Here is a 72,089-nt window from a genome sequence, read left to right as displayed (position 1 = left end):
AGTTTCTGCTGAGAAATCTGCTCATAGCCTAATAGGGTTGCTTTGTAGGTTACTGTATAATTTACCCTGGTTGTATTTAAAAATCTTTCTTTGTCATTGGCTTTTGACAGTTTGAATATAATTCGTCTTGGAAAAGGCCTTTTTATGTTGAGATAATTAGCTGTTCTATTAGCTTCACATACTTGTATATCCAGTTTTTTTCCCAGATTTGTGAAGTTCTCAGCTGTTATTTCTTCAAGTAAGCCCTCTACTCCTTTCTCCTTCTCTTCTCCTTCTGGGATACCCAGTATCTTTATGTTGCTTTTCCTAATTGAGTAGGACATTTCTCATAGAATTTCTCCATTTAAAAAAAACTTGGTTCTCTCTCCTCTTCCTCCTGATTCATTTCTAGATTTCTGTCTTCAAGATCACAATTTCTCTCTTCCTTATGGTCTGCTCTATTTTCAGTGCTTTATATTATAATCTTCATCTCATTTATTGAGTTCTTCAGCTCTGTGTTTTCTGTTAGGTTCTTTTTTACCATTTCAATCTCCTTGGTGAAATTCTTCTTCTGTTCATTAATTTTAATCCTGAACTCTTTGAACTGTCTTTCTGAGGTTTCTTGTAGCTCATTGAATTTCCTCATGACAGCTATTTAAATTCTCTATCAGATTGTAATATTCCACGACTTCAATTTTGGTTTCTGGAGAATTGTCATTTTCTTCTTGTGATATGGTGTTCCATAATTTTTCATGGTGCTTCCTGAGTTGTTTCTCTGCTGGCACATTTGTAGTAGTGAACACCTTTCTTATTTAAGTAAAGCTTTCTTTAATTTGATTCTGAGCTGCTTCTGGTTGTATTTTAGAGCCAGCACTTTCCACCCTACACCGCCTCTGCCAAAGATGTCATCAGTGCCCTTGTCGTTCTCCTTGTGTCTCTGAGGTTGCTGGTGCCTTGCTGCTGTCAATGTCAGTGTGGTGGCAGGTATCACCACCAGGGTCACTGAGCTGGCAAGTGTCTCTACTGCTTTCAGGGCCCCCTGGATCATAGGTTCCCCCACTACAGCAGGGGAAGGGGGACTGACAGGAGCTGGGATCACAGGCACCTCCACTGTGTCCGGGGTTTTTGGATCTGCAGGCACCACTGCTGTGAGGGAGGGGGCAGGCATTATGGGCACCAGTGAAGCTGGAGGGGGATCAGGGTTACAGGCTCTGCTGCTCCAGCTACCCAGCTCTCCATGGCCTTGGACACCACTGTGGTCAGGTGGCCAGAGTCACAGACTCCACCTCTGCTGCTGCTCCAGAGTTTTCTAGGGTATCTGGCACTGCCACTGCCAGGGACACTAGGTTTATGGGCATCACCACCACTGCCAGGCAGACCAGAAGTCACAGACTCTGCTTCCACAACCACAGGAAGGGGGGTTTCTGGGTCATGGCTGCCACAGTGGTTCCTGAAACCTCTGGTCTTGGGTGCTGCTGTGTGTCCTGGAGTCTCAGGTTGCTGGTGCCACCACTGCTGTTGGAGGAGGGGCTGGGTCACAAACGCCACCACAGTTCCTGGAGGCTCCAGCCTTGGATGTCACTGAAGTTCCTGAAGCCTCTCATTTTGGGCACTGCCACAGTTCCTGGAATTTCAGGTCATGGGCACTGCTGCTGCTGCCAGGGCCTCCAGGGTTTTGGATGCAGCTCCCTCTGCGGGGAGGGCTGGAGTCACAGGTGCCACTGCTGCTACCAAGAGAAGGGGCTGGGTCATGTGCACTGCTACTGTCCTTGGAGCCTCCAGTTACAGGTGCTGCCTCAATTCCTCGGGCCTCCATTCGTGGGCATCGCTGTGGTTCCTCAAGCTTCCAGTCACATATCCTGTCTCTAGTCGTGGATGTTGCTGCAGTTCCCAGAGCCTCTGGTCTTGGGAGCCATCACTGCTGTTCCACTGGTTCTGCCACCTCCATGAGGTCCAGCTCATCCACCTCCAGATGCATAGATGTATGGATATATGGATCTCTCAGGCATTTTGGTGTGCTGTGCAGAGGATTCTCTCTTGATCTATGGATGTCTTACTGGTTATAACTTAGAGGGGAGAGACAAAAGGAGCAACTCACTCCTCCATGATGCTGACATCACTCCTCAGGTGGTATTTTAAGTAAAGTGGTTTGGGAAGTTTTTAGAACATTTGAGCAGAGACATGATGTGGTCATATTTATCTTTTAAAAGGTAAATATATAGTAAGGAGAATAGAATTAGGTGGTAATCATAAAAGCAATTTTCTGGCAAGAGATTATGCTGACTTGGAACTAGAAATGATGCTGACTTGGACTAGGTGGGTAGCAGTCGGTGCTCTAAGAAATGGTTATATTCTGGATATATTTTGAAAATAGAGGGAATAGAACTTGCTGATGGATTAGAAATGAGACATTAGAAAAAGAGAGGACTTCAGGATGATTCCAAATTTGTTGGTCAGAGCAACTGAAAAAATGAAGTTGCTATTTACTAAAATAAAGAATATAAAGAGAAGCCTGTTTGTCATTGAGGGAATTGGGGCACATTGGGAATCAAGGGTTCAGTTTTGGACATAAGTTTAAGATGTCTATTGGTCCTTCAAGTAGAAATGAAGATTAGAAAATAGTAAACATGATTCTGGAGTTTAGGGAAAATATTATTGAGAATTAAGTCATTCAACTAATAATTATTAATCACCTCTACTCTGCTAGGTTCTGCAGATGCAAGACAAAGATCAAGTCCTTGCCCTCATAGAGCTTACATTTTGATAAAGGAAAGCAGACCATATGCAAATATATTGTATGACATAAGGATAATGATAAGTGTTATGAATTAAAACAAACAAACAAACCTGTGCTTGACACTACACTGAGTACCTTGCATTCATTACCTCATTTAAATCCACATAACAATCCTATGAAGGCCATATTGGTATTATTCCCAATTTAAAATTGGTAAAAGCAAACCTCCCACAGGCTAAGTAGTAAATCGAAGTTTAATGAATAAATTAATGAATACTTATTTTGCTCTGTCTTACTATATAGGAAAACCAAGGTTTAACTGGGTACTAGCATGGATCATTTTATTTTGCTCTCAAGCCACGATACCTACCTATCTGTCTTGATCCTGAAAAGTAGCCACATCACGGCAAATGGGCACCAAACTATCATGAATACCTGAGGTCCTAAAAGCATATTAGGTTAGAATTGTAACAAATAAAACTATAAAAAGGAAAAAAAATTAATAACCCTTCAAATATGAATAGATTTACCGTTTACAAAGCTTTTGTACCCAGCTACAAATTTCCCTGATTTACATAGCCCAGGTTTAAAATGAGTGCATTCATTACTTCCTTGGTCCTTGTATTACCAGCCTCTGAAAATTGCCAACTAAGCATGGCCTCTTCTCCTGATCCAGAAGCTCTACACTGAGTACTGCTTTATCCACTAAGAATGTCCATCTTTGGCGGGACCCACCGCTATTTCCATGGGGGCTACCGTCTCACCCAAAAACAACTGATGAGATCAATCCACCGGAGCCCTCAAGATGCCAAAGCTTCAGAGTTCTGTGACAAGATGGAGAAGATCACCTCTCTACCTTTTTGTACCATAATTAGTTAGAGAAGTCCCAGAGCAACACTGCTTGGGTCCCAATAGATTACAGACTCTTTAACAAAATACCCATGTCAGGGTTTGCTCCCAGTTCTCCATTTCCTTTGGACCCAGACATAAATCTATTGGCAAGAGTGGAGGTAGAGTGATGTCCTTTCCCACGGCATCATGTTCCTAAATGGAGGGACCTACATGGAGTAACACCCTGGGCTTTCTCCACAGAAGGAGGAAAGTCTTCACTCAGCTCAACACTTCTTGCTTCTCCCCTTGGGACAAGCCTGCTGTCAGGAAGCAAATAGTCTTAGTTCTGCACACCGTAAGTTTTACAGATGCAGGTCTCCATTAGAGGCGGTGTGCTGCATTTGTTTGGTGCTACCCATGACTAGGTAAGTCTGGCTAATTCTAGGATGATTAGGAAGTTAATTTTTGCTGCACACCTAAACCATGTTCTCCAGACCCAGCTGTTTTTAGGAATAAAGAAGATATTGTTGATCTCCCTCTCTCTGACTCTTTTGGTTCCAAACTCAAATTCCACTTATTGGGCTCACCAAACCGCACAATGTCTATACGGACTAAGCTGAAGAGAGTTTTCAGTGATAGACTTTCCTTAAAACCACTGCTCCTCTTGTCACTGTAGTCTTCTTATGGGGCTGATTGGCTGCCTATAATTTCTTAGAAGAATTAAAGTATAATGATATTTGCTATGTTGCACTGATCCTTTCATTTCTTCCTTCCTCCTTTCTCTTAAAACTATTTTATTAAATGCATGCTCTGTTCTAGGTGCTGTCCTTAGCTCCGGCACTGCACCAGTGAATAAGAGAGACACAGCACCTCCCCTCATGAAGTTAACAGTCTAGTAGTCCGACAGACAGTAATGAAATGATTGCCCAAGTCTTATAATGTATAACATCAACAAAATAAGTATTGTGAATGCTATGAACTCTGATATAGTCTGAGGGATCAAGAAAGGCTTCCCTGTGGAAATAGTGCTTTAGCTGAGAATTGAAGGATGAGTTGGCATTAATAAGACAGAGAGGTGGGGCTAGCAAAAGAGTGTATCTTAGGTAAGGGTAAAGGAACAAGCAAAGACCTTATGGTGGTAGGGAGGTAGTGTGTTACTACGTGCCAAGGTTTGTACACACCTGTTCTTTTAATCCTCTCAACAATCCATTCTGTAAAGTAGATAATACCCCCATTTTACAGATGAGAAAACTGAAGCACAGAGAAGCAGTTACTAGCTTCATGATCTTGGGTAAATGTTAAGCTAAAATTTTAAGCCAAGACTAGGTGACTCTAAGGCAATTGTCCTCAATGGGATCCCTCCCTCCAGGGTACATTTGGCAATATCTGGAAGCAATTTTAGCTGTCAAAAATCGGGGGAAGTGCACTATTGGGTTGAGGCCAGGGATGCTGCTAAACATCCTACAATGCACAGGACAGCCATCACAATAAACAATTATCTGGCCCAAAGTTGCAATAATGCAAAAGTTGAGAAACCCTAGTACTATTGAAATTTGGGTTAAGCCCAAACTCTTAACCCATCCACAGATCTGCCTCCCTCATTGGACATTTCTCAGTCCTTTGTGCAGATAGACTTCTGATCAGTCGGCTCCAATTAGCCATATATGCCCAGTAGTCGACACAGATTAGACTTAAGCAGGGACCTCTGCTATTTGGCAATTCTCTCACTGATGCACACCAGCTTTGTATTATCAGTCCCATCTCACAGATGAAGAAACAGAGGTTAAATAACATGCCTTGACTCTCAGAAAGCACAGTAACAGGGCAATTGAGTCCAGCTCTTTTAAAATTGAACCTGATGTTGTTTCCCTTCATAAGGCAGTCCTTCAAAGGACGAATGCTTTCTCTCAACTGGCAAATGCTGGAGATGCAGGTCTGAACCTGGACTGTGGGAGCGCTATTAAGAGTTCGTCAAGTTTAGTGCCCCCCTTATTTTTTCAGGAGCTTGAAAATCAGCCCAGTGTTATTCAGCTTGAATTCTTCTCTTGCTAGGCTCAAAGCACACCAGACATACAATCTGCTATTTGTGTAGAGAATGTGTCAGGAGAGAAAAGAATAGTACCCACACGCGAGCATCTGCTCGAAAAATCCATTTCACCATTAACCATACAACTGAATGAGAAAAACATCTGTGCCTGCTATTGCAGATGTAATCATAAAACCCAAATGTAGCAATGGAACAAACTGGAAGAGGGGCAGAGGACAAGAAACAGGAGAAACACACAGCTTTACTGTCAGAAAGGGAGGGGCCTGTGGCTGGGCTCCTACACTGAATGCTCGCCTTCACCTTTCAAACATGACACCATCTGTAGGAAACAGCAAGATCATAAGCAGGCAAATTATGCAAGGCAGCTCCAAGAAAGCAATAAACAAGACAGAGGAATCCCAGAGACTGCAAGTCGACAGCAAAAATACATCTAAATGTGTGTTGTTAGAATTTCAATGTTAAAGTGGATGACTTAGAATCGTAGGAATAGAGAATGTAGAAAATGTCAAAGCTGAAAGGCCTGCAGAGATCAACCAGCTCAATTCCCAATCTTACTCATGAGGAAACTGAGGCCCAGAGAGGGATGTGACTGCCCAACTTCCCAGAGCTAGTTAGTGGCAGATGATTCTGGGAAGTTCTGTGGAAACACTTTTTTTCAGACTGGCAAGGGGAGGATCATTTCACAAAACTTTACAAATAGCTGAGAACATCACCTTGAAATCATAACTGTGTTACAGCAATATAAATTTATACCTTGACTCTGGGAGCCAAAAACCAATGCTGATAACCCATCTTTGCTCAAAATGATGAGGTGTAATTCTGCCACTCAGGGTAGAATAGAAAAACCTACCAGATCTCAGCAAGTGACACTGCATATCTGATTTGAAAACATATCTCAAATGTGAACATAGCTCTGCTTCTGCTGCGCTGCCAGTGTTAAAGTACCACACAACTCAAATCTGAAGGTGAGGAGAAAGGGAAACCAGCCAAGCCCACGGCACCCCAGGCTTCACTCCCTTCATTGGCCCACGAAGAAGTCTGCATCCAGGGAGTCAGGAAGCCTGACTTTGGCTTCTGGATCCACCTAGAACTAGCTGTATAACATTGGGACAAATATAGACCACCGGACTTAAGCCATCCTAAGCCTTTTCCCCTCAGGAGAAGGGGATAAGAAGATGCTAAAGGAAAGGAAAAAATGGAGAAATGTATAGGAAGAGGTGGTGAGAAGAAGTAAGGCTGCCCTCTCTCCCTACCCCATGCCCTCAATTATCAGCATAACTAGTAGTGTGTTATGGAGCCCGGACAATGCCCCTCTTAAATTCAGCCTTGGTTACATCATTCATTTGTGGCCATTCATTTGATGGCCATTCATGGGCATCTTCTTTCGTGAAATATCTGTACAAATCTTTTGCCCATTTTTATTGGTTGGTTGTTTTCTTATTAATGAATTGCAAGAGGGATTTATATATTCTGGATACAAGAGCTTTGTCTGATGTAAGTGCTGTGACTCTTTTCTCTTATTATAAGGCTTGCCGTTTCATTTTCTCAACAATGTCTTTCAAACAGCAAAAGTTTTTAATTTTGATAACATCAAATTTATTATTTTTTATGCTTTTGTGCCTTTTGTGTTCTATGACTGTTAGCGCCACCTAAATAGCTGAGATAAATACAGCCAGTGGTTAACATAGGTTAGCATAATGGAAGCCATCTTATAGAGGGGAACTATGTTGGGACTGTATCAAGACTCCCCCTTTTCCTTGTTAGCAATGCTCTAGTTTGCACGTAGTTTAGAGAAGTACACATCTGCTTGCTCTGCTATTTTTGTAGTCTTGGCTTATACATAGACCTCCCTATTCTGATAAGGCAATATCTTTGTTCTTTCAGCTTTTCCAGGGATATAGCGACCTTTGGGAAAAAACCTCTGCTGACATCTGTCACCGGTGAAGAGAGAAAGGGATGCTCTGTAGTCGCAAGGACTACCCCTCCAGATGTCAACATCCTGAGACTCCCCCCCCCGCTTCAGCCCATTTGCCCTATATAACTGCTTCAAAATTTTGTAGTTTTAAGATAGTTCTTTAGGACACAAGTCAACCATCTTCCCCCTTGCTGGCAAGCTGTAATAAAAAGACCCTTCCTCTATTACCACCTTGCCTCCTGACTGTTGGCTTGTCTTGCGGCGAATAGAAGACTCCCTTTGGCGGTTACATGACATTTTGCCAACTCCAAAGTTAAAAAAGTTCTCTCCTATGTCTTCTTCTAGACATTTTAGGGTTTAGTGTTTTACATTTAGGTCCATTTAGAATCCATTTGCATTCATTATCCATATCTAGTTGATTTTTATGTACGGCGTAAGGTAAAAGTTGATGTTCACTTTTTCTCTGTATTGATATCCAGTTGATCCAGTACTATTTGTTGAAAAGACTCTTTTTCCCTCCACTAAATTGCTTTGGCACCTTTGATTGATTGACCATATATGTATGACATCTTTCCTTTGTTAGCAGACCTATCCTTCAAGGACAGTACAAAGGAGAATACTAATCTACACGTACTTCGGCACTAATTCCAACTCAGTTGGGCTCAACTCATGAGGTATGACTGTCGAGGAATTCACAGTTCTGCCCAGGGGTGAAGAAGGTAGAAGGACAGAAGGTCACTTAGGATAGTAATTATAACAGAAACATGATTGGGACAATCCTTTTCAGCATTTCATAAGAATCACATCATGGATCCTTGAAAACAACCCTGTGAAAAAGCCATTAATGTGATCCCTATGATTCAAGGTGAAGCTCGGAGAGGTAACTGTCTAAGTTCACACAAAGCTCAAGAAGCTGGGATCTGAACCTAGATGCTATGATGCCAGAGCTATGCTTTGAATCACTGTTTCTCTTTTTCCTTGTACCTCCGTTACTCTTATCTCCATAACGCTCTGTGATGGTTCGCACCTGAAACAACCTCCTAATGTTCCTTTCCATCCCAGCTGTTGAGGGCTGACTAATAAAAATAGTTAATATTTGTTGAATACCAAAGGGTTCAGTCTCTTTACATACATTAACTCATTCAGTCCTTCCAACAGTCCTAAATGAGTTATGTACTAGTGTCATCTCCATTTTAATGATGTGGAAACTCAGGCTCAGTGAGTTCATGTAACTTGCTCTAGATCACACAGCTATTAAATAGCAGAACCAGGATCTAAAGCCAGGTTTACCTGTCCCCAAATCTCTTGTTCTTAACCATTACAATATGCCACCTTCTAGACTTCAGGTAGATTGTCTCTCTGTGGTTGCAAAGGGTGAGTTAAGGACACAAGCCAGTCACTAATATGCTATCACAGCCCACAGCACACTGAAAACAAGGTAGTCACCCTTGTTCTATCAGCACATAATGGCTAGTGTGTTCTCCTAATTCTGCCCTGTATCCCCTTCTACGTTTTATTGCCCAAAGCCATGAGTGGAAATAAACATTCCAGAAGCTCCCACTGCCGACTTAGAATTTCCATGGAACTACCTACCTTTAGAAAATCAAAATATTATAAACTGACACCATTTACTCTATTCTGCTTTGAACTTCAATAAGAACAGTATATGAAAAACAATTCATTTTGATAGCCTGGTATGATATAACCTAACAACAAAGAAATTATTCAGAATTTTCCTAATAATCCTTTTATGTTTAATCTTTATGGTCTTTAAAAGCTTTCACCAGTGCTCTCTTATTTGTTTTTTTCTCAACCTTACAAGATAAGCAGAGAAGATACTATTACCCCCATTTTACTAATAAAGAAACTGAGAATCAGGTGCAGATAAGTGACTTGTCCAAGTTCACACAGCTAGTACACAGTGGAGCTAGGATTGAACCCTAGATGCCCTGATAGCCTGCCACTAATTTTCAAATTAAAAGTCACTAATATTACAATCATTGTTTCTTGATATTATGTCTCAGGATGTTCAGACAGAGTGTATAGTATCACAAAGGTCTCTAAATATTTTAAAAATTCTTTCCACAAATTATCAACATCCCACTATCACTCTCTGGACCACTAGGATAGAGACAGCTGCTTCCATGACCTTTCAAGTGATGTCACTCTAGCAGGCTTGTAAAACAGACCATGCCAGAAAAAAGATTCCTGAGAGAAAGAACATGTTACCTTGAAGAGTAATCAATTATGCGAATGGTTTCACTGCCTGTTATACCATGGATTATGCTTTCATTTTTCATATTAATGTTCTTTATGTTTTTCAATTAGTCATGGCAAATTACCTGTCCTTCGCCTTGGCAAGGGCAGCTCATCCGGCCTCGGGGGAGTATTTTCCAAGTTCTGTCTGGTGAATTCTTGCTCAAAGTCTTCTCAAGGCATTAACATGTAATTTTTTGAATGAATGAATGTGTTCCATTTGACACCATCTCATTCATGTAGGAAATTACCTATTGAATAAGAAATTTGAAAAATATGCCTTTCTTTGGTGCATTGCAAAAAAATAATTTTAACTTAAATATAAAAAAAGAATTGGAACATTGAGAAAAATTAAAATTCATTCAATACTTCTTAGTCATTCTAACAGAGAGGCTTGTGGCATGGAGCATACATAATAGCAGATACTCTAGAATCCATGTCCACCTTCATTTCCCCTGCCCAGTCCTGGCAAAGTGCCTGCCTCTCCTCTTCACTCCATCCCACAGCCCCCCATATTTCCCATATCACAATGCCTAACTAGCTGCATTTTAATAGCCCGTTTACTAGTCAGGCCCCAACCCCCTTCCCTAAGTGTGAGTGACCTTCTAGGACAGGAATAATGTCTTAATCAGGACTAAATCCCTAGCTCTTAGCACAGTGCACAGCACAGAAGTCCTTAGTAAGCAAGGGGTGAATGAAGCCATTTGCCTTTGGAAAACACAAGTACATCCTTTTTAACTAGAACCTTATCTCACAAATTAGGCTTTGCTCAGTCTATAATTTAACCATTATGTTGCATTCTCATAATCTTCTCTGGGTAGGGAGACCAAATAACTTCTCTGCCCTTGAGGATCTCACAGTCTAACCAAGCTCTACCAAATGTTACCTTTCTAAAGGCCACATGGTAGCCTCCCTTCAGACTGCTTTGTTAGCAGCTGTCATTTTCGTTTCCCTTCGATGTGTGGCATGGGCCTTAAAATTAACAAGCTCCTTCATATGCTGCTAGGATGGTGTCTCAGAGGTCAAATACTTTGTTCCCACAGGCTGGTCAAGTCTTTTGAAAGACATCTGAATATGGCGGGGCTGGGGGGAGGCCTCTTGTTCCTCAAACAAACTGGTTTTATTATACTTTGTAATTTTTTTGATCAGGGGCGGGGCATTGTACAAACTCCAACCCAAGGCCTACCCACAATTATATCTCTGCTTTTCACCAGAGGATAATTTAAATTTCTTTACACTCCAATTCCTTTCCTAGCATCATTTTTATGATTTTGGGGAGAGGAGGAGAGAGCCTCTGTGGACTCTCTGAGTCTCCCTAAAGATCTCTGAGTTATTGTTAAACCAGTATCTTCATTATTGAAGTCCCTCATTGCTATTAATAATTATTGCAGTCACCAGGGTGGAGAGCTTTGAAAGAAAATGCTAGTATTTGTTCAAACCTTCAGTTAATTAAGCCCAACAAATGATACAAAAGTGGATCGGAAAATATCTATAATTTTTATGCATTGTACAAATAAATGAATACAAATAATATCCATTGAGTGAATGTTTATTTGACTTGAGATACAACTAAACTACAAAAGACCTGGAAAAGAGCCTACAAGGTCTCTGTGTCCAAAGAAGTCTTTAGGTGATCCATGCTGCTAGTGGAGCAGCATTTGGAGACCATCAGAGGAATAGTAAAGTTGAAGAGTTGTAAAAAGCTTGAGAGAATACCTGTTTTCTTTGGCTTTGGTACAATGTAGGATCAGTACAATTTATTACAATGTCACATTATTTGCCCCTCTCTAGAGTTCTCCAGGAAGCAGAAATGCCACATAACCCTCAGTTACCCATTCTTGCAACTTAACACACCAATAAGCAAAAAGTTCCTTCTTATAACTAAGGAACACTTTTCTTGCTTTGACGAAAGTTCAGTTCCTTGTATCGTGATGTTTTGCTGGAAAGAGAGCAACTCATTCCTATTGCTTTCAAAGAAATTTTTCATGCCCTTCAAAACCATAAATAAAATGACTCTGATCTTCATAATCTCCGGACTAGACAAAATTTAGTTCATTCCATTCTCAGTTTTTAAAATTTTTTTTCCTTTAATCATGTTTAGGAAGCAAAATAGGAATAGCTCCAGAATCTCTGCTTTCTCTGTTCCTGGTTCTCAGAACCAATAGAGGCTGATACAAACTGGATCCTCCACCCACAAAGTTGTTATATCATGTCCACAATTAACCATAGGTAATTGCCTCTTTAAAAAAAACCCAGATATACAGAGAATCCTGAAGCGAGGCAGGCTGTATGTGTGTGTGTTTCCATTAAGGGTTGGAACTGAGTAAACATGCAAAATTTTGTGGCACTAATTTGAAAGTAGACAAGTTCAAAAATGAAAGACGAGAAATTAAGGGCAGCTAATTTAGAGATATACACTTGATGGTTAAAAATAGAGTTTTCAAATTCCTAGAGAAAGACAAATCGCTATTAGTTAAAATTCCTACCAGACAGAAGGTTCAACGGTATGTCAGAGTGGAAAAGAGGGAACTAAGGTTCATATTTTGTTTGATGTTTGATAAGTCTCCTAACCTCTATAACCTATAGTAAACACCTCTTGGAGTGGCGCCCCAACTTACAATTCTCCTTCTTCTGAGAATGGTCCCAAAATGCAGGGGTGATAGACCACCAGTAGTCATGTTAATACTATGGGATCCTGATCCCTTGGCCATGTTGATGATCCAGGAGTGAGCACAGGATCCAAACCAAGTAAGGATTTTAAAATCTTGAACAGAAAGGCACAGTGCACTGTACACAGTTCAATGTCTAATTCTTATTTCAGTCTGCCAAGCCCATCTAAAGTGAGTTGTTGTTGTTGTTGTTTTGCTGAGGAAGATTCACCCTGAGCTAATATCCACTCCCAATCTTCCTTCCTCTTTTTGTATGTGAGCCGCCATCACAGCATGGCTACTGACAGATGGGTGGTGTAGATCCACACCTGGGAACCAGACTTGGGCTGCCAAAGTGGTGTGTGCTGAACTTAACCAGTAGGCCACTGGGGCTGACCCTAAAGTGAGTTCTTTACATGTCTTTCACTTGACATTAATTTTCTTCAGGGCAGGATCTTTGTCATATATCCCTCTACAGTATAACAGAGAAAACCTTTTATGTTGATGTAAATATTCATTATCTTGATTATAATATGATTTTATGAGTGTGAACAAGTCAAAAATCATCATCTTTTGCACTTTAAACATGTATGGAATATAGTACGTCCATTAAACCTCAATAAACTTGTAAAAAATGTTACAGAAGCCCATAGGAAAGGGCAATTAATCTTTACTGGTGTGACTATGGGAGAGATTTGTTTCTAATAGGAAAGTTTTCTGGTTTTTCACTTAGGTCTGAGTACTTTGTACCAATACAAACTCTTTGCAGCCAGAAATTGATTGGATAATAAGATAATTTTCTTGTTGGTTGCAGAGGAAAATATTTCAAATTGAAGAGGAAGAAGTCAAGATGCCATGAGAGAGAGAGCCCTGCAGGAACACTGACACCTTGGTGGCCCAGAGCAACAGAGCACCAGAGCACAGTTGCTATGGTAACTTACAATAACCCCATGGTTTAGGGTAACCTGGATGGGACTGTAACTTTCTAATTAAAAGACCTGAATTATCCCAACTTGGCATTACATTGTCAAGATGCCCACCTGAGTCAGAAGCAGCCCCGGATCTGATTAAACTTCTCTCTCATACCATTTTCACTTCTTGCCAAATAAGAACATCTCTCTTTTTTTTTTATGAGGAAGATTGGCCCTGAGCTAACATCTGTTGCCAATCTCCCTCTTTTTGCTTGAGGAAGGTTGCCACTGAGCTAACATCTGTGCCAATACTCTTCTATTTTATGTGGGATGCCACCATAGCATGGCTTGAAGAGCAGTGCTAGGTCTGTGCCCAGGATGCCAACCTGTGAACCCCAGGCCACCGAAGTGGAGTGTGCAAACTTAACCACTACACCACCAGGCCAGCCTCAAGAACATTTCTTTAGCAGCAGCAAACTTACTGGTGGCTTGTAGCATTAAAGGAATCTGCCCCAAGTGATGCTGTACATCATTAGTTTCAAGCAAGCTTTTTAGATCACATTCTGAGTAGATATTCCAAACTTACCTGTTTGGATATGAAATAGTTTTCTTCCTTTTTTGGGTGGAAGGAGAGTGGACCGAGACAGATATTCTCTATTTGCCCATCAGGATCAATTTTCTGCCTTTCTCTGTGCTTCTTTAAGCCCTAGCAGACTGACATCATTGGGTGACTCATCTAGGCTGACTTATTCTCTGGCTTCCATTTGGGTTCAGTCCCTGGGAAGCTCTAGCAGAATACTGGAGAAAGGTAGGAGGGAGAGTTGGCAGGGGGTACTGTTGGGCAGTGGCTGTATTCCACTACCTAAGGCTAGAGCTGCTGTATGATGGCCCCTCTTCTATAGTTCTCACTCTGTTCCAACGATGGTTGCCTTCCATTGTCCCTTTAGAGCTAGGGGTGATAATGGCCTCCAAGGCATCCACCATTACTAAAGTCTATGACACTTCACTCTTCCTTATTGGTTGCCTTGCCTTTAGTTCTTTCATTAATTTCTCTTCAAATATTCTTTTCTAATGTGTCATCTCTTTCTAGTGGGATCCTGACAGATGGGACTGATCAATTTTAACTTTACTGTGTCAGTTTTTGACACCTGTTAAGTTTCCCTTTTCCTTAAAACCTGTAAGTGACAGTAAGGGCCAACATGTGCCTCCTATTCTAGACACAAGATTTCTATTTTTCTTTGTATCTTTTACCCTTAACATAGCACCTGGCACAGAGCAAATACTCATCAAAAGTGCGCTAAAATAATTTGTTAATGAATAAATTAATTTGAATTTGATTGGATAAAGGTTTTCTGATATTTTATATGAACCATTCTAATTTGTGACAGAAAACCAGCAGTGAACAACTTTGGTAGTAATTTAAAGAATGAAAATTAAACAGCCATGCTGTAACATTCTACAACTATTAAATTAATACATTTAAACCATAACACCAAATGCCAATACTGTAGCAAAGCTATATATTCAAATACCGCTGGTAGCTGTATAAATTGACATAACCCATTTGAAAAGCAATATGACAATACATAGCAAAAGCCATAAAAATGACCCAGTAATGCCACTCTTGGGGATTCATACTAAGGATATAACTGAGGAGAAGCAAAAAAGCCATATGCACAAAGATGCTTAATGAAGCAATATCTATAACATCAGCAAAACTGGAAACAACCTAAAATGTCTAACATTGAAGAACTGGTTAAGAACATTCCAGCGTATCAACCTAATGGAACCCTCTGCTCCCCAATCCAAACATGCATCCTACAGAGGTGGCAACAAAAGAGAAAAGGGTTTCACATATTAAAAGAAAACAGCCAGAAAAAAAAGACTGGGAAAAAAAGAATCTGTTATGGGCTGAATTGTGTCCTCCCATCCCCAAATTTGTATGTTGATGTCCTAAACCCTAGTACCTCAGAATGTAACCGTATTTGGAGATAGGGTCTTTAAGGAGGTAATTAAGGTAAAATGATGTCTTTAGGTTGGGCCCTAATTCAATATCACTGGTGTCCTTATAAGACAATGTAATTTGGACACAGACATGTACAGAGAAAAGACGATGTGAAGACACAGGGAGAAGGTGGCCTTCTGTGAGCTGTGGAGAGAGGCCTGGACTAGATCATTCCCTCATGGATCTCAGAAGGAACCAACCCTGCCTGTACCTTGGTCTTGCACTTCTAGCCTCTAGAACTGTTAGAAGATAAATCTGTTGTTTAAACCACCTAGTTTGTGGTATTTTGTCATGACAGCTCTAGGAAAGCAATACAGAAGCAAAATTCAAAACGGTGAGTGCACCATAACTACTAAAATACAGATATTTGTCAGCAGACAAAGACGGAAAGTGAACATGCAAAAACAAAACACACTAATTAGTTATGGTAGTGGGGTACTGGTGATTATTTTATCTTGTCAAATGCAGTGATAGCTACATTTATCCAATTAAAAAATTTGCCACAGTAATGGCAAATTTTCTTGAAACACTAGTTCTAATAGACTATGAATAGTACTAGAATATTTCTCCAAATCAGAGGGAAAAAATGTGTTAAAGGCTTTACTGCTGCAGCATCTATGAAAAACCGACTTGGTGACAGTAGACTATGAACCTATGATTAAATGTGTTCTAATTTTCTCTCTTCCCTCTTTCACACAAATTCAGTAGCTTTGTGCGCCATACCTGGCACCTTTGTTGTTGTTATGACTGTAGTCAATTGTGAGTGGTGATTTATTGAATGACTAAAACATGGTAAGTTAACTTGGTGTGTTGTGCTTAGTAGCTTTGTTTTTCCTGAAGAATGAATCTTTCATGGCTGGAAATAGTTGAAAAATTCATGCTGTTGAACCACAGCTCCCCAACTGAGCCTGTATTCCTGCTTGGCAACACTTTCATTTATCCCTAGAGAACTCTGACTGGCTCCCGGCTTCTTCAGGTCTCTTCTCCCAACAACTTGGGTCACCAGCTTCTGTACCTACAGACTCAGCCATTGCAAATGAAGTCTGACCTCAAGCAGGGGAATGTAAACAAGACTGGGACATCTCAGCAAGGTACCTTATTGTGAGTGCACCCTTAACCTTGTGCCACAGCCATCGCTCATAATTGAATCTTGTCTTATTTGTGATAGAAGCTATATATTAATAATGTATCAAGTACTTTGGCCCTCTCTGAGGCCCCTATATTGTTCTATTCAATATTCAGAAAGAGAGTTAAATCTCTGAACCTCAATATAGAGGTGGTGATCCTACTACCTTGAATGATACCATCCTACCTGGTCTCCCTGACTCTGAAATTGCCCCCAACTCCCATAACCACCACCAAATCCATATGAGGACCACTTTTATCTGAAAAATGTTCTGAGAGTTCTTAAAATGCACATGCGTGAGCTTCATACTCCCTTCTCTGGGGGTAGAGTCCAAGAATCTGCATTTCACAATGTTCCCAGGTTATTCTGAAAAAACACTCAAGAACCATTGTTCTACAGAGCAGCTGGAAAGATCTTCGTAAAGTTCAAGTCTGAAATCCACTTCTCTGCTTTAAAAGCTTCAATTTCTCATTACTCTTGGTTTTCACTCCAAAATGCTCAAGACAGCTTACAATTGTTCCGAACCTAACTTCTACCTGCTTGTCCACTCTCATCTCTTACTTCTCCCTGTTGTTCCAGTAATACTCAATTGATGATAGTTTTTTGTACCTCTCATGCTGTTGCAAGCCTCCCTGCCTTTACTCAGAACGTGTCTGCCTGGTGAACGCCCATTTTTCAAAACCCCACCCCAGTGCCCTGCACCAACACTATACAGGTATACTTGGTTTTATTGTGCTTCACTTTAATGCACTTCACAGATATGGCATTTTTTACAAATGGAAGGTTTGTGGCAAACCTGTGTCAAGCAGGTCTATTAGCGCCATTTTTCCAACAGCATTTGCTCAGTTCATGTCTGGGTCACATTTTGGTAATTCTTACAATATTTCAAACTTTTTCATTTATTATTATATTTGTTATGGTGATCTGTGATCAGTGACTTTTCTTATTGAGTTCATAATAGTTTACATCAATGTGAGATGTCAGTTGTACATTATTTCTTGACTGTCACCACATAAGTGCTCCCCTTCACCCTGTATGACCTAGCAATCCTACTACTGGGTATATACAAAAACAATCCAAAGTAGCATATGCACCCCTATGTTCGTTATGATTAGTGATTTTGATGTTACTGTTGTAATTGCTTTGGAGTGCCACAAACTGTGCCCATATAAGGTGGTGAATTTAATTGGTAAATCTTGCGTGTGATCTAACTGCTCCACCGACCGGCCATTCCCTCATCTCTCGCCCTCTCCTTGAGCTTCCCTATTCCATGAGACACAACAATATTGAAATTAGGCCAGTTAGCAGCCCTGCAATGGCCTCTAAGTGTTCAGGTGAAAGGAAGAGTCACACATCCCTCACTTTAAATCAAACCTAGAAATGATGAAGTTTACTGAGGAAGGCATGTCGAAAGCTGAGACAGGCCAAAAGCTAGGCCTCTTGTACCAAACAGTTAGCCAAGTTGTGAATTCAAAGGAAAGGTTGTTGAAGGAAATTAAAAGTGCTACTCCAGTGAACACACAAATGATAAGACAGAGAAAAAGCCTTATTGTGGATATGGAGAAAGTTTTAGTGGTCTGGGTAGAAAATCAAACCAGCCTCAACATTACCTCAAGCCAAAGCCTAATCCAGAGCAAGGCCCTAACTCTCTTTGATTTTGTGAAAGCTGAGAGAGGTGAGGAAGCTGCAGAGGAAAAATTTGAAGCTAGTAGAGGGTGGTTCATGAGGTTTAAGGAGAGAAATTGTCTCCATAACATAAAAGTGAAAGGTGAAGCAGCAAGTGCTGATGTAGAAGCTGCAACAAGTTATCCAGAAGATCTGGCTAAGATCATTAATGATGGTGATTACACTAAAAAAGAGATTTTCAATATAGATGAAATTGGCTTCTATTGGAAGAAGATGCCATCTAGGACCTTCATAGCTAGAAAGGAGAAGTCAATGCCTGGCTTCAAAGTTTCAAAGGACATGCTGACTCTCTTGTTAGGGGCTTTTGCAGCTGCTGACTTTAAGTGGAAGCCAATATTCATTTACCATTCTGAAAATCCTAGAGCCCTTAAAGATTGTGCTAAATCTACTCTGCCTTTGCTCTATAAACGGGACAGCAAAGCCTGGATGACAGCACATCTGTTTACAACATAGTTTACTGAATATTTTAAGACAACTGTTGAGACCTACTGCTCAGAAAAAAATATTTCTTTCAAAATATGACTGTTCATTGACAATGCACTTGGTCAGCCAAGAGCTCTGATGGAGATGTACAACGAGATTAATGGTGTTTTCGTTCCTGCTAACACAACATCCGTTCTGCAGCTCATGGCTCAAGAAGTAATTTCAACTTTGAAGTCTTATTATTTAAGAAATACATTTTGTGGGGCTGGCCCCGTGGCCGAGTGGTTGAGTTTGCGCGCTCTGCTGCAGGCGGCCCAGTGTTTCGTTGGTTCGAATCCTGGGCGCGGACATGGCACTGCTCATCAAGCCACGCTGAGGCGTCGTCCCACATGCCACAACTAGAAGGACCCACAACGAAGAATCTACAACTATGTACTGGGGGGCTTTGGGGAGAAAAAGGAAAAAAATAAAATCTTTAAAAAAAAAAAAGAAATACATTTTGTAAGGCTATAGCTGCCATAGATAGTGATTCCTCTAATGATTCTGGGCAAAGTCAGTTGAAAATCTTCTGGAAAAGATTCAACATTCTAGATGCCATTAAGAACATTTGCAATTCATGAGAAGAGGTCAAAGTATCAACATTAGCAAGAGTTTGGAAGACGTTGATTCCAGCCCTCATGGGTGACTTTGAGGGGTTCAAAACTTCAGTGGAGGAAGTAAATCTATATGTGTTGGAAATAGCAAGAGAACTTGAATTAGAAGTGGAGCCTGAAAGATGTGACTGAATTGCTGCCATCTCATGATCAAACTTTAACGATGAGGAGTTGCTTCTTACGGATGAACAAAGAAAGTAGTTTCTTGAGATCGAGTCTACTCCTGGTGAAGATGCTCTGAAGGTTGTTGAAATGACAACAAAAGACTTAGAATATTACTTAAACTTCATTGATAAAGTAGCAGCAGATTTTGAGAGAATTGACTCCAATTTTGAAAGAAGTCCTTCTGTGGGTAAAATGCTATCAAACAGCATCGCATGCTACAGGGAAATTGTTTATGAAAACAAGAGTCAATCAGTGTGGCAAACTTCATTGTTGTCTTGCTTTAAGAGATTGCCACAGCCACCCCAACCTTCAGCAACCACCACCCTGACCAGTCAGCAGCCAACAACATCAAGGCAAGAGCCTCCACCAGCAAAAAGATTACAATTCGCTGAAGGCTCAGATGCCGGTCAACATTTTTTAGCAATAAAGTATTTTTAATTAAGGTATATACATTGTGTTTTCAGACATAATGCTATTGCACCCTTAATAGACTACAGTATAGTATAAACATAAGTTTTATATGCACTGGGAAACCAAAGAATTCATGTGATTCCTTTTATTGTGATATTTGCTTTATTGCAGTGGTCTGGAACCAAACCCAGAATATCTCCGAGGTATGCTTGTAAAGCCTTTACACATACAACACACACACACAGTCCCCAGACAGAGTTAATTGCTCTTTCTTCATCATTATTCTGTACGTAATTCTGTCATCACATTCAACTCAAAGAAACTGCGTTTCTCTTATTTGTTTTTACATCTCCTCTATCCATCTCCTATCGCTACTCCACCCTCCACTAGTCTGTGAGTTCTTGGAAGGTAAGCTCACTGACTTAATAATCTCCATACTCGCCATAATAGATGCCCTATAAATGTTGACCAGAACTCAGTTGCACTATTTAAAGCACCCACATTCCAGCCAAACTCTTCCAGTGTGATAGTTAATCTTATGTGTCAGCTTCACTGGCCGCAGTGTGCCCAAATTAAACATTATTTCTGGGTATGTCTGTGAGGGTGTTTCTGGATGACATTAGAATTTGAATCAGTGGACTCGGTAAAGTAGATTGCCTTCCTCAGTATGGTTGGGCATCATCCAATCTATTGAGGACCTGAAGAGAACAAAAGATGGAGGAAAGAGGAATTCACCTGTTTTTCTTCCTGCCTGATTACTTGAGCTGGGCTATCAATCTTCTCCTACCCTCAGTACTCCTGGTTCTCAGGCCTTCAGACTCAGTATGGAATCTACACTATTGTCTTTCCTTGTTTTCAGGCCTTTGGACTTGAACTGAATTACACCACTGTCTTTTCTGGGTCTTCAGCTTGCAGATGGTAGATCAGGAGACTTCTCAGTCTCCATAATTGCATGAGCCAATCCCTTATAATAATTCTCTTCCTATATGTGTCTCCCATTGGTTCCATTTCTCTGGAGAACCCTGACTAATATATCCATACACCGATTCAGGAAAAATTCTTCACTATCTTACCTCCTGGCTTCCATGCAGGCTACTTCATCTCCATAAAGTTTACTTACTCCACATGGCAAAATTAGATCCATTTTTCCAGTCCCTCTTCCAGTACACAACTTGTCTCTTTGCACCTCTATTGTTTTGATCATCATGCTCTATTTAGCATCATAGCTAATTGAGGACCTATAGTTTTATACAACATTGCATGCACAATGACTGCCACATAGTAGGTGCTAAATAATTATTGAATTAGTAACTGGCCATAGACACGATATTCTTTTGCAAAGGTCATAAAATCTCATTTGACCAGAAACCTAAAAATGGTTTCCTTTATTCAGTCAAGGCTATAAATAGTTTATGACATTGATTTCAAAATATTTTGCTTCCCCTTGTCAGCTCTTGATGAGATGGTTCAGTGTAATCCATCATTTTAATATTTGATAACTCTCAAAAGAAATTAGTTAGTTAGCTCCAAGTCTTCCTGTTAAACAGGCCACCATTCAGGAAATACAAATACTCTTTCTGATTTGTAAAGTGATGCCTTTAGATGTTTTTTGTGCTTTTTAAAAGCCCAAGATAAAATATTAAATGTCATTTAACTTGTCTCACACCAAAAGTGCTTTGGGACGAAAGGGAGAGTGTGGGAAGGAAGTCAACTAGCATTCTCTCAGATCCTACTATGCTCTCGTTGTAACACAACAATATAGGCATTAATGTCCCCATGGATGTAAGGACAATGCAACTAAAAGACTTATTTCCATTTTGGAAATGCAACAAAAGTAAGTAAAAGGATATGAAGTATATGTCTTACGCTCTCTTAATTTGAGCAGAAGAGACAAGACTCACATCAAAGTCTGACAACAGCCAAGACTACACTTTCCAGTAAACCAACTGCTTCACCTGCCTTAGAGCTCTTAATCCTTTCCCGGTATTGAGAAAAACAATGAAAATAAATTGTGAGATAAGACTTTTGCAACAAAGAGATTGATATCTATGCTTCTGTATATATGTTTTTTCAACTTTCAATCTGTGCTATGCATTCAACAAATAGGTATTGAGGGGTTTCCATGTGTAAGCCACTGTGCTGTGAGTGGGGGTAGAGCAAGATCAGAGACTAGCACAGTCCCTGCTTTCAAGGAGTTTACGTCTGAGGGGAGAGACTTTAAAAGATAATAAAAAAATAAATTATTCATTACCATTTTCAGTCAATACTATGAAGGAGAACACCAGGGTGCTCTGGATAATAGAAAGTGGGCCCGATCGCCTCTGGATGTCAGAGAAGATTTCCACAAAGATGTGACTTATATAGGTAAGATCTGGAGGGTGACAAAGAGCTGACCAGGAAAAGGATGGAGAGAGAGTAGTGTGTGATCCTTTGAGGCAGGAAAGAACTTAGAGTTTGAGAAGAACTGAAAGGAGACAAAAAGGCAGGCAAAGTTAGGCATAGAATGAAGATTTGCATCCTGATCCTCTGCCTTTTCCGAGTCAGCACTAGGTATAGCCACCTAACGTGAAGAACCACACTCAGTTGTAAAGAAAACAGGAACAGCTAGTGAGATGAACAATGTAATGGGTACATGCCACAGGTCATTTACCTTGGAAAATAGCCCAACATGCAAAGAAATCTAGGCCCTTCATCCCTGAGTCTTCAAAACCATTCTGTGTTTCCAGTGAACATCAAGGCTCTGTCCTAATATTTGAAATGAGAACTGCCCAGCTTCCTTCTCGTCATGTCTATTTTAAACCTATGCTGAGTATCTATCACCTGACCTAAACCTAGTAGGGTCACCTTGCCTAGCTCTGAGGTGAATAAACTACTCTCTAGAAGTTTCCTATACAGTCATGAATGGTGGATGGAGTCTCTTAGGGCCACATTTAGTGTAAAAAAGACATAAATCACTGAAGAGCTATGTTATTTTCTAAGCCGTGGTGCCCTGAACAATAGGAAAGTCAACACGGTGCTTGCTTATGAGGATTACAGTACAAGCTGAAGTTGATCGAATCCTCAGGAAAGTCATCAAGAAAGAAGGCATCTAGATAAATGAAAGTTGTAATTCAAGGCCCAGGAGCAGAACAAGCTGTGAAGCCTTTCAGGCCAACCAATTCCCAATTTTCATTCTTGAAAAATAGTGTAAAATGATAATTATAAATGAAAAACATGACATGAGTAATCATTTTTCTTAAAATTCAAGAGGAAAATTATTTCAAATATTGCTCTACTTGAAGCGCACAATTAGTAAAGTTTTGGAATGGCCCCAAGTGACAGTTTCAATCTTAGCTCTTCAAATAAAAGCCAACATAATTTTAGACAGTAGAACTGACTAAGATGCAAGTGGCTCGGAGCTAAAGTAATTGCATATCTGGTGGTGGTAAGTGAATTACAGAGGCGACAAATGCTGTACGTAAATAATTTGAGGCAACAACATCTCCACTCTGCATGGAGGAGATTCAAAAGAGCATAAGTCCGTAAAACATCTGCCTCATTTATTCTGTTTTTGCCTACGTGGCTGAGGCCCAGTTCTCAGTTTGATCTGGAGTTATCCAAGCACACAATATGGGCAGCAATGCCCTCCAACTACCATCTTAAAAACAGTGGATATGTCAAAACTCTAATTTCTACCAGCAGTCAGCTGACTTTTCTTAAAAGTGAAAAAATGAAGGTATCTCTAAATGAACAGCATTTAACCTTGACAAAGCTTTCTTCTGGTTTCAGCGGGAAAGGACTGTACTGTTCAAGAAACGTGAAGAATACCACTCTGCCTGGAATGCTTGTCATTGTCAACGCTCCATGTCAGCATCCTTTCTATCCTTCAAGGCCCACTCCAATTCTACCTTTTCCTTCAAACTCTGTCACGGTGAATTTCCCCTTCCTTTGCTTTCTATAACCCTGGGTTATTTTCTAGTGCCTATCATTCTTCATTTTATTTGGTATGTAAGGATCCATTTGTTTTCCTAAAAAATTCTTAAATTATAAGGTCCTTGAAGATAGGTACCAAGATCCCAACCCAACCTCCAATATCTAAAATAATCTTCAGTACATAGTACTATTTAATAGAGGCTTGTTGAATTAGATTCCAGGATTTAAAGCCCTCTTTAAGCCAATCATCCTGAGAGTTTTGAGGTAATACTTTGAAAACTGGTTGCATCAACATGTGTGGTGAAGAAACTATTTCTGAACCATACAACTGACCCTCTCATTTGGAAATCAATCAGCCACGGTCCAAGTATGCAGCAGTGCAAACCAAGGAGTCTACATCCCTGAGTCTCTGTCAATCATGTTCTTCTAGAAGGTCCCTAGATGCTATGCTTGACAAATTCATGGTTGGATTGGTTTCGGGATTGTTCTGCTGCCCATCTGGTAACCAGAGCTTCTGTGTTAAAAGAAGACAACTCTTAATTTCTGAAGACTTTTTTTGGGGGGGAAGGAGGAGCAAACAACAAAAATTGCATAAGAAAAATGCTGGCATTTCTCTCTTTTTACATTCACAAATATCTATTTCCTTTGAAAATACCAGCCTAAATAGCGCTAACTCACTCCTTAGAATAAAATAAGAATAGAAATTTGTTTGATATGTATTTTTTGATTATCACAATCATTGCACTGGTTCCATTAAAATATGCAAACTTATTATTGATTAAATGCTTGTTTATGCATTCAGCTAAGCTAATAAGTTATGTAGCTCCATCATCAACTGTGCAGCTGGATTTCTGAAATATGAAATTGGATCAGCATGGTGTAACTGTTTGTTAACAAAGGATGCAGAAAAGGTAGCAAAGTGTACACCCTGAGTATTAAACATAGAGACTCAATCAGCATAAAAGTGTGATTATGTAAGTACAGGGCAGAATCAATGAAGTGTGCCATACAAATCACGTGTTGGGCAACATTATTCTCAAATTATACCCCCTTGTCACTGAGTTTATCTGGCACACTGCAAAACTGAATCAACAAAACACGAACAGATACCTGTCCCCATAAATGGAAGACATTTATGGGTCTTCCAGAAGACGAAGTTCTTTCAGTCTTGTTTCTTTCCTCCTGAGATCTTACTTGGCAAAATACTGACAGTGAAATTGGCAAAGTTGTATCTAAATATATGCATAATTTAGCTAGAATTAAGCATCACTCAAAAAAAATTAATTTCCTAACATCAACTTTAAACTTTCTTTTAGGTCAAAGGAGGTAGGAGCTTTTCACCTCTCCACGTACATAAATAATTTTTTCAAGATTACTCAGTCGACCAGGAGGATGTAGTCTAACAAACTAAGTATGTAATAGATTGTTTTGTTTTCCTTGAGGTGAAGTGATGCAGTGGGGCTATAGTACCTTAACACAGGTATTGGTTTTATTTATTCATAGAATAAACTTGAGGACAAAGGAAGCAGACTTCTTTCCCTTTTCCATTAAAGACATTACCTTCCCATCCCCACTCTCTTTTTTACTTCTGCCTTGTACATCACTAAGATATATGTACAGTTGGATAGTAAGCTAAATGCTACCCGAATCTGGGGGAATTTAGGAGTACAAATAAAATCCAGATACCTAGCACTTCCTGCAGCCAAGACCATCATATTACAACATTCAAACCCTAAGAGTTGCATATTTCTTTTATTTATTTACGTATTTTACAGCTTCATTAAGATTAAATAGACAGCACTTTGTGTAAGTTTAAGTTACATGGGTTGACTTCACACAGTTAAAATTTAGCAAAATGATTATCACCATAGTTTAGCCAACACCTCATCAAATCACATAATTACCATTTCTTTTTTTATGGTGAGAACATTTAAGATCTACTGTTTAGCAATTTTCAAGTATATAATACAGCATTACTGGCAATAATCACCATACAGTACATTAGATCCCCAGAACTGGGGGTTTGTACCCATTAAACAATATCTCCCCATTTCCCACACTCCCAGGCGCTGGTAACCACCACTTTACTCTCTTTTCTCTGAGTTTGGCTTTTTTAGATTCCACATGTGAGTGATATTATACAGTATTTCTTTCCCCTTTCTGACATTTCATTTACCGTGATGCTCTCAAGTTTCCTCCAAGTTATCACAAATGGCAATATCTCCTTTTTTACGGCTGAATAAAATCCCATTGCATCTTCTTTATCCGTTCACCCGTTGGGACACTTAGGTCATTTCCATATCTTGGCTATTGTGAATAATGCTGCAATAATCATGGGGGAACACAGCCATCTTTTCTAAATTCTATTTTCATTTCCTTTGGATATGTACCCAGAAGTGAGATTGCTGGATCATATGGTAGTTCTATCTTTAATTTTTTGAGGAACCTACATACTGCTTTCCATAGCGATTATATCAATTAACATTCCCACCAGCGGTGCACAAGGGTTCCCTTTACTCCATGTCTTTGGCAATAATTGCTCTCTTGTCTTTTTGATGATGGCCATTCTAACAGATGTGAGGTGATATCTCATTGTGGTTTTGATTTGCATTTCCCTGATGATTAATGATGTAAAGAGCCTTTTCCTGTTCCTGTTGGCCATTCATATATGCTCTTTGGAAAAATGTCTATTCAGTTCCTCTGCCATTTTTTAATCAGTTTGTTTGTGTTTTTTGTTATTGAGTTGTAAGAATTCTTCACATATTTTTGGAAATTAACACTTTATCAGATATATGATTTGCAAATATTTTCTCCCATTCTGTAGGTTGTCTTTTCATTTTGTTGATTGTTTCTTTTGCTGCGCAGAAGCTTTTAAGCTTTGATACAGTCCCACTTGTTTATTTCTGCTTTTGTCACTTGTGCTTTTGGTGTCATATCCAGAAACTTGTTGCCAAGACCAAAGTCAAGGAAATTTTTCTCTATGATTTCTTTTAGAAGTTTATTTTTAAGTCTTTAATTCACTTCAAGTTCATTTTTGTGAGTGGTGTAAGATAGGAGTCCAATTTCATTCTTCTGCATGTGGCTATCCAGTCTTCCCAGCACCATTTATTGAAGAGACTGTCCTTTCTCCATTGAATATCTTGAGCTCCCTTGTCAAATTTTAGTTGAATGTATATGCAAGGGTTTATTTCTGGGCTCTCAATTCTGTTCCATTGGTCTATGTGTCTATTTTTATACCAGTACTGTACTGTTTTGATTACTATAGCTTTGTAGTATAGTTTGAAATCAGGAAGTATGATGTCTCCAGCTTTGTTCTTCTTTCTCAGGATTGCTTTTGCTATTCAGGATCTTTTGTGGCTCCATACAAATTGTAGAATTGTTTTTTCTATTTCTGTGAAAAATGCTCTTGGAATTTTGATAGAAATTTCATTGAATATATAGATGGCTTTGGGTAGTATGGACATTTAAACAATATTATCCTTCTGATCAATGAACACGGAATGTCTTTCCATTTGTTTGTGTCTTTTTCAATTTCTTTCATCAAATTCTTGTAGCTTTTAGTGTACAGATCTTTCACCTCCTTGGTTAAAAATATTCCTAAGTATTATATTGTTTTTGATGCTATTATGAGTGGAATTATTTTATTTTTTTCCTTTTCAGAGGTTTTGTTGTTAGTGTATAAAAACAATTAATTTTGTGTTTGTTGATTTTATATCCTGCAACTACACGGAATTTGTTCATTAGTTCTAACAGATTTTGGTGTAGTCTTTAGGATTTTCTATATGTAAAATGGTATCATCTACAAACAAGGACAATTTTACTTCTTCCTTTCTTATTTGAATGCCTTTTATTTCTTTGTCTCGTCTAATTCCTCTGGCTAGGACTTCCAGTACTATGGTGAATAGGAATGGTGAGAATGGACACCCTTGTTTTTTTCCTGATCTTAGAGGAAAAGCTTGCAACATTTCACTGCTGAGTATGGTGTTGTGATGTTGGCTGTGGGTTTATCATATGGTTTTTGTTATGTTGAGGTATGTTCCTTCTACATTCAATTTGTTGAGCATTTTCATCATGAAAGGATGCTATATTTTTAATGCTTTTTATGCATCGATTGAGATGATTGTATGATTTTTATCATTCATTCTATTAATGTGGTGTATCACATTTATTAATTTTTGTATGTTGAACCATCCTTGCATCCCATGGAGAAATCCCATTTGATCATGGTGTATAATTCTTTTAATGTGCTATTGGACTCAGTTTGCTAGTATTTTACTGAGGATTTTTACATCTATATTCATCAGGGATATTGGTCTGTAGTTTTCTTTGATTGTAGTATCCACATCTGGCTTTAGTATCGGGGTAATGCTGGCCTCTTAAAATAAGTTTGAGAGTTGTCCCTTCTCTTCAGTTTGTTTTTTGGAAGACTGTGAGAAGGATTGGCATTAATTCTTCTATAATGTTTGGTAGAATTCACCAGTGAAACCATCTGGTTCTGGGCTTTTCTGTGTTGGGAGGTTTTTGATTACCAATTCAATTACTTTACTCATTATTGGTCTGTTCATATTTTTAATTTCTTCATGATTCAGTCTTTTTGAGTTGTATGATTCTAGAAATTTATCCATTTCTTCTAGGTTATCCAGGTTGTTGGCTTATAATTGTTCATAGTCATCTCTTATGATCCTTTGTATTTCTGTGGTGTCCGTTGCAATGTCTCCTCTTTCATTTCTGATTTTATTTATTTGTCTTCTCTCTTTTTTTCTGAATTAGCCTGGCTAAAGGTTTGTCAATTTTGTTTATCTTTTCAAAAAACCAGCTCTTATTTTCATTAATCTTTCCTATTGTTTTCATGGTCTCTCATTTATTTCCACTCTGATCTTTGTTATTTCCTTCCTTATGTTAACTCTGGACTTCGTATTTTCTTTTTTCTTGTTCTTTGAGGTGTAGAGTTAGGTTGTTTATTTAAGATCTTTCTTAATGTATGTGTTTATCACTATAAATTCCCCTCTTAGAACTGCTTATCCAGCACCTCTTAGATTCTGATATGTTGTACTTCCATTTTCATTTGGTTTCAAGGTATCTTTCTGGCTTTCCTTTTTATTTCTTCTTTGGCCCTTTGGTCATTCTGTAGTGTGTTAATTTCCACATATTTGTGAATTTTCCAGCTTTCCTCCTGTTATTGATTTCTAGTTTTAAACCATTGTGATCAGAAAAAACACTTGGTATGATTTCAGTCTTATTAAATTTGCTAAGACTTGTTTTGTGAATTTTCATATGATTTATTCTGGAGAATGTTCCACAAGCATTAAGAAGAATATATATTCTGCTGCTGTTGGAAGAAATATTATGTAGATATCTGTCAGTTCAATCTGTTCTAAAGTGTGGTTCACATCCAATCTTTCCTTGCTGATTTTCTGTCTGGATGACATATCCATTGTTGAAAGTGGGGTATTGTAGTCCCCCAGTATTACTGTATTGCTATCTATTTCTTCCTTCAGATCTGTTAATATTTTCTTTATTTATTTAAGTGTTGCAACATTGGGTACATATATATTCACAATTATTATTTACTCTTGATGGATTAAACTAGGTTCTCTCCTCCAAACTGATAATGATTATTGTGTATACATATGATATTTTTCCCTAGGTAAAATGAAGGCTGAGCAAAGAGGAAAAACTCTACTATTCATTTGTTGCCATGTGATATAGTTTGTAAAGAATAGATATATAATCTTTGGTTATTGCTACATATAGGAATATGTACCTATAATGGCAATGTTACTGTAATGTCTTGGGGTAGAAGCACATTGAATTTTGTTTTGGATTCTTATATATTAGCACTTTATTTATGCTGTGCTAGCCTTCAATTTTTTTTTATTTTTTTTCTTTTTCTCTCCATTGGATTGCATACATGTATTTCTCCTGGTAGCTGAATAGCACCAGCCTTCTGTAACAGTCTTGTATAAAGACTAATTGAAAGGTAAGAGTATAGATTTGCTGTTCTACTCCCTACTCCCCTGCCTGGATGGCCTGTCAAAGGGTAATGATAGGCATGGAGAACAATCCAAAGAACAAGCTGTCTCAACTGTTGTAAACCTTGTGCAATGTATAAGGAGAGTGAGCATCTCTTTTACCAGTCCAAGTTCCCTAATTTATTGAGTTTCTTCCCAAGTAGTGATGCCAGAGTAGACCAGTGACACAATGTGGATATATAACTGTATAACTTTTGCCTAACACCAATTCCACCAAAATCAGAGAGAGAGGCAACAGTGCAGTAAGTATGTGGAAGTCCTCTCAGAAGTATAGGCCCAAGTTAACTCTTTTATACATAAGTCCCTCTAATGACGTCACTTTTTTTGCATCATGTACCTCTCCAAAACTCCTTTCCTGAACTTTCCCTCAAGGAGTAGCTAGTTAGGACATGTCCCACCAGCCCCAAATATTGTTTACTTTATTTATTTGTAGTTTTCTTATTTTAATGCTGTCAACATAAAGCAGAAGACTTAGTGCTAGAGTAACTGAAAATGGACTATAGACAGTGCAGCTTTGACCAAGTCCTTGAACTTCATCTGTTCAGATTCTTATTCTGCTGTTGCGCATCAGCATTCTTGTCATTAAAAGAATTGAAGCCATTCCTCATCTCTGTCTTTTACTCTGTGTGCTTGTCTCTCTCCCCTGAAAGGTCTCTCTCCTGCCTCAAGGTCTGCTTGACCTTAATAATTTGTCTTCAATTTACTAGTTCAAATCCTTCTATTTCTATTAGCTAACCCAAATGCTTTCTCCATCCTGCTAGTCAATACTTTTCTTCTCTGATCTATACTTTCCACTTAATATTAAGTCCATGTACTTAATGAAGAGAGCTCTGAATTACTAAACTCTGTACATTTAATTTTAGTTTTTAATAAATGCAATTGCAAAATAACAAGACCAAACAAAATCAAAGGCAAAAGGAAGGATTCAAGAATGATAAATACATAGAGTAGTAAATTGGATAATAGAAAAAGACAGTAGTAACTAATAAATGCAAGAAATGAAATAAATGAAATAAAATTCCAATAAAATAGACAAATTCTGGTAAGTTTAATCCACTCAGCATTAGCAACAAGATGGGTGGGGGGCAGGCTATAACTTCTATAGCGCATTTCTAAAAATACTACTCATATATAATGTGAAAAGGTATAAAGTTCTCAAAGAAATAGATAATTATTTTTTAAAACAGAAACTATAAACATTGGCTGAGGAAGTAGAAAATCTGAAATAGACATGGAAAAAAGGGAAAAGTTGTCAAAGAACGATCTCAATAGAAGCACCAGACCCCGATAGTTTACAAACAATGTGTTTGAAATCTTCAATAAACATGTAATTTTTAAGTTATTGCATTGTTTCAGAGCATATGAATACACATACATTTTCTTTTCAAATTTGAATAGTTTCTATAGCATAATGATTGAAAAGTTCCGGCTTTGGAGTCAGGCATACCTGGATTCAATTCTTAGTTCTGCCTGAACTAGCTACTGAAATTGTGTGAATTTGAACAAGTCAATCAACTGTTCTGAGCCTTATTTTCCTTATCCTTAAATAGGGATTACAACTCTCTCTCTCTCTTTCCCCCTCTCACTCTCTCTCTCTTACACACAGACACACACTCTCTCTCTCACCCCCCAAGGTTATTGTACAGATTAATTATGTAAAACATTTTACACTTTGCCTAGGTATGGCAACAATATGAAATGAGAGCAATTATTATTAACAATTCCATTTGTGAAGCTAATAAAACCTGATACTGTAACCTGACAATGATAGAAAAAGTAAACTACCTACAGATCACACTTGTGTATTCACATGCAGAATCTATGATTATAGTAGCAAGTTATATCCAGCAGAATATTAAAAGAATAACATAAAACTTCCGAGTAGATTTCATTCCAAGAGTGGCTCAATATTAAAAAATATCTTAGTACATTTCATACCATTACTAGGTCAAAGGATAAAGCCATATTATCATCTCAATAGATACCAATATGATAAAAACCCAAATACCATTTGACAAAAATCTAACATCCCTTCCTGATAAGAAGTTTTCTCATAAGCAGTAAAGATACTTTTTACCATGTTTTTCTTAAAAATACCTATATCAAACAACATCTAACTTCATACTGAATGATCAAGCAATTGAGAGATTACTATTAAAGTTATGGTGAGAAAAGTCCATATAATCTCCATTGTTGTTTAATACTGGCCTGGAAGTTGGAGGAAAAAGCTAACGAACACCATGGTATTGGTTCCTTGATTCCAGTAACCTTCACCTTTACTTCACCCTCTAGACCTTGTCATCATCTGAAATTGGTCCACTGCTGACATCTTAAATTCAAATACGTGATTCTCTAACCATTACTTTCTACCTGTCATTCCTACTTTCTTATTCCTCTGCTCTCATTCTACTTGTTCTCTAACTTCATTTCAGTCTCCCATACCTTACCCTCTTCCACTTCCTCCAAACTCTTTTATCTCTTCCCTGGTCACTCTTCTTTCAGTAACTAACTTAGCCAGACTCCATTGTGTATCCCTTAAACCGCTATTTTGCTAGCATCCTCCAATCCTTCATTTCTTTGTCCTGCTGCCGTGCCTATCCAGCAAACCTCCAACCTAAACCAATTCAACCTCTTGTCCTCTTTGCCCCCTGCACACACTTTACAGTTAGGTACCACAAATCCATGGGCTTCAGCCTTAGCTGGACCACCCACACTACTTAGAAGCATGTCCACATGTTCCTGATCAGATCTCACAGTCTCATTGCCTACCTTTCATTCTCAGCACATGACCTTATTTCCTCCTTAACTGATTACTTAGAAGTAATTAGTAACCAAACATGAAAAGCCCTAAACTTACAACTTCTTCCTGTCCAAGATAAATTCCTACATCTCAGATCTTCTGCCTCTTAAGTGTATCGTTGATAATAACTAACATTATTAAGTGCTTATTGTGTGCCAGGTGCTGTGCTAAGTGCTTAAATATATTAATTTGCTTAATCCTTATAACAACCTTATGGGTTAAGAACTATTATCATCTCCAAATCACGGGTAAGGAAAATGAATCCCAGAATGTTCAAGTAAGTTGCCCAATGCCACACAGTTAAGAAGTAGTGGAGCCAGGAATTAAACCTAAATATAATGTACTCCCATGCCTATGCTTTTCAATAACTATTCTATCATTTAACAATTATGAGCTTTCTTCTTTATCTTTAACATTTTCCCCATGGTGGCACTTTACCTTTAATATATAAATATACAATTCTTTTCCTCCTAAAAATGCTTTACTACATCAATCCTACATTTCACCCAACTTGCTGTATCTACATCCTTGTTTCTTTTCACTCCCAGCCCAATTTTTATCTGCCTAGATTAGTCCAATAGAATTATAATGTGAGCCATATGTGAGCTACACAAGTACTTTTAAAATTTCTAGTAGCCACATTTAAAATGTAAGAAGAATCAGGTAAAATTATGGCTAATAAAATGTTTTAATCTAGTATATCCAAAATATTATCATTTTAACATATAATCAATATAAAAATTACTAGGGAGATGTTTCATATTCTTTTCTTATACTAAGTTTTCAAAATCCAATGTGTGTTTACACTTGCAAATGACTCATTTCACACTTGCCACATTTTGAGTGCTCAGTAGCTACACATGGCTAGTTGCTATCATACTGGACAGCACAGGCCAAGAGTACTCCACAGTAATTGTGCTTGAGGTGGTCAACACTGATTATTTACATGCTAAATCCAATGAGTATTTTTAATCTCTTCACTTGACTGAATGTTACAGAACAATTAAAACACTTAACTAATTCCTTCTCACAACTCTCTGCCTTTAGCTTCTGAAACACCATTCTTTTTTGGTTTTCCTCCTACCTGTCTACTGCATCTTACTGTCTTTTCCCTCCTCTCCAACCTTATATTTTAGTCTTCTCTGGGGCTCTGTCCTTATGCAGAAGTCTACCACTGGTGGGCCTTAGGCTGAAACTTGCTGAGGACTTCTCAAGTCTACCTCTGTGCTTTAGTGCTTTGCTAGTCCAGGTGGGTTCCCAAGACAGCATCAACATCCAGCATCACCTGGAAACCTCTTAGAACTCTACAATCCCAGGCCCCACACAAGACCCACTAACCCCGAATTAGCTGTTTGATAAGCTTCACAGGTGGTTCATATGCACATTAAAATGTAAGAAGCACAGATCACTAGGGCTGTTCCATTTATGATTCCTTTCCCTATCATGATTTCCTGACAATTATCTTGTTATTCTCTAAAATTTAGCTAGGGTTTCATTTCTTCTGTGAAGTCTTTTCTTAAGAGCCCTCTACTTTCCCCTAAATGCAGAGCTGGGTACCCCCACTTCTCTTTTCTCCCTGTATATTATATCTCTATTGTAGCATCTATTGTATTGAAATTCATTTTTCTATTGTGTCTTTCTCGGTAGAAGACAATATCCTTGAGGACAAGAATTTTAAGAATTTTGTCCAATCATTTTGGGATCATTCATCTTCATGTCTTTATATCACAATTTCTTGTATGCATCAGGGGCTCAAAGATTAAAGTTGAATAAAATAACTGTGGGACTTGAGCAAATAACTCACCCTCTCTAAGCTTCTGTTTTCTCAACTGTAAAATGTGTGTCTTAATAATAGTTCCCTTAATCACCAACAGGTTGTTGTGAATATTGAATTAGAACAAATATTAGCTTCCTGTTTCCAAGGTAAGAAGAACTACCTCAAAAGTCAGTAAATAGACGAGTCAAGTTAATCTAAATAAAGATCTCAAAATACTTGTTTATTAGTTGGATTTTATAGATATGTTCACATTCCAAACCCCTTCTATGACACCTGGTTATTAGGCCAAAATGCAATTCTGTTGAAATTCTGGAATTCTTTACTTCCAACCCCTTCCCAAATAGCCTGCATTTCTTGACTGGAAATAAATCTATTTTGACATATTAAATTCATTCATCACAAAAGTATCTGGTGATGAAGAACATAATCATGACTAGTAATCTTGTATTGAGTTCTTTTCCCTAGCTGCTGTGATAAACCCTTCTCCTGTTTAAAAGAAGTCATTTTCAGCCCCAATACTTTCAGGAACTTCAGAAAGAACTATGTCATAATTTTATCATCAGCTCCCTCTGGAACCTTCAGAAAATGAGTAGTGAAGATTTTCCTGTGATTTTCTAGCACCTCTGTACTGTGGAGTGCTCAACTATCTCTTAGAAGTCTGTTTTGCACATTAATGGCTTGCCTTGTTTTTCCTCCTGAATTTAGAGGTTGACATCATTTCCCAGAAGTTGTAAATTTATTCCATCCATATTTTGCGGTGGAGTAGTTTCCATCTCATTGGTCCCTTCATTTTTCCTTGATGAATTGGTATGATATGTCTTCCTGGCTTTGTCTGCTGTGAAAGCAGAGAAGAGCCAATGATCAGAGCGGACAAACCCGTGATCTCCAAAGGGGTCATGCATGCTGGACATGAGCCTTTCAAAGCCAACCTGACTCTTTCTTTGTTCAATGGCAATCATGATTCCCAGTGTTTTTCTTTTCGAGGGGAGACTGTGAAGTTCATTGAAAAAGTTTCTTTTCCTAAAATTTTTACTTGTTTTCATTTGATAGCATCAGCAGCAAACATGCTTCTCCAATACTGCAAACAGGCTGGCTGGCAATCTGGAAGAAGGATGAGCAGATGAAAAAACACAAAAGACAATTAGAAAACAAGTCATGTGATATGACGGGACCTCTTCTTTGGATCTTACAGTCTAGATTTCAATTATCTACACAGACGGAAAGAGGTAAATGCTTATTTTAATTCTTCATTAAAAATAATCTGAGAATTTATTTTTAAAAAGTGTACAGCACACTCATGTCAGTGAAAGGTAAAGAAACAAAACATAGAAGTCAGATCTTTATCCCCAAGTTCTGAGTAGTTCTTGGGAATATTGACTCTATATGTCTTTTATTCTTCTTCTTTTTTATTTATTTGTTTTCCTTTTTTGCTGAGAAAGATTGTCCCTGAGCTAACATCTGTGCCAATCTTCCTCTGTTTTGTATGCGTCACCACCACAGCATGGTCGCCAATGAGTGATGTAGGTCTGCACCCGGAACCGAACACGGGCCACCAAAGTGGAGCATACCAAACTTAACCACTAGGCCATGGGGCTGGCCCCTTCTTCTTCTTTCTTAATTAGACAAATTAACAATCAGTTTTAAGCTCTGCAGTTTACTAGCTATATGAGAGTGGCTAGTAACTTCACTCCTTGAACCTGAGTTTCCTCCTAAGTGAAATAGAGAAAGCAAGGCTACCTTAGGGTTTTTGTGAGGATAAAATCAATGTTACAATACTTTCTAACCTGGGGAGCTATACAGGTTTCATTAGCAATAACAGGCCGTCATGGAGGAGGTGGCAGTTGAATTAGAAACTGATGGGGCGGCTGGCCTGGTAGTGTAATGGTTAAACTTGTGCACTCGCTTCGCAGCCTGGGGTTCACAGATTCAGATCCTGGGCATGGACATAGCACTACTCCTCACACCACACTGTGGCAGCATCCCACATAAAATAGAGGAAGATAGGCACAGATGTTAGCCCAGTGACAATCTTACTCCCTCCCCCCAAAAAAAGAAACTTATGGATGGGTTAGATGGGCAGGATGAGGGAAGAATGTTCAGTTACATTCGTGTAATGCCTACTATGTGCCAGGTACTGTGCCAGGCATCTTCCTACATTACATTTTCAAAAGTTATGGGTGAAAGTATGGAGGTAGAATTTTACAAAGTGTCACTGAGTGAAGGAGATTAAGGGAACAGAGCTAGAAATGTAGGTTGGAACCAACTAGTTGTGGTCACAAACAAAAGTCTCAGGACTTCCATTTTTCACCTGATGAGCAACAAGAGCCATATGAATGCCATTTGGCTCAGTGGTGGCCGACTTCCCACTACTGGTAGTGGTGTTGATGAAGGGGAATTTACTTGCCAGGGCATGGGGAGAGTCAGGGGAAACAGTGGTACATCTGGGAGGCTCTTCCATTAGCCCAGGAGTGAAGTAGCTTGGCAATCCTTTAAAACAAAAAAACAAAAAAACAAAAAACGGAACTCTCAATGTAAGATGGAAATACTTTAGCTTTAATTAGAAATAAAACTTTGCATTTTTTTTTACACAGACTGCTTCTTAAAAACCATGTGGATGTGGAAATGTCATCATATGAAGTTTACTTAGACTAGCAAATAGTTGAACCTGGTTACAGACTTGGCATTTATGCCGAGAGGATTTGGGATGCACTCCCTAACCTGGTATTTCTGTGTTGCTCCTCATCTCTCATTGTCTGATCTCTGGCTTTGTCACATAAGTAACAAGAAAATGGCAGTTGCTAAGAGGAATAACCTTTGAACAGCATTTAGGGAAGGTAGTGAAGACTCTAATTCTGTATGGACAAATTTTATCCATCTTTCAATCTCCCACCTAAAGCTATGTTTACGGGTTGAAAGTTGTCACTTTTGCAAATAGGCCACATTTGAAAAGCTCATCTGGAAATCTGCAGTCTTTTCACAGTCCTCAAATGAACATCTTGACAGACCATGAGGAAGCAACAGGACAGGGAGTCACACTTCAGCAGCAAACTTGGTCCAGCGTGACCGAAAGTCCCTCAGACACAGTCAAATACTGGAAGCACAGCACTCCAATTAGCAAGATGATCAGCCATCATGTAGCTGCCTCCTCACACCACATCCAAAAATATACCTAGCAGATGGCTAGTTACCATATAAGAACTGGCACACCTGCCTCCCTGAGCTACACATAGGAACATGTGCTACTGAATATGCAGCATTTCAGAGCCAGCCAGCTCCAGGAACCAGCAGTTGCTTGCTTTGTGCTAACCTGAAAGGGAGATTCCAAGAAAGAAATCCTGCATTTCATTAGTGCAGACAAAGATTCTCCTTGATGCTTCTCTTTATCAGTTTTGCCTCCCATACCCTCACTCAGATGTGGAGACGTTGGCACCCCTAGTGGAGAAATGTCCACTACAAAGCAAAGTGCTATTTGCAGCCCAAATGCCTCCCTGGGAGCTACTTTGCCTTGACCCTGGGAAAGTGGAATGGACCATTTGCTTTTTACTTTATGAAGGTTTTATACACTTTTGCTAAGGTCCTTCAGGAGTAGCAGTTGGGCTTTGCTTTAATGGAAGATCAGTGGAAAGTCTTTGTGTGGTGAATGTCAGCATTTGTATTTTGGTAACTTGAGACTGGGAAATTGTTTTACCAAACTTCTCTGCCCTGCCACTGAAGGCAGTAGGAAGAGTAGGCAGCAGGAGTGGGGAGGGTGGCAAATTGGGCAAACTACCCCCGTTGTCTCCAGTCATAGCCAATGCAGGTCTTCACTTTGAAGGTCTAAGGTCAGTAGTTTAAATCCCAGCCCCAAAGAGGTAAAGATTCATTTTGATTTTTCAGATCATAAAACCACCCATAAAACCAGATTTGACAAAACAGGCAGCATTTTCCACATAAGAGCACAAACAAATGTAGCATTGTGTTTCTTCTATTAAAGGCAAAGAGAAGAGCTTTGAGATGCTGAAAAGAATTGATAGAATGGATGAGCAAGGAAAAACAAAGAACACATTCTAAGCATTAACAGTTTGCTGAAATCCAGCATAAGGTAACCAAGTATAGCCCTTTTCTTCTCTGCATCACCCCCAATGGTAACACATTCAAACCAGGCCTCTCACAGTTATATGCCCAGACACGACCCTCAATTAAACATGGAGTCACTTCCTAGAATGTTACATTATCTTGAAGGTTTGGAGTCGAAAAGCATTTTTATATTTAAAAAAATAGATACTTTATGAGATAGAATTTTTAAATCGTAATTTTTTTTAAATAATGAAAAGTCTTCAAAAAGCTTGGGACCTACAGCTGCTGCATCAGGCCATGTATCAGGCCAATAGGGGCACACAGTCTCATACCTCCAACATAAGAATTCTCAGATCACTGCAATGAATATACCTCCCCAATCCCTGGGAATTCTCTTGGGTCTTTAAGCCATACAACTTTTCTTCCGATCCAACATTTATCAGACTACCTTTGTAAAAAAGCCTTCTCTAAAGACAAATACCATACGATTTCACTCGTATGTGGAAGATAAACAAACAAACAAATACATAGATAAGGAGAACAAATTACTGGATACCAGAGGTGGAGGGGATGGGAAGACGATGAAAGGGGTAAAGGGGCACATATGTGTGGTGATGGATAAAAACTAGACTATTGGCAGTGAACACGATGCACACTATACAGAAACTGAAATATAATAACATACACTTGAAATTTACACAGTGTTATAAACCAGTGTGACCACATAAAATAATTTTTTTAAAAAGCCTTCTTTAAAATGGAATTCAAACTGGAGAATTTGGAGGCTAAAAGCAAAATCCTCTGTAAGCAAGTAAGGCAGTTATTTACTCATTATTCTAATTTTACAGATGAGAAAACAGAGGCTTTGAGATATAAAACATCTTGCCCAACAGCATACAGCTAGTAAGAAAAAGAACTGTGACTCAAACCTAGGTTGTTTCAGGAAAAATTCTGTCCCACAGCATGCTACTCCACAAGGAATGGCACACACCGACTGTACTGGCTCATGTCAAGGCCACAGCTAGTTAGGAACCCTTTCAAAGACCCCATTTTAATCCTCAAATAATACTTCATGATGCTACTTCTGACAACAGACCAACCTGAAGGTCACAGACTGTCTGAAAGAAAAATCTCAGTTTCACCTTGTTCTTGGAGGGTCAGTAGAAAGATAAGATAGCAAAGAAAATCCTTTAGCCCAGTAGTTAAAGTTTGAACTTTGATTCACTCAAAGCTTTACTTCTAGCTGCTCATTAAAAAGTAATAAATCTCCAAAATGACCACAACTGATAAGATAACTGGATAAAGAATAATAATAATAATGCTTGCCTTTACATTCTTTGTATATAACAGATTTTGTGCTAAGTGCTCACTAAGCTTGGAAAATTAAGAAAAGGCTTCCTGGAAGAGGTGATATTAGATTCATGTCGTAAAGCAAATAAGAAGAATTTGACACAGAAAAAGGTAAAGAACATCCTAGACCAATGAAATAGCATATGCAAAGGCATGGTGTACTGGGCGAAGTCCAGTGTTGGAAAGGTAGGCTGGAGTCAGTTTCTGAAAGGTCCTGCTCACTGGGTAAGGATTTTGGACTTCATTCTGAAGAAAACAGAGAATGTAGGGTGGTGCCGTGTTCAATTTTGCTAGTTCAGAACAGCATTCCATGGGTGAGATGGAAAGTGAAATGGAAGCGTATGGGGAAAGGCGAGCAACTGGAGGCAGGGAACCAGGTTGAAGGCTACTACAAGTAAAATACTCATAGTATGAGTAATGATTATACCAATTCTTAACCATTTATTGAACTCTAGCTGTATGCCACGTGCTGTGCTAGGGAAATGGTAGTGAACAAAGCAGACCTATCAAATCAAACTTCCAGGACTGGATTCCTGATAACTGAGATTTGTGAAAGCTTCCTGGGTCGTTTCTGATCCACCCAGTTGTGTTTGAGAAGCACTGGACTAGAGTACAGCCTACTAAATCTCACCTGTGAGTAGCAGATATTAATTCATATAACAAATATTTATTGAGCAACTATTATGTACCATTTAGTAGAAAGTAGGAATAAAAAAAGTGAAAAAACAGACAAAGTTCCTACTTTCTTGGAAATTGCTTTCTGGAAAGAAGAGGACGGGTTAGGGCATGGGGCAGGATGTGAGAAGTACTCTAGAGTTGGTGACTGGTGATGACTTCTGAAAGGAGGTAACATTTCATCTAAGCAGGGAACTGAAGGGCAGGAAGGCATGATCAGAAGGTGGTCACATATATCAGTTGTTTGTAAGCATGTCTTCATAAGTTGGTAATATGTTATGTTTTATATGCACGCTTGTTTATTCGCAAACGGATGCTTCTCCCAAACTCAAACTTAATGTGTGACTATACGTTCAGGCATATGGGAGGAGCACATACACCGATATACACATACACACATGTATGCATGCACTTGCGCACACATGTGTGCACACACACACACACAAACGCACACACATAATCATCTCATACTCATATATTTAAGGTGGCCAAAACCGGTTTCTTATGGAAGTTATGGAAGTGCCACTTTGGCAAACTTTTAAGAATTAAAGCTAAATCTTCCAAAAAAGATTTTTTATACAAATAGTCTGGAGAACTAATGCCATTTTTAGTATAAACTTTGCAGAACAAAGTGCTACTCATAAACTTCAGGAGAAATACAGCCATGTTTTAAAGTTTTAAGGTATTATAGAAGAGTCAGATAATCATAATTGTTACTAGTCGTGAAAAACTTAAAAGTATTTGTCACGCTAAAAGTTGTAATAATTTTTCCGTTTAAGTCATAGCTGAAGTATGTCAGAAGAGAAACTTAAGAGAAGGTCTGTGATTAATATGGAAACTTCAAAATTAAGGCACAAGGGCTACGTTCTTAACAAGCTTTTATGAAATGTCCAGTAGACCCTTTAAAATACTTATATTCCATAGTAAAAGGAGTTTCCACTTTTAAATCAATATTTTATTAATTTCTATAGAGAATAGCCTTTAAGGATGCTGTATAATGCAATGAATTTTATATTTATTTTCAAAGGATATTGAATACAAGTAACCTGATGCTTGAATGCAATTAATTAGATTGGACATCTCAATTTCATAGTGCACTTTCTTTTTTGCTTTGTTCCATTTGGCAGTGATCAATAAGAAACACCTGGATAGTGCCTAGGTGGTAAAGCTTTTTTTCAAATATGATAATTAATTAGACAAACATTCAAATAAATGATTGAACTTAATTTAATATTTGAATAAGCGAAACTGATACCTTGTAAAACTTTGTGTTATTACAATAAATTTAATAACTGAGTCCCTAACAATAGTACTAGTAATGGTGATTACGATAATGCAAGATAAAATTTGTGAAGTGCCTATTATAGTACAAGACACCAGGCCAAACTTTTCGTATGTATGATCATATATATTCTTCATTATAACCCCACGATGCAGTTAGATCAAAAAATGAAAGAGAGCAGGGGGATGATATGCATATGTTTATAATAAAGCCAAGTAGGCAGTATTTTTCGTTTCTCTTGAAAGAACTTTTTGTTAAATAACCACTTCTGAAGAATTCAAGTGTGGAGGAAGCCTGTTTCGTTGTTATTGTTCTCTAATTCGTGTGTATGAGGGTGCATTAAGTGTAGATGGCAGTCCCCTTGTTATAAGAAGTAGGAAGGAGCTAACCTTCATTGAGTACATACTATGGGAAAGGTGCCTAAGTTTATAAAACCCCTGAACAAACCACCAAGGTCGATTTTGTGCATTTTATATATGGAAACTGAAGCTCAGAGAGGTTTAAATAAATTGCTGAAGTTCACGCAGCAAGTAAGTTGCCTATCTGCAATCACATCCAGATCCATCTGATTCCAAAGACTCTTTCTGATGCTTCCATACTACCTTCACTTTTTCTTTTTAAAAATATATGCCTAAAACAGGAATTTGGAGCTCCCCTAGAAAGCTAGCATGTGCTATAAAATTGTACTTTCTCATACATGATCAGCTTTAGAATATAAGATTTTGCTCCTGGTGCCTGGAAATTTCCATACTGGTCTGAGGTCATCTTCATCCAGAACTCTTCAGGTATGTGGCGTTGTCTCCTCTGAGACTATGCTTCTCAAGCATGCAGACTGGTATAACAAAAAGAACCTGGACTTGGAGTCAGACAGTCCTGAGTTCCAATATTTGTTTCACAATTTGATTGTAACATTGGGCAAGTTTCTTAGGTTCTCTGAGCCTCAATGCCCTCCTTTAAATCTCTTTTCTATCTCCCTTCTTCCTAATCTCATTTGGGATACATAGGAGGCATTTCTCTTCTTATCTTTGGTCAATCCCTTGTGTGTGTTGAATATTGCCACCATAATTATGTGTAACAATCCTCGTCCAACTCTGTGGCTTAAAGTTATAGTTTATCTCACAAACCTGTGGGTTGGCTGGGTGTCTCTGCTTCAATGGTATAGCATCTGGAAAAGCTTTGCTCCATCTGTTTCCTTCTGGGAACCAGGTTGAAGGATGAACAGCTATCCCAGGGCATCCTTCTCATGGTCATTGGCCAAGGCACAGGAGGGCAAGCAGAAGCATGTGAGTCCTCTTAAGTAATAGGATCAGAACAGGCATACCGTTACTTCTGCCCCATCCTATTGGCTAAAGTAAGTCACAAGCCCAAGCCCAAAATCAATGGGTGGCAATGTTCCTTCTGTGCTCGTCAATGGCATAATAAAAGTGTGGATGCAGAGGAAGGTGAAGAATTGGAGTTGACGGGTCAATCTATCACCCTCTTTGAAACTATTTGAAACTTTCTTCATCCTTCTCAGGCTTACTATTCTACTTCATTAAGGATAAAATCTCAATTTCTTGGCTTCCTACCCAGAAGCTATCTGTGTCCATATTTACCAATGATTTTCTCTTTTCTTCCAGTCTCCATTTAAGATATGTAATTCAACCTGTGCTTTGAATCCCGTTCCCTTCTCACTCCTCTGGAAATCACCAATTATCTCCTCTCTTTTCCGTATACGTAACTTATCCTTTTCTCTTTTCTCTATTTTTTAAAATGCCAGTTTTTCCACTCTTAGACAAAAAACTAAAAACGAATTAAAAAGTTCATTTGCCCCAACATCTTCCCTCTAGCAACAACCCTAACCTTCTCCTTCCTTTCTCAGCCTAGCTTTCAGAAAGTATTATTCTATTTTTCCCATTTCATTCTCTCCTCTTCGTATTGAAATATGGCTTCTGCTCCCATCACTCTACTGATAATGTTCTCCCAAATGCCACTGTAGATCATTCCTTTCCCAAAACGCTCTTCCTTTGGCTTACATATTACCCTCTTCCTGTACTCCTCTTACATCACTGTATGCTCTTCCTCAGTTTCTTTCACTGAATCCTCTCCCTTGCCAGCTTTGTAAAATGTTGTTTCCTAAAGGCTGGACCGCAGTCATCTTACTCATAATCTTTTCCACAAATTATCTAATCTATTTCGCAGGTTTTAACTATATCTTAATTTAAGACCTCTCTTCTAAACTCCAGGTATCTCTAAATGGATATCACAGAGGTAACTGAAACAGAATCTGTGCCATTCTGAATTCACCACTTCCTGCATACACTGACTCTGATGGTTCATATAGGGTTAATGTTGACAGCTTTTCTCACTCAGTCTTCCAAGCGAAACATTTCACCCACCTTTGTTTTCTCTCTTTTAATCTCACCACAACCAGCCAGTCACCAAGTTGGATCAAATTGAAATCAATCCTTCACCACCACTGCCATAGTTTAGATGCTTGTCATTTTCATACGGGTTTTTTGTTGTTGTTTGTTTGTTGTCTTATTGCTTTTGTCAGTGACTATTTCAGTAACTTCTTAATTGGTTTTCCTCCATTTGGCCTTTAGGGGTTACATTTTTACAATCAAGCATCTATCACCATACTTGATACTTATTAGGTGCTCAGTATGAGTTAGTTCTCTCCCTCATTCTTAAGGCAAACCCATAGCATTAGGCATGGCCCAAAATAAAATTCACCCCATGACTTAATGACTTGTTGATTGTTCTTTGGAGAAAAGACTTTTTTGAAAGTGAAAATTGGGCTTGATTTTGACATCTCTGGCCTGCCATTTACTTTTTGGACTTTGTCTCCTTTGCTTGAATCAGAGTGTACTTATAGTTTTCACCTTCTCTTTATCTAGTTGTGCCCTCTGGATAGTATATGATTAACATTATCAAGATGATTAAGCTTAAAGAGAATAGACTTCAAAAGCTCTCACCACATGGGCCAGCCCTGATGGCATACTGCTTAAAGGTTGGCATGCTCTGCTCTGATCACCTGAGTTTGGTTCCCAGTCATGGAACCATGCCACCCATCTGTCAGTTGCCATGCTGTGGCAGTGGCCCATATAGAATAACTAGAAGGAGTTACAACTAGAATATACAGCTATGTATTGGGGCTTTGGGGAGGGAAATAAAAAGAGGGAGATTGGCAACAGATGTTAGCTCAGGGCAAATCCTTCCCAGCAAAAATTGCACCTTCTCAAAATAAAAAACGTTCTCACCACACACATTGAAAAAATGGTGTGTGAGGTGATGGATATATTAATTAACCCTGCTTTGGTAATCATTTTGCAATATATACATATATCAAATCATCACATTGTATACCTTATGCTTATGCAATATTATATGTCAATATCTCAATAAAGATGGAAAAAATCAGTGCTACGCATAGCAGAGGAATGAGCTGTTACTTTTAGTTGCAAAGGAATTTTCTTCATGGAAAAGAAGTGCATTGAAATACAAATTATATTAAAAAAACAAAGTAAATCATGCCTTCTTTCAGGAGCTTTAGTGTTCTAAAAGGCTCCAAAGCCTTAAACTAAATGAGAAATTTTCTCATAGTGGCATTTCAGGATGCAGTAATGGGTTAATGAAGATGTTGGTGGATAATGTTGGGCATGCCCTAAAATCACAGCCATCTCTGTGGCCTGTTTCCATCCTCAGTCTGGCTCTGTACCTTGTTAAAGGTTATTGCTATAAACAGTGATTATTTGATAGTCTTCTGTTTGGAAATGCAAGGTAGATTACAATCGTAGCTTAAGTACCTTCTGCCAATACCTTCAGATAGAGTTCCATTTCCTCCAGTAGCTCCCAAATTATTATTTTAATTAGTCAATTAATACCCACATCTCTATTGATGGATTACAATAAAATATCTTGTTGATCGAGTAATTCGCAAAACGAATTTGAATGTGAAGGTGAATTTTAGTGTAAACCCAGAGTATATTTGAATAGATTTGTAAAATAATAGTGTTTAGTGCAGCAACAACAGTTCTGAATATGTAATTATGAGTTTCAATGACCTTGAACAAAGATGATGTGGGAAAAATTAGGTTACATGAAGAAATAATAATGACTAGTGGATAAAATTCATAAGAGATATGCTGCTAATTTTGGCTACTGATTTAAAATTTGAAATAGCAGCAAATAGCATTATCTTCATTTTGTTTCATCAAATGAAATAATAATTGGGAAGCCAGATTAATTTATAAAGCATGTTGAAATCATGGCTAATAGGCTGCTTTTATCGTTTTTTTAGAAATCAAAAGGGGGCCGGCCCAGTGGCGCAGCAGTTAAGTTCACATGTTCTGCTTCTCAGCCACCCAGGGTTCACCGGTTCGGATCCCGAGTGCAGACATGGCACCGCTTGACAAAAGCCATGCTGTGGTAAGCGTCCCACATATAAGGCAGAGGAAGATGGGCACAGAAGTTAGCTCAGGGCCAGTCTTCCTCAGCAAAAAGTGGAGGATTGGCTGTAGCTAGCTCAGGGATAATCTTCCTCAAAAAACAAACTTGAATTGAAAATTTCGAGATCTTGTCAAGATGGTCGTGTGAGCAGATGTTGAACTCACCTCCTCCCGTGAACACAACCAAGTTACAACAATTTTTGGAACAATTACCCAGGATTGAAAACTGAAAACTGGATAAAAAGAACCCCCACAACAAGGGACAATCTTGACAAAGGCAGAAGAGGCAGAAATTCCTGCTAGAGAGGAAAAAAGCCACCTTTCAGAGCAGCAGAGCTTCTCAGTTGGCCAGGTGGGAGCCACCTTAAGGTACAAGCCCTGCCTGGAGGAGTGAGATCTGGAGCAGGGGTGATACTGCTATAAGCATCCTTCAGACTCAGCCCAACTGAGAAGGGGGTCTTACTGTCTGGCTTTGCTGGCTATTAACTGCAGAGAGGATACCCCCAGAAAAGCTATTGGACAAAACTGAAAAGACCCGGGTCTTAAAGGGCCCACACACAAACTCACTCATTGCAGCAACCTAAAATCACCAGAGAGAAGGCTGACAGTCCTTTGGTGAAACAAGACTCACCTGGTGGGCTCTGGGGACATCTTGGTGAGAGCAGGGACTTCTCCAGAGACTGAGACATCGGTGGGGGCCATTGTTCTGAGGTGGTCCAGGCGTGCTAGCACAGACCCTGGTGGGGGCCATTGAGGTTCATCCCTTGGCCTGTTAGCCTAGGGGTCTGACACGCCCACTTGAGCACAGATTTAATCCAGTTCAGCCAGGGCAGGCAGCCCACCCTAGGGACTGGCCCCACCTGACAGCAAGCCTTCAGGCTACTTTTCAGCCTGCATTGACTGGGTGCCTTGATCCTCTACAGGCAGGCAAGGATGTCTGCCTCTATGGGACAGGACCTGTGTGAGGACCAGGTGAACTGTGGAGGGCATTGGTGGAGAAGTGGGGGCCCCTGCAATGCGGCATCGGGGTACGCTCCAGGGGGTTGAGAAGTGTGCACAGACCAGGACTGTGTTGACAGTGTATGTGGTCCTGTGGGGGGTGAGGCTTATCAGTAACCAAAGACTTGTGCTTCACAAATAGCCATAAAAAGGATTAGCCCCACTTTCCAAAGCCTGAAATAATTGAGTGCTCCCATGCCTGGGGCCAACCTCACTCAGCTGTACTCCTAAAAGAACTGACAACAACCTTGTAGGCCAGAGGCCTATGGCAACTCTAAGCCCCTGAACCTAGCAACCAGCTACACTGGATACCAACCCAATAAAGAGGAAAACTGCAATAGGAGTGTGCTGATAGACTTTGTAGCCAATGGTGCTGAGGCTCCCCAAACTGGATTTACAAACAGCTGGCCACGGAAGGAAAGCTTAGACTCCCTGGGTACCTGCAGTGGGAGCAACCCTGCCACAGCAGAAGGACACAAGTAGCTCACAAAGGGGCCACTCCTGGTTGTTATGGACTGGTGACGAGAGGGAAGCACAGTGCTGGGCCTCATAAGGCATCTCATACATAAGGCCACTTCTCCAAGATCAGGAGACGTAGCCAACTCACCTAATACATAGAAATAAGCACAGAGAAAGAGGCATAATGAGGAGGCAAAGGAATAATTTCTAAGCAAGGGAACAGTACAAAACCCCAGAAAAAGGACTAAATGAAACAGAAACTAGTGACCTACTCGACAAAGAGTTCAAACAAAATATCATGAGGATGCTCACAGATATGCAGAGAAGAATGGATGAACACAGTGAGCACATCAGCAAAGAACTGGATGATATAAAAAAAAATCGGAAATGAAGAAAACAATATGCAAAATGAGAATTTCACTAGAGGGACTGAATAGCAGAGTAGAGGAAGCAGAAGAACGGATCAGTGAGCTAGACCAAAGACTAGAGGAAATCACCCAAGCAGAACAGAAAAGAGAAAAAAGAATTAGATAGAAGGAGAACAGTGTAAGGGAACTCTGGGACAATATCAAGCGTGCTAACATTTGGATTATAGGTGTCCCAGAAGGAGAAGAGAGAGACAAGGGGGCAGAAAATTTATTTGTAGAAATAATAGAGGAAAATTTTCCTAACCTGAGGAAGGAAACAAACATCCAAGTTGAGGAAGCACAGAGAGATCCAAACAAGATAAGCCCAAAGAGGCCCACACCAAGAATATTATAATTAAAATGTCCAAAATTAAAGACAAAGAGAGAATCCTAAGAGCAGCAAAAGAAAGACCACAAGTGACATATAAAATGAAGCCCATCAGGCTATCAGTGGACTTCTCAACCGAGACCCTACAGGAGATAAGAGAACGGCATGATGTGTTTAAAGTGCTAAAAAGAAAAAACCTACAGCCAAGAATATTCTATCCATCAAGGCTGTCATTCAGAATGGAAGGAGAGAAAAGTGCTTCCCAGACAAGCAAAAATTAAAGGAGTTTATCACCAAGAAACCAGTTCTGCAAGAAATGCTGAAGGGACTTATTTAAGTGGGAAAACAATGACCACAAATAGAGATTAAAAAAAATTATAAAAAAAACAAAACAACAACAACAAAAAACTAGGCAATAAAATCACTTGTAAGGTAAAAATATAGTAAAGGCAGCAGATCAACTACCTATGAAGATAATATGAAGGTTAAAAGACAAACGTACTAAAATCACCGATTTCAATGATAAGAGGGTAATGGATAGACACACACTAAACAAAAGACTATATATGATGTGAAAAACATATGATGTGGGAAGAGGGGAGTGAAAAGTAGAGCTTTTAGAAAGAGGTCAAGCTAAAGAGTCTATCTACTCAATATAGACTGTTATATGCATAGTATATTAAATAGGATCCTCATGGTAATCACAAACCAGAAGCCTATAACAAGCAGGAAAAAAAGTAAGACAAAAGAAATCAAACATATTACTAAAGATAGCCATCAAACCACAAGGGAAGAGAGCAAGAGAAAAAGAAAGGAACTGAGAAGAACTACTAAAACACTCAGAAAAAAAAGTAACAAAATGGCAATAATTACATATTCATCAATAGCTACTTTAAATGTCAATGGACTAAATGCTCCAATCAAATGCCATAGGGTGGCCAAGTGGATGAAAAAACAAGACCCATGTGTATGCTGCATACAAGAGACACACTTCAGACCTACAGACACTCACAAACTGAAAGTCCAAGGATGGAAAAAGATATTCCATGCAAATGGCAAAGAGAAGAAAGTGGGGGTAGCAATGCTTATATCAGACAAAATAGACTTTAAAACAAAAACTGTAACAAGAGACAAAGACGGGCACTACATAATGATAAAGGGAACAATCCAACAAGAAAATATAACACTTGTAAATATCTATGCACCCAACATAGGAGCACCTAAATATATAAAGCATTTATTAACAGACATAAGAGGAGAAATAGACAGTAACACAATAATAGTAGGAGACTTTAACACTCCACTTACACCAATGGATAGATCATCCAAACAGAAGATCAATAAGGAAACACTCCCCTTACAGGACACGTTAGACCAGATGGACTTACTAGATAAATACAGAACATTCCAACCAAAACCCACAGAATACACATTCTTTTCAAATGCCCATGGAACATTCTCTAGGATTGATCATGTATTAGGCCACAAAACAAGTCTCAATAAATTTAAGAAGATTGAAATAATATCATGCATCTTTTCTGACCACAAAGGTATGAAACTAGAAATCAACTATAGGAAGAAAACCAGAAAAGCCACAAAAATGTGGAGATTAAACAAAATGCTACTGAACAACGATTGGGTCAATGAAGAAATTAAAGGAGAAATCAAAAAATTACAGGAGACAAATGAAAATGAAAACATGACATGCCAAAATCTGTGGGATACAGCAAAAACGGTTCTAAGAGGGAAGTTTATAGCAATTCAGGCCTACCTCAACAAAGAAGAAAAATCCCAAATAGACAATATAAAAGCACATCTAAAGGTACTGGAAAAAGAATAACAAACAAAGCCCAAAATCAGCAGAAGGAAGGAAATAATAAAAATCAGAGCAGAAATCAACGAAATAGAGACTAAAAAAAAATAGAAAAAAATTAACGAAACCAAGAGCTGGTTCTTTGAAAAGAAACAAAATTGGCAAACCCTTAGCTAGAATCACCAAGAAAAAAAGAGAGAAGGCTCAAATAAATAAAATCAGAAATGAAAGAGGAGAGGTTACAATGGACACCTCAGAAATACAAAAGATAATAAGAGAATACTATGAAAAGCTATATGTCAACAAATTGGGTAATCTAGCAGAAATAGATAGATTCTTAGTAACATACAACTTCCAAAACTGGACCAAGAATAAGTAGAAAATTTGAATAGACCGATCACCAGTAAGGAGATCGAAACAGTAATCAAAAACCTCCCAAAAAATAAAAGTCCAGGACCAGATGGCTTCCCTGGTGAATTCTAGCAAACATTCAAAGAAGACTTAATACCTATTATTCTCAAACTCTTCCAAAAAATTGCAGAGGAGGGGAGGCTTCCTAATTCATTCTATGAAGCCAACATTATCCTGATACCAAAACCAGACAAGGACAACACAAAAAAAGAAAATTACAGGCCAATATCACTGATGAACATCGATATAAAAATCCTCCACAAAATACTAGCAAATTGAATACAACAATACATTAAAAAGATCATACACCATGATCAAGTGGGTTTCATTCCAGGGATGCAGGGATGGTTCAACATCTGCAAATCTATCAACCTGATACACCACATTAACAAAATGAAGAATAAAAATCACATGATCATATCAATAGATGCAGAGAAAGCATTTGACAAGATGCAGCATCCATTTATGATAAAGACTCTAAATAAAATGGGTATAGAAGGAAAATACCTCAACATAACAAAGGCCATATATGACAAACCCACAGCAAATATCATTCTCAGTGGAGAAAAACTGCAGGCTGTCCAAGAACAGGAACTAGACAAGGATGCCCACTGTCACCACTCTTATTTAACGTAGTATTAGAATTCCTAGCCAGAGCAATCAGAAAATAAAAAGAAATAAAAGGGATGCACATTGGAAAAGAAGAAGTGAAACTGTCACTCTTTGCAGACTGCATGATTTTATATCTAGAAAACCCTAAAGAATCCACTAAAAAACTTTTAGAAACAATAAAGGAATATAGTCAAGTCGCTGGATACAAAATCAACATACAAATCGGTTGCATTTCTATACACTAACAACAAAGTAGCATAAAGGGAAATTAAGAATACAATCCCATTTACAATTGCAACAAAAAGAATCAAATACCTAGGAATAAACTTAACCAAAGAGGTGAAAGATCTGTACACCAAAAACTATAAAACATTGTTGAAAGAAATTGAAGAAGACACAAAGAAATGGAGATATATTCTGTGCTCTTGGATTAGAAGAATTAACATCGTTAAAATGTCCATACTTCCTGAAGCAGTCTATAGATTCAACGCAATCCCTATCAAAGTTCCAACAACATTTTTCACAGAAATAGAACAAAGAATCCTAAAATTTATATGGAACCACAAAAGATCCCACATAGCCAAAGGATTCCTGAGGTAAAAGAACAAAGCTGGAGGTATCACACTCCCAGATTTCAAAATACACTACAAAGCCATAGTAACCAAAACAGCATGGTACTGGCACACACAAAAAAAGGCACACAGATCAATGGAACAGAATTGAGAGCCCAGAAACAAACCCACACATTTATGGACAACTAATATTCGACAAGGGAGCCAAGAGCATACGATGGAGAAAGGAGAGTCTCTTCAATAAAAGGTGTTGGGAAAACTGGGCAGCCACATGCAAAAGAATGAAAGTAGACCATTCCCTTACACCATGCACAAAAATCAACTCAAAATGGATTAAAGGCTTGAATGTAAGACCCGAAACCATGAAACTTCTAGAATAAAACAAGGCAGTATGCTCTTTGACATCAGTCTGAGCAGCATATTTTCAAGTCCCATGTCTGGTCGGGCAAGGGAAACAAAAGAAAAAAATGAACAAATGGGACTACACCTAACTAAAAAGCTTCTGCACAGCACAGGAAACCATCAAGAAAACAAAAACATAACCTAACAATTGGGAGAAGATATTTGCACACCATATATCAGATAAGGGGTTAATATCCAAAATATACAAAGAACTCATACAGCTCAACAACAAAAAAACCAACCATCCAATTAGAAAATGGGAAAAAGATCTGAACAGAGATTTCTCCAAAGAAGATATACGGATGGCCAACAGGCATATGAAAAGATGCTCAACATCGTTAGCTATCAGGCAAATGCAAATCAAAACTACAATGAGGTATCGCCTCACTCCGGTCAGAATGGCTATAATTAACAAGACAGGAAACAACAAATGTTGGAGAGGATGTGGAGAGAAGGGAACCCTTGTACACTGCTGGTGGGAGTGCAAACTGGTGCAGCCACTATGGAAAGCAGTATGGAGTATCCTCAGAAAATTAAGGGTAGATCTACCATATGATCCAGCTATTCCACTGCTGGGTATCTATCCAAAGAACTTGAAAACACAAAGGCATAAAGATACTTGCACCCCTATGTTTATTGCAGCATTATACACAATAGCCAAGACTTGGAAGCAACCTAGGTGCCCATCAAGGGACGAATGGATAAAGAAGATGTGGTTTTTATACACGATGGAATACTACTCAGCCATAAGAAATGATGAAATCTGGCCATTTGTGACAACATGGATGAACCTTGAGGGTATTATGCTGAGTGAAATAAGTCGGAGGGAGAAAGTCAAACACCATGTTATCTCACTCATAAGTAGAAGATAAAAAAGACAAACAAACACATAGCAACGGAGATTGGATTGGTGGTTACCATAGGGGGAGGGGGGCGGAGGGAGGGCAAAAGGGGTGATGAGGCTCACATGTGAGGGGAGGGACTATAATTAGTTTTCAGGTGGTGAACATGACGTAATCTACACAGAATTTGAAGTATATTATGATGTACATCCAAAAATAAACAAATAAATGAAAATAAGTAAATAAGAAATCAAAAGGAAAGATCTCCCCTATCATGACGCATATTTAAAAGTGAATTTATGCCACTGTTCTGTCTGCTTTTTTCCATCAAGTTTTCATGACAGCCTCTTCTTTTGTTCCATCCTCGGCCTCTTCTTCTTGGCAGAAGTGGAAAAGAGAATCTTTGTTTAGGAAAAATGTCAACATGAAAAAGATTCTAGATGCAGTACTGGGACAAATGTGTTCTTAGGTTCCTTTCTTTTGTTTAAAATGACAAAGTATTAATTTAATATTTACTATGTCTGAATTATCATTAACTGAAGATAAGCCCTCAAAGTGAAGAGTTACAAGGAAAAATACTCAAATCCTAATACCTTGGCTACATAGACTTGATGCTGGTATAATTTTATGCCAGTAAATTTCTCCTTACTTTTTTATATTTCAGCCAGACAAACATGGGTTTGAATCCAAACACTGCTTATTCCTATAATACAAGCGATTTGGGGTAAATTTCTGATCTTCTTTCCCCATTTGTAATTTAAAACTGATATGACAACATATGAGGGTGTTATGATGGTTAAATGAGATAATTTGTGTAAAAGTATAGGTACTCCATGAATGCTTACCCTCTTTTCTTAATGCTCCCTCTTTCTCCATGCCCACTTTTCCTCACATGTAAATAATATGACTGATATTTAAACAAGTGAATGAAATCTCATATTAATGTTAAATGCATGCTATCCACTTCAAAGTAGGTCTTTTGGGAAACTGTACTCATTTTTTAATGGTGTTTCCAACACTCAAATCATATCTTTAGCGGCTCTTCGAGAATTCATTTCAAGTAAATCTCCACACAAGTAAATCAGTTTTGTTATTTCAAAACTGTAACATTTTCAGCCAGAGGCAAAGAGTAAAGATATGTCATCAAGTTTGATCACCCACTGCAAATATTTTATATATATTTCTATCTCTTTTTCTTTACTGAGACTCCAAAGAAACACATATTATAAGACTTGATATTGTCCCCAATTCATATGTCTCTGTTCATTTTTTCAGCTTTTTTTTATTCTCTGTGCTTTAGTTGGGATAGTTTCTATTGCTATGCCTTCTAGTTTACTGATCTTTGTTTCTGCAATTTCTAATCCCTTATTAATGTCATCCAGTTATTTTTTAATTCATGCATTGCTTTTCTCATATCTAGAAGTTCCATTTGGTTCTTATTTAGGGTTTTAATATGTCTCTACTACTCTCAAAGTCATAGGACTACCTATATAATCTAACACTTCAGCTTTACTGTTAGTCACACATTGTTTCGTATTCTGGTTTCCTACTCATTTTTGAGTTGTGTTCTTAGTAATCATTTTAGCAAGAGAGCCTAGTTAGGCCTCCCTGGTTAGCATATCCTCCCTAGCAATTGTACTGTTCCTTCATAGAATTTATCAGTGCTGTAAGAATACATGTTTGGGTACAATTTAATTAACGTCTGTATTAACTAAGTAACTAATTGCATAGTAGACTATATGAGCTGTGTTTCTTTTGATCAGTGGTTTATCTTCAGCACTTAGAACATTGTAGTGCCTGGCATCTTGTTGACATTCAAATATTTCAACAATGGTTCCAGGAAACTAAAGGACTTAAGGATGTATACTCAAATGTCCATTTGAAGGCTTCAGATTTTTAAAAAATCCTCCAGAGTTAATGGTGAATAACCTCACATAGAATAATCATGACAATCATGGATCAGAAAGTTTGCTTTTTTAACTTTTCAGAACTTGAAGATTGCAATTTGTAGAAGTCCCATGAGGCAAATATCTAATTTACTTACTGATTTTGGTGTTTGTGAAACGCATTCTTCTCAATTTAAAAAAGCAGATAGCCATTACATACTGTATAATGTATTACTAATCATACTTTCAAGTGGTATTTCACAAATACACAGAATCTTAACTTTCTCTCATTTTAAACTGGGAAAAATATAACTTTCTTCTCAGGAAATCAATAAAGATATTATTTCACCTAATTAGTTTGCATTTCAGTTGACCAGGCCAAAGTTTAGACTTTGGGAGTTGCCAGTAAAGACCATTTTTATAATGACGCACAATGTAATTACATCATGATCTACAATGCCATTACCACCACCCCGCCAGGGCTGCCACTTTCTGAACATCTGTTAATGATCAAGTCAGTGCTGTACCCATATATACCAGCTTGATCATTAAAATATTCCAACATGATTGATGTTATCTGCATTTTTATTTTTTTTATTTGTTTATTTTTGCTGAGGAAGCTTCGTCCTGAGTTAACATCCATCGCCAATCTGCCTCGTTTTGCTTGAGGAAGATTAGCCCTGAGCTAACATCTGTGCCGATCTTCCTCTATTTTTTTGTATGTGGGACAATGCCACACTGATGAGTGAAGTAGGTCTGTGCTCAGGATCCAGACCAGCGAACCTGGGCTGCTGAAGCAGAGCGCACAGAACTTTAACCACTCAGCCATGGAGCCAGGCCCATCTCGATTATTTATAATTATGGAGAATGAGACAGAGTGGCTAGTCACTTGCCCAAGATCACACAGCTAGTAAATGCCAAGTTGATTTTTAAATCCATGACCCAGGCTCGAAAGATTTGGCTTTTATTTTACTCTGGTAACATACACATAATGTAAGTTTACCATTTTAACCATTTTATAATGTACAATTCAGTGATATTTAGTACACTCACAAGGTTGTGCAATCATCACTATTATCTAGTTCCAGAACATTTTTGTCACCTCAAAACGAAATCCTATACTCATTTAGCGGGTCACTTACATTCCCCCTCAACCTATATTTTGAGTACTGATGTTGGACCCTGCAATTTTGCTGCAATTGTTTATTTTCTCTATTATTTTGTGGCTGAACTCTGAAAGATTGTCTATTTATATGATCATGTCATCTGTGAACAAAGTTTTATTTCTTCCTTTCCAGTTTGGATACCTTTATTTCTGTTTCTTCCCTAACTGCTCTGGCTGGAACTCTCTGTACAATGTTGCATAGCAGTGGTGAAAGCGGACATGCTTGTATTGTACCAACCTCAGGGGAATGCTTTCAGTCTTTCACTATTGAGTATGATAGTACATGTGAGTTTTCCACAACTGCCTTCTATCATGTTGAGAAAGTTCTTTTTATTCCTAATTTGCTGAGTATTCATATCATGAAAGAGTGTTGGATTCGGTCAAATGCTTTCTCTGCATCAGTTGAAATGACCATGTCTGGATTTTTTTAATTCATTCAATTAGTGTGGTTTATGACATTGATTGATTTTCATATTTTGAAACTTACTTTCATTCCCAGGATAAACCCCAGTCTGTCATGTTGTATAATCCTTTTGATATGCTGCTGGATTTGGTTTGTTAGTATTTTATTGATGAAATTTGCATCTACATTCATAAGAAATATTGGTGTGTATTTTTTTATCGTGATGTGTTTGTATGGCTTTGGTATAAGGGTAATGATGGCTTCATAGAATGAGTTAGGAAGTATTATCTTCTATATTTTGGAAGAGTTTGAAAAGGGTTGGTGTTAATATTTTAAAATTTGGTAGAACATTTATCAGTAAAACCATCTGGTTCTGGGGTTTTCTTTCTTGTATGTTGTTTCATTACTGATTAAATCTCTATACATATTATGCATCTATTCAGATTTTCTATTTTTCCTTGAGTCTATTTGGTAGGTTGTATGTTTTTAGGATTTTGAGTCTTCTCTCTTTTTCTCTTAGACAATCTTGATAATGATCTGTCAAATCTGTTAATCTTTTCCACAGGCAAACTTTTGGTTTACTTGATTTTCTCTATTGTGTTTCTATTCTCTATTTCCTTAATCCCTGCTTTAATCTTTATTATTTCTGTCCTTCTGAAATTTGGGGGTTTAGTTAACTCTTCTTTTTTTAGTCTCTTTAGAAGTAAAGCTAGGTTATTGGTTTGAGATCATTCTTCTTTTTGAATATATGCTTTTATAGCTATAAATTTCCCTCTGAGCACTGCTTTCACTGCATTCCATAAATTTTGGTATGTTGGGTTTTCATTTGCCTCAAAATATTTTCCAATTTCTCTTGTGATTTCTTCTTTGACCCATTAGTTATGTAAGAGTGTGTTGTCTAATTTCCAAATATTCCTCAATTTTCCAGGTTTCCATCTCTTATTGAGAAGATAGTTCATATGATTTCAATCTTTTGCAATTTATTTGGCCTTCTTCTGTGGCCTGAAACAGTCTATCTTAGAGAATGTTCTGTGTGCACTTGAGAACTGTACTATAAAAAAAAAATGCTAAAGGGAGTTATTCAAGCTGAAATGGAGACTAGAAACTAACTCGAAGCCATATGTGTGTGTTAAAATATCCAACCATGAATGCAGACTTTATTTTCTTCTAATTTCTGTCAGTTTTTATTTAATGTGCTTTGAAATTTTGTTAATAGATGCACACTCATCCATTATAGTTATATGTTGCTGATGATTGACACTTTTATCATTATGAAATATTCGTTTTTATTTCCAGTAATGCCTTTTATCTTGAAATCTATTTTATCTGATATTAATATAGCCACTCCATCCTTTTCATGGTTATTTTTTGCATAGTATGTCTTTTCCCATCCATTTACTTTAATTCCATATTTGTCTTACCATGTAAGTGCGTCTCTTTTAGACAGGATATAAAAGCATCTAATTTTTTTTATCAAGGTCATAATAGTTTATAACACTGTGAAATTTCAGTTGTACATTATTATTTGTCATTCACCATATATATGTGCCCCTTTACTGCTTATGCCCACTCCCCGACCTCCTTTCCTTCTGGTAACCATTAGTGTGTTCTCTTTGTCCATGTGTTTGCTTATCTTCCACATATGAGTGAAATCATACGGTGTTTGTCTGTCTCTGTCTGGCTTATTTCACTTAACATAATACCCTCAAGGTCCTTCCCTGTTGTTGCAAATGGGATGATTTTGTCTTTTTAATGGCTGAGTAGTATCCCATGGTATACATATACACCACATCTTCTTTATGCATTCATCTTGTTGGGCACTTAGGTTACTTCCATATCTTGGTTATTGTGAATAAGGCTGCAATGAACATAGATGGGGTGCATAAGTCTATTTGAATTGTTTATTTCAAGTCCTTTGGATAAATACCCAGTAGTGGGATGGCTAGGTCGTATGTCATTTCTATTTTTAACTTTTGGAGAAATCTCCATACTATTTTCCATAGTGGCTGTACCAGTTTGCATTCCCACCAGCAGTTTATGAGGGTTCCCATTTCTCCACATCCTCTCCAACGTTTGTTAATTTTTGTCTTGGCAATTCTAGCCGTTCTGACAGGTGTAAGGTGATATCTCATTGTAGTTTTGATTTGCATTTCCCTAATAATTGGTAAAGTTGAACATCTTTTCATATGCCTGTTGGCCATCTGTATATCTTCTTTGGAAAAATATCTGTTCATATCCTCTGTCCATTATTTAATTAGGTTCTTTGGTTTTTTTGTTGGTGAGTTCTATGTGTTCTTTACATATTTTGGAAATTAAACCCTTGTCAGATATAAGATTTACAAATATTTTCTCACAGTTGGTGGTTGTCTCGTTCCTGGTTTCCTCTGCCTTACAGAAGCTCTTTAGTCTGATGAAGTCCCATTTGATTAGTTTTTCATTTCTTTCCCTTGCCCGACTAGACATGATATTTGAGAAGATTCTTCTGAGCCCGATGTCAAAGAGTGTACTGCTTATATTTGCTTCTGGGAGTTTGGTGGTTTCATATCTTATCTTCAGGTCTTTAACCCATTTTGAGTTAATTTTTGGGTATGGCGAAAGATAATGGTCTCCTTTCATTCTTTTGTATGTGGCTGTCCAGTTTTCCCAATGCAATTTATTGGAGAGGCTTTCCTTTCTGCTTTGTATGTTGTTGGCTCCTTTGTCTAAGATTAGCTATCCGTGGATGTGTGGTTTTATTTCCGGGCTTTGAGTTCTGTTCCATTGATGTGTGTGCCTGTTTTTGTACCAGTACCATGCTGTTTTGATTATTGTAGCTTTATAGTTTATTTTGAAGTCAGGGATTGTGATGCCTCCAGCTTTGTTCTTTTTTTCTCAGGATTGCTTTCGGTATTTGGGGTCTTTTGTTGCCCATATGAATTTTAGGATTCTTTGTTCTATTTACCTGAAGAATGTCATTGGGATTCTGATTAGAATTGCACTGAATCTGTAGATTGCTTTAGGTAGTATGGATGTTTTAGCTATGTTTATTCTGCTAATCCATGGGCATGAAATATCATTCCACTTTTTTATGAGATCATTGATTTCTTTTAATAATGTCTTATAGTTTTCATTGTATAGATCTTTAATCTCCTTGGTTAAATTTATTCCTAGATATTTTGTTCTTTTGGTTGTGATTGTAAATGGGTTTTTTTCTTGAGTTCTCTTTCTGCTAGTTTGTTATTAGAGTATAGAAATGCAACTGATTTTTACAAGTTGATTTTGTACCCTGCAACTTTGCTGTAGTTGTTGATTGTTTCTAATATTTTTCTGATAGATTCTTTAGAGTTTTCTATATATAAAATCATGTCAAATGCAAAGAGCGAGAATTTCACTTCTTCCTTGCCAGTTTGGATACCTGTTATTTCTTTTTCTTGCCTAATTGCTCAGGACAAAACCACCAGTACTATGTTGAATAACAGTGGCAAGAGTGGGCAATTTTGTCTTGTTCCTGTTCTCAGAGGGATGGCTTTCAGTTTTTCCCCACCGAGTATGATTTTGGCTGTGGGTTTATTATATATGGCCTTTACGATGTTGAGGTACTTTCATTCTATACCCATTTTATTGAGAGTTTTTACCATAAATGGATGTTGGATCTTGTCAAATGCTTTCTCTGTCTATTGAGGTGATCATGTGGTTTTTATCCTTCATTTTGTTAACGTGGTGTATCACATGGATTGATTTGCAGATGTTGAACCATCCTGGAATCACTGGTATAAATCCCACTTGATCATGGCATATTATCTTCTTAATGTATTGCTGTATTCGGTTTGCCAATATTTTGTTGAGTATTTTTGCATCTATGTTCATCAGTGATACTGGCCTGTAATTTTCTGTCTTTGTGTTGTCCTTGCCTGGCTTTGGGATCAGCGTGATGTTGGCCTCATTGAATGTGTTAGGAAGTGTTTTGTCTTCTTCAACATTTTGGAATAGTTTGAGAAGTATAAGTATTAATTCTTCTTTGAATGTTTGGTAGAATTCCCCAGAGAAGACATCTAGTCCTGGAATTTTGTTTTTTGGGAGCTTTTTGATTACTATTTCAATTTTTTTACTTGTGATTAGTCTCTTCACATTCTCTATTTCAACTTTACTCAGTGTTGGGAGGTTGTATGAGTAAATGAGTTCACCCATTTCTTCTAGATTGTCCAATATGTTGGCATATAGTTTTTCATAGTATTCTCTTATAATCCTTTGTATTTCGGTGGTGTCCTTTCCAATTTCTCCCCTTTCATTTCTAATTTTATTTATTTGAGCCTTCTGTCTTTTTTCTTAGTGAGTCTGGCTAAAGGTTTGTCAATTTTGTTTATCTTCTCAAGGAACTAGCTTTTAGTTTCATTGATCCTTTCTACTGATTTTTTTAGGTTTCAATTTGATTTATCTCTGCTCTAATTTTTATTATTTCCTGCCTTCTGTAGCCTTTGGGCTTTGTTTGTTCTTCTTTTTCTAGTTCTCTTAGGTGTAGTTCAAGATCGCTTCTTTCAGATTTCTCTTGTTTGTTAAGGTGAGCCTGTATTGCTATGAATTTCCCTCTTAAGACCGCTTTTGCTACATCGCATATGAGTTAGTAAGGTATATTTTCATTTCATTTGTCTCCAGATATTTTCTGATTTCTCCTTTAATTTCTTCAATGATTCATTGCTTGTTCAGTAGCATGTTGTTTAGTTTCCATATATTTTTCACTTTCCCAGCTTTTTTCTTGTAGTTAATTTCTAGTTTCATAGCATTGTGGTCAGAAAAGATGTTTGATGTGATTTTAATCCTCTTAAATTTATTTAGGCTTGCCTTGTTTCCCAACATATGGTCTATCTTTGAGAACGTCCATGTTAACTTCAAAAGAATGTGCATTCTGCTGTTTTTGGATGGAGTGTTCTATATTTATCTATTAAGTCCATATGGTCTAGATTTTCATTTAATTCCACTGTTTCTTCCTTGACTTCCTGTGTGCATGGTTTGTCAATTGATGTAAATGAGGTGTTGAGGTCCCCTGATATTATTGTGTTGCTGTTAATTTCTCCTTTTAGGTTTATTAATAGTTGCTTTATGTACTTTGGTGCTCCTGTGTTAGGTGCATATATATTTATAAGTCTTATGTCCTCTTGGTAGAGTGTCCCTTTTGTCATTATATACTGCCCCTCTTTGTCACTCATTGCCTTTTTTGTCTTGAAGTCTACTTTGTCTAACATAATTATGGCAACACCTCCTTTCTTTTGTTTGCCATTAGCTTGGAGTACCAACTTCCATCTCTTCATTCTGAGCCTGTATTTTTCTTTAGAGCTGTGATGTGTTTCCTGGAGGCAGCATATTGCTCGGTCTTGTTTTTCATCCATCCAGCCACTCTGTGTCTTTTAACTGAGAATTCAGTCTATTTACATTTAGAGTTACTATTGATATATGCTAAAACTGCAATTTTATCTGTTGTTTTCTGGCTGTTCTATATTTCCCTTGTTTCTCATCCTGTGTATTTTGGGCTATCACTTCAGTTTGGTGGTTCTCTCTGATGGTTTTCTCTCTTTATTTATCATTTTTCTCTCTGTTCTGCTCATTTCTTTAGTGGTTACCATGACGTTTGTATAAAAGATCTTGTAGATGAGATAGTCCATTTTCTGATAGCCTATTTCCTTAGTCTAGACAGATTCCATCCTTTTCCTCTTCCTAAGTTATTGTTGTCACGACTTATTCTGTTTTGTGTTGTGAATTTGTGATTAAAATGAAGTGATTATAGTTAGTTGTGATGTTTTTCTTCCCTTTATCTTTAATGTTATTAAGTGTTTGCTAACCTGTTCTGATAGAGAGCTGAAATTTTCTGATTTTGTCTACCTGTTTATGTCCTTGCTCAAGGCTTTGTAAACCCTTTCTCTTTTTTTTCAGGTAAGAGGGGCTTCTTGATCATTTCTTGGGGGAAGGGTCTTGTGGCGGTGAACTCTCTCAGCTTTTGTTTATCTGGGAAAGTTTTTATTTCTCTATCATATCTGAAGGATATTTTCACTGGATAGTGTATTCTTGGCTGAAATTTTGAATATATCATTCCACTCTCTCCTAGCCTGCAAAGTTTCTCCTGAGAGATCTGCTGAAAGCTTGATAGAGGTTCCTTTGTAGGTTATTTTCTTCTACTTTGCTGCCCTTAGTATTTTTTCCTTGTCATTGACTTTTGCCAGTTTTACTAATATATGCTTTGGAGAAGTTCTTTTTACCTTAATGTAAATAGGAGTTATATTAGCTTCATTTACTTATAATTCCAGCTCCTTGTCCAGGTTTGGGTAGTTCTCAGCTATTATTTCTTTGAACAAGCTCTCTGTTCCTTTCTCCCTCCCTTCTCCCTCTTGAATACTTGTAATCCTTGTGTTGCATTTCCTGATTAACTTGGATATTTCTCAAAGAATTTCTTTATTTCTTTTTAATCTTAGTTCTGTCTCCTCCATACATTTCTATATTTCTGTCCTCTAAATGACTAATTCCGTCCTACATAATATCATCTCTCTTATTTAAGGACTCCAGGTTTTTCTCTATCTCATTCGTTGTGTTTTTCATTTCCAACATTTCTGATTGGTGTTATTTTATAGTTTCAATCTCTTTTGTGAAGAATTCCCTCTGTTCATTAATTTTATTCCTGATTCATTGAACTGTCTTTATGAGTTTTCTTGTAAAGAGTTGAGGGGTTTTTATGATAGCTAGTTTGAATTCTCTGTCATTTAGACTGTAAATTTCTGTGACTTTAGGATTGATTTCTGGGTACTTGCCATTTTCCTTCTGGTCTAGGGTGTTAATACACCTCTCCATGCTATCTTCTTGGGTAGACTTTGCCATCACATAGTGGTGGTATCTGGTCACAGATTCCACTTGCCACCTCTAGGTGGGACAGCAGCTATGTATTCTGAGCCTGCCATGATCCCTGACAGCTGTACCCATTCTTTGGAAGCTCTGCTGACACGGCCTATATGTGTTCACCCTCTGGCCACCCCCTCTTTACACATGTAGGCACACAGGTCCTCTCTTGGGGTTCCCCTGCTCTGGCGGACCAGCTGAGCTGCTGCACCAGTCGGGGTGGAGGGGCGCTTTCTTTCCCATGTGTGATCCTGGGTGCTCCTGCTCTGCATTTGCTATCTACCCTCCTGGGCTGCTTGGCTTGGTGAAGACACCCCTTGATTGGTTAGCCTCTTTGGTGTGGAGTGTTCCCATGGGCTGAGAGGCAACTCTGAAAGTGAAGTCATTCCTTTGGATGGATAGCTGCCCTTTTCCCCCTCTCTTCTCATGCCAGCCACCATGTACAGTCCTGCATCCTAGATTGCTGCCATTCAGGAAGGAAGAGAAGATCTCCTTACCTTCTTCCACTCCTTCCAGGGGGTCCAGCACCTCCACCTTCAGACATATGGCTGCGTGGATCTCTCAGACATCTATTGTGTTGTGTGAATGTCTTTTGTTGGTTTATGAATGTCCTTTCCTTTGTATCTTATGCAGGAGAGACCAAGGGAAGAGCTCACTCTGCCATGATGCTGATGTCACTCTCTATATGCGTCTTTAAAAAAAAAGATCCATTCTTCCAGTTTTGCTTTTAATTGGAGTGTTTAGTCAATTAATATTTAATGTAACTATTGAAATGAGTGAATGTTTTAGGCTGAATTGTCTTCAGCCATTATTTCTTTGAATAACTTTTCTGTCTCATTCTCTCTCCTTTGCTCTAGAGTGCCAATTACACATATGTTGGTAAATCTGGTATTATCCATTAGTTAACTGAGACTCTTTATTTATTTTTAATCTTTTATTTCTTTTTATCTATACTGATTAATTTCTATTGATTCATTTTACAGTTCATATATTCTTCTCTGCCATCTTCATTTAGCTGTCAAATCCATGTAGTGAATTTTTTAAAGTTTCAGACATTGTATTTTCCAGTTCTAGAATTTCCATTTTGTCCTTTTTTATAATTTCTATGTCTCTGCTGAGATAGCTTAAATTTTCATTTTTTACAAACATATTTTGTTTTATTTCATTATGGATTGTTAAATGGCTTATTTTAAAATTCGTGTCTACCAGTAGCAATGTCTGGGTCATCTTGGAATGTCTTATTTGATTGATTTTATTTTCTCTTGATAATATGTTCCATTCTCTTGTCTTTCTTTTGTATACAGATAATTTGGGATTGTATTCTGGGTATTATGAATATTAAATTGTGGAGATTTTGTATTCTAATAATTTTCTATGATAAACATTCCTTGTTTTGTTTTATCATGCAATTGTCCTGGCTGGATTGAATCTCAAACTCTCTTTCTTTAGTTGCACCCCTGGTCTCATGTCAGTCTTTTATCTCTGCCTAAGCAGCTTTGACTCTTCTCCATGCATGCTTGGTTTAAGGCTCAGTCAGAGATGTGGGTAGACAGAATTTGAGCATCCTTACTCTGGCTCTTTCCCTTCTTAGATTCTCCCACTTTAATCAGCAGCCATCACTTCCATGTCTTCAATTTTCTGGATTCTCTGGCCAGAAAGACTATGGTTTTTACACTAGTCCCTCCAGTATGTTATGCACCCACACAAGCAACTGCACTTAACCTCAGAATAGAATCCACAAAAGCAGGAACTTACTTCATACAATACCTTCCGCCCCTCTTCTGACGATATACTTCTTACCAGAATCTGTCTGCTTTGTTGACACTCCAGGACCTTCAGGTAGTTGTTTACTATATTAAGTCTAGATTTTATAATTATTTTCTGCAAGGGACTTTCCCTGGTAGGGTCATAGTCTGTCATCACAAAAGTCATAAATCTTAGAGATGGTTTTTGTTTGACTAAAGTGTGTGGTTTGAGTGGATAGTGGTGATAAAGTGGGAATATGCAGTTGAAGTTGTATTGTGAAAGTTCCTTGAATATCAGGTTGAGGAGTTTGTGCTCAATTTGTAAGGTAATGAGGAGTAAACAGAGCATGGGAAACTGGAGTTATGTTCTTTAAAATACCTGTTTTAGTGAGCTCCAGCTGATATAACAAAATTCCATGGACTGTGTGGCTTATAAACAATAGAAATTTATTTACCACAGTTCTGGAAGCTGAAAGCCCAAGATTAGGGTGCCAGCATGGTTGGGTTCTGTTGAGAGCCTTTTTCTAGGTTGCAAACTGCCAATTTCTCCTTGTAACCCAATATGGTAGAAAGAGAGGGAGCTAGCTCTCTAGCCTCTTCTTATAAGGGCACTAATCTCATTCAATTCCACCCTCATGACAATTACCTCACAAAGGCCCCACCTCAAAATACCATCATATTGAGATTAGTGTTTCAACACGTAACCCTAGATGAATTTAAGAGTGAGGTGGGAGATGACACAAACATCCAGTTGATAAAAATACCTATATGTTTAATGTAATTAAAGTAGCACACAAAAAATCATTTGTGAGAATAGATGTTTGGAAAAAGTTTCTGTACTGATATGTGTTCTTCTTCAAATTCTATGAAGAGATTTCTAAGAGAAACAGAGGAATTACAAAACATACCTTCCCTCTTCCTAGGATCCCAGCTTCCTAATGCAACAGGAGCAACAGATAGCCAGCACACTGAAATTCAGTAACTTACCTCCAATTTCACAGACCATAATTCTGAACTGACAGGAAGCAATGGGACTCAAATTAAGGCCCGTTAGTGAAGATGGACCAGTAATTACGTGGGGTGCTGTATATTCTACTTTTGTTTGCGAAATAATAGGATACTCTAGGGTGCTCTCATAATTACATCATAGCTACTCATTCAATGCACGCCACTAGCTACAAACCTTGAACATCTTGAGTTATTTCCAGCCAAGTAAATGAAAATGATGGAAGAAAATAATTAGCCTAAATTGTATGAAACCCTTAGGAAAAATTAGTTTTATTAACCTGATGTCTGAATCATCACAGGTACTGTCTTTGACAGATGTTCTGCAATTTGGCTTTATAAAAGAGCCTTCTTTTTGTTGTTTATTAATTAGCAGCAAGGTAACCAATGTTGTGTAGCAAAGGGACACTGAAGAAAGAGGTTTAGGAGAAAGAGCAATTTTATGACTAGACTTTTATTCTTCCTGATCATCTCTTCCATTAGTAAAACTCCCAAGGACAATGATGGCACACAAGCTTTTGAAGTGGCAGTGCAAGCTGAAATAAGCTAAAATAATAGTTTGTCTGCTGCATTTAAGATGTAACAGAGGCAGCATCGAGGTTAGTGTGAAGGTGAAAAAGAAGAAATAATAATAGGATACTATTGAAAAATAGATTTCTTTGTGGTTACCACCCTGGAATGGGAGCAATTACTACCTGGCAAAGTGATTTTTACTTATCACTTCTGTTCACCTTAGGGGACAATGAAAGCAGGTTGACATGGTCCACCAGGGCCTCAGGAAAGCATTTATAGTCATGAGATTGCATTTACTTTTATATAAGTTAGACCTTACTTTACCCTGGATTCAGTCATCTTTCACTATAGCTGGGAAAATCTAAAATATCTCTCTTGTCTTTCTCCTTCTCCTTCTTCTGAACACTATCATAGTCTTCTATTGAATTTGTACCCCTACCTGCCTCTTAAAAATAGCTTTACGATTGCTTGCTAATAGTGAGCTGTGTTGAAGAAATACCACCATTAAAAAGTGGAACTGAGGCAGCCGGCCCCACAGCCAAGTGGTTAAATTTGCGTGCTCCGCTTGGGCAGCCTGGAGTATCGCTGCTTTGGATCCTAGGTGCAGACCTAGCACAACTCATCAAGCCATGCTGAGATGGCATCCCACATAGCAGAGCCAGTAGGGCCTAGAACTAGAATATACAGCTCTGTAACGGGGGGCTTTGGGGAGAAGAAGGAAAAAAATTTGCAACAAATGCTAGCTCAGGGCCAATCTTTAAAAAAGAAAAAAAATAGTACTGATGCTGAACCTAAGTGTCAAGTGTGTATGATGGTGCTGATAATGAGTGCTATTATAAATACGGTGACCAACCATATCCTTCACTGTGCAAGCTGGGACACTTTGGGGAGTGAAGTGGGGTTATTGATAATTACACCAGGAAAATTGCCATAAATTAGGACTAATCATGAGCTGCAGTCACCCTATTTATAAACCAAAGTCAACCATAATAGGAAGATAATTAAAACGAATGTATATATTAGCTCTAGAATAATGGAACAGAGCCCAGAAAAAGAATTCCTTGATGTGAGAGAATGAGCAATTTTAAATAGTGTTTATTATTAGTTATAAAAAAATAATGCATATTAATTATATAAACTTTTTAAAATATAAAAAATATAAAGAAGAGAAAAATAAATTACCACCACAGATAATGCACTATATACAATTTTTGTGTATTTTTCCATATTTTTTTCTTTGAATACATATAATGATATTATATAGGAAAGTGCTATTATATTTTAACATAATTATCTTTTCATTTTTTATTCATCAGCATTTTCCCATTCCTATAAATATTTTCCTACAACATGATTTTTTAGTTGATATTACTTCGTTAATTCAATTAATATGTATTACAGAGTCTACATAACACATTACATGAATGAACCATATTTTTTTAGTAAGACATTGTTACATATTTAGATTATTTCATTGTTTAGCTGTTATGAATAAAGTTCACATAAACATCTTTATATATAATTCTCTGGTTGTCTTTCTGAGAGTTTCCTTAAGACATGTTGTAGAATTAGAAATCCTGGATCTGATCATATGTGTATTTGTAAGGCTTTTAATATACTTTGTGAAATTGAGCTCCAAAAAGAGTATATCATTTTTTGTGCAGTGCATGAGATGGCCATCCTTCCCCACACTTGCCAGCATTAAATATTATCCTTTAGAAAATCTTCACCAATTTGAAAGGCAAAAATACATGTTATGTTCACTGGTGTTGATAGGTCTCTTCAATTTGCACGAGTATCATACTGTTTAAATATTATCTATTAAAAGTAGATTTTAATATCTGGTTGAATTTCCCAACCCTTGTTGCTTTGCTTTAAAAATTATATATAAGTCTTGGCCACTTATTCTTCCAAGTCAACTTCAAAATGTCTACTTTCTTAAACTTACCAATTAATTTGAAAGGGATTTGACAGGCTTACAGTATTGAGTCTTGCCGTCCGGAAGGATGGTACGCATCTCTAATTTTTCAAGATGTCTTTTATTTTCCATAGAATCTTTTTGTAGTTCACCTCACATGTATCCTGCACATTCTTGTTTTGTTTTGTAGATACTTTACAGTTTTATTATGATTGTGAATCAAATATATTTTTCATTAATTTTCAAACTCATTTGTGCTGACATATATGAAAGAGAGAGGAGCAATGTTTTCTACAAAAGTTGCCAAATTGTTGTCTAAAAATTTCTTAGGACCCTGTGGTAGATACTTTTAAGGAGCATGATATTCTTCCAAGTCTTTATTGAGTTTCCTTTCTTTTGTTCTTCGATGGTTTTTAATAGGCTCCATTTTTTCCTTTATTCATCTTCAAATAAGAGGTTATCTCTCCAGAATTAGTGTTTACAACAACAACACAGGCCGGAAACTGCTTCCTCTTTGCTATCAAGCAATTTGAGCTGCCCTATCTCAGATGGCAAGCATGTACAGGCCACTAACTGGGTTTCTTCATCCAGATTCACTGACCTTGTAGTTATTGCAAATTGCACTCTATTTTTTAGAATTGTTTATTTTTAGTGTTCCTGCTTTCCACGCCTTCTTTAGTATTTTAGTAAGAATTTGGCAGAAACACCTTCAAGAATTTATAATCAGATAACATTTTGAACAAAAAGTGAGAAAAATGGGCTATTAAATATCTCTCCTCAAATTCTCCCATGTTTTATACTCTAAAATAAATAGAACTTCACTCTCTGCTCCAAAAAATTCTGAAGAAAAAATGGATACATTAAAATTTATGCTTTAAATAAATTTTTAAGAAGAATTAAGAAATATAAAAGAGATGTATCAAATGAGATCATCTCATTCTGATTTACTTCTTATAAGCATGTGCAATTTACTCACATGGCTTTTTTAAATCTGAAATTATTATAAATATCCAATTTGCTCTAGTGAATAGGTTCCATTGAGATCTTTATTGAAGACTCTACTTAAAAGACAGACATATTGATTAAGACTCCTTGATTTGTAGATGACAGAAACTCAAATTAACTTAAGCTAAAGCAGTAATGTATTGGAAGAAAATAGGGGTATTTCACAAAGCTAATGAAAGGGTGTATTAATTAAACCATACTAAGGACAAGGCTTCAGAACAACTGGAAGCAGAAGTTTCTTTCCATTTTTCATTTTTTCTTCTCTCTACATGTCAGGTTATTCTTTTCTACTTTATACTGGCTTCCTCCACATGGTGGAATCATAGCATCTTGCCAGATATCAAGTTTTACGTTTTGTAGTTCTTAATATCAAAGAGGGACTAACTCACAATTCAGGTTGGAAATATTCCAGGGAAACACTGTGGTCTGATTTCAGTCAGTTACCAAACCCTGGAACACTCAATTAAGGATATGTAGTGAGCAAGAGGATTGAGTGCATCACCGCTATTGAGCACACACCCATGTGTCTTTGGGGAATCATTGTAAGTCAGGCAGCTGCACCAAGAAGTGATTACTATAGCAGTACTGCAGCAGGCCGCGGAGGCAAAGGCATCCCCAAACTTTAGGTAATTAGCGAGATATTATAGCTAGTAGTCTAAGAGTAATGTCCTTCCTAGGCTGCTGAGTGCATTTATGAAATTATAAGACAAAGCTCCCAGCTTGGTCGATTGTGTTCTGAGTCTTTCAATCAGTTCTTAAGGGATTAAGCAAAGCTGATCCCCAAGAAATCAAACATTTATTTCTCTTTTAAAATTAATACTATAGAACTTCATATATAATTTTCTCAAGAACATATTACAAAAGTTTTTTTTAAGATTGTTATAATCTTATTTAATTTTTAAAGTTATTTTCTTAAAATATGTCCACCATTATAATCAGGTCACCCTCTAGTTTTAGAAATGTTGAGGAATTATTTTCTTTTTCCTGCCTTTGTCCTTTTAGATAGTTTATGAATTGTGAAAATGACCTGTGACTTTAAACAATACCTTCAGTCAGGCAGATTTTCAAAAGGGGACATAATCCTGAAATATAAGGAACCATTAGGAAATGTAGCATCATATTGTCTAAACACTTAAATTTCATACATTCTGTCTGCAAATTCCTTGGGTTACTTGCAGTGACAATTTTTTCTTGCACCCCATTGTATCAAGAACAAAGGACCAAATGACGACACAGCTGTCTCAGCTGGAATAGTTACTTACAGTTTATAACTTTTGATTATGTCAGTTCAGTTCAATTTTGCCCATTCTTCTTACTGGATGGGTGGAGGGCCTACTAGGCACACACAAATGTAAGATACGTGTAAGGGACCAACATGTCAGATTTCAGAGAATTTGGTAGAAAAACAATATGTGAAACCAAAATAAAATATGATTATATGTGGTGGATTGAAAATAGCACTGAGCTTCAGTCTCAGCTCTACACTTCTATTGATGTGTGGCCTTGGGCAAGTTGCCTCCTCTCTCTGAACCTGTTTTCTCATCTATCAAGTAAGGTTTAGAATAGATGATCTCTAAAGGAAGTGCCTTTGCAATACTGGCAACTGACATTTCTGTGAAATGCATTATTTTAGTGTGCAAAGATACAGGTAGTTCAGAAACAATTGGATATTACCCCTGGCTAATTGTGCAGTTACATATGATAGAAGCTTCAGGAGACTGAGTGACTTTTTCATTTCCACTTTTTCAGATTCTTAGGGAAGATTTGGCTCATAACCCACAAAGACATTTTGAAAATGACCCTATTCTTTGTGCCTATGCCACGCACTTTTAAATAATGATTACTTTCTACTGTTTCATTATGTAGCTAAGAGATGCACTTTCAATTGCTTGTTAACTCCTTCTGCCCATGTAGTAACTTTCTCTATTACATTCTTGAACTATATTATGTGTACTTATGGAATAATAAAAGCTTGATATATTACTTCTCTCACATAACTGTTTTAAATATGCTTCTTTTAATAGAAATTCTTCCACAAAGATTTTTTTTAATGAGCCAAATGCAATCCTTATTTTTAAATCTGCAAAAGCCATTTTATGGGATATATCTAGTTCGTTCTCATTACCCAGGGTTTCAAAAGAAAGAGCACCATAATGGAGTAACTCCTGTGGCGTGAGGCACTAGGCAGTGAGGGACAAAAGATAAATGTCTCCCTAATAAACACAGCAAATGGAATGCTTTAGATTCTGTGTGACTTTAGAAGGTATGCTACATTTTGAAGGTTCAGAGCAAAATCAGTTTTGCAATCCAGTGATCGTTCAATTCTTACTTCTTGGCCCTGATTTGATTCATTTTCAAGTTATACCAATAAGGCAGTTATAAAATATGTTCCACTGTTCATGCTCCCTCTATGGTAACAACTCTCAGATCTTTATCGTTTGAGCTAATCTTGTCCTTTAGCAGCTGGTCCCCAGTGTCCACATGCCTAGTAGACATCCCTAAAGCATATCAATTACCCTATTTGTATATCATGCTATAATTTACAAAGTACTTTCTTTTCTTTCCTTTTTCTTTGGGGAGGACGATTGGCCCTGGGCTAACATCTGTTGCCAATCCTCCTCTTTTTGCTTAAGGAAGCT

Source organism: Equus caballus, chromosome X (assembly GCF_041296265.1).
Source record: "Equus caballus isolate H_3958 breed thoroughbred chromosome X, TB-T2T, whole genome shotgun sequence".
Taxonomy (NCBI): domain Eukaryota; kingdom Metazoa; phylum Chordata; class Mammalia; order Perissodactyla; family Equidae; genus Equus; species Equus caballus.
This window is presented reverse-complemented; position numbering follows the sequence as displayed.